We start from the raw sequence: 72,089 nt of genomic DNA, 5'->3' as shown, positions 1-72,089 counted from the left end.
CCAGAACGCTGGAGTGGGTTGCCAGGCCCTCCCCCAGGGGATTTTCCCAAACCAGGGATCGAACCCAGGTCTCCCACATTGCAGGTGGATCTGAGCCATCAGGGAAGCCCAAGAATACTCGAGTGGGTATCCTATCCCTTCTCCAGGGGAACTTCCTGGCCCAGGAATTGAATGGGGTTCTCCAGCCTTGCAGGCAGATTCTTTACCAGCTGAGCTTCCAGGGAATCCCCAATTATTACTGTAGCATTTGCCAAATGATAATTTAATATTTCCATCACTCCTTCTTTATTAATTAATGGGAAATCTACCAAAAGAAAGCACTATCCCTTCTCCCTCATTTAAAAATTTATTCTTTTATTTTTATCAGTACTTGCATGTGTCCTAAGTCGCTTCAGTCGTGTCCAACTCTTTGCAACCCCGTGAACTGTAGCCCTCCAGGCTTCTCTGTTCATGGGATTTTCCAGGCAAGAATACTGGAGTGATTTGCCATTTCCTCCTTCAGGGAATCTTCCTAACCCAGGGATCGAACCAGCCATCTCTTATTGGCAGGCAGGTTTTTATTTATTTATTTATTTTATAATTTATTTATTTTAATTGGAGGCTAATTACTTTACAATAGTGTATTGGTTTTGCCATACATCAAAGGTTTTTATTTTTACCACTAGCGCCACCTCAGTATAGAATTATCGATAGTTACTTTGCCTATAAGTTATAACCCAATATTGACATTGTTTGGTTACTCATATTGTCCCAGATTTAGCTATTGGAAGAGCTCTGAGGCCCTGTCTCTAGTCCAATTTTGAACTTTTTCACCTTGTGATTCCACAGGATGTTCCAGGCTTATCTTGTACTTTACCTGCCCCAGTCCTGGAATCAGCCATTTCTCCAATAAACTCAGGCTCTTTTTTTTAAATTGGAAAATGGCATTTAGAAACCAAGATTTGGGCACAAGATATGTTCATTGACAGTGGGCTGTTTTTGCTTCTAGGTCCTCTCAACAGAGAGGGCTAGGAAATATTTATGTATTCATACATATGCACAAACTTCCCTGGTGGCTCAGCGGTAAAGAATTCACCCACCAATGCAGGAGATGTGGGGGTTTTGATCCCTGGGTAGAAAAGATCCCCTGGAGGAGGAAATGATAACCCACTCTAGTATGCTTGCCTGGAGAATCCCATGGACAGAGGAACCTGGTGGACTATAATCCATGGGGTCGTGAAAAGCTGAACACGACTTAGCAACAAAACAACGAATAACAACATACACACACATTCCTGTGTGTGTGTGTGTGTGTGTGTGTGTGTGTGTGTGTGTAAAGCTGTTGTTTGTTGCCTCGGTGGCTTCCTAAGTGCTTGTCTTGAACTTTGACAGGGTTACTGCCCATTTCTAAGTTCTAAGCGACTGTACTAAGTCGCTTCATTTGTGTCTGACTCTGTGTGACCCATGGACTGTAGCCCGCCAGGCTCTTCCATCCTTGGGATTCTCCAGGCAAGAATACTGGAGTGGGTTTCCATGCCCTCCTCCAGGGGCTCTTCCCGACCCAGGGATTGCATCCATGTCTCTTATGTCTCCTGCATTGGCAGGCATGTTCTTTATCACTGAGTCACCTGGGAAGCCCTCTTATTGTATAACTATAATCCTTTAATTAAAGTTTAGAAAAATATATGTTTGTATACTGCACTCAACAATGGAAAGGGAAATACCTAGAGCTATTTCTGATGGTAGAAATGTCTAACAGGTATGAACATTTAGAAGAACATTTTAAAGCTTCTTCTGTCTAAAAAATAAAATAAAAATAAACTCGTTTTATCCTCATCCAAAAACACTGAGTATTCTTCACATGAGGCTATTGCTAGGACTCAGGGGACAATTTATAATGATAGATCTGGCTAATTTACAATTAGCTCCACTGGATCATAGAAAAAGTAAGAAAGTTCCAGAAAAACATCTACTTCTGCTTTATTGATTATGCCAAAGCCTTTGTGTGGATTACAACAATCTTAAAGAGATGGGAATAACAGACCACCATACCTTCCTCCTGAAAAATCTGTATACAGGTCAAGAAGCGAGAGTTAGAACCGGACATGAAACGATAGACTGGTTCCAAACTGGGAAAGGAATATGTCAGGGCTGTATACTGTCACTCTGCTTATTTAACGTATATGCAGAGTACGTCATGAGAAATGCCGGACTGGATAAAGCACAAGCTGGAATCAAGATTGCTGGGAGAAATATCAATAACCTCAGATATGCAGATGACACCACCTTTATGGCAGAAAGTGAAGAAGAAATAAAGAGCCTCTTGATGAAAGTGAAAGAGGAGAGTGAAAAACCTGGCTTAAAACTCAACATTCAAAAAACTATCATGGCATCTGGTCCCATCACCTCATGGCAAATAGATGGGGAAACAAGAAAAACAGAAACAGACTTTCTCTTCTTGGGCTTCAAAATCACTGCAAATGGTGACTGCAGCCATGAAATTAAAAGATGCTTACTCCTTGGAAGAAAAGCTATGACCAACATAGACAGCATATTAAAAAGTAGAGATATTACTTTGCAGACAAAGGTCCATCTAGTCAAAGCTGCGGCTTTTCCAGTAGTAATGTATGGATGTGAGAGTTGGACCATATGGAAAGCTGAGCACCGAAGAACTGATGCTTCTGAACTGTATTGGAGAAAACTCCTGAGAGTCCCTTGGACTGCAAGGAGATCAAGCCAGTCAATCCTAAAGGAAATCAACCCTGAATATTCATTGGAAAGACTGATGCTGAAGCTGAAACTCCAATACTTTGGCGCCCTGATGTGAAGAGGGGACTCATTGGAAAAGACCCTGAAGCTGGGAAGGATTGTAGGCAAGAGGAGAAGGGGACGACAGAGGATGAGATGGTTGGACGGCATCACCAACTCGACGGACATGAGTTTGAGCAAGCTCCGGGAGTTGGTGATGGACAGGGAAGCTTGGCATGCTGCAGTCCATGGGGTCACAAAGTGTCGGACACAACTGAACAACTGAGCTGACAATGAAGCCTGGGCAGATTTAGGCATGTTTGAATCATTGCTGATACACTGTCCCTTTGTGGATAAATATCCAAGGTGTTGCCCTGTGTCGTGTACTGCTCTCCTTTTTTTGTTATGGGCACTACCCAACTATCCAGCTCACCTCAGACATGACTGAGCAGTGAAATCTAGAAAAGATTATGGCAGAAAGTGAAGAGGAGCTAAAAAGCCTCTTGATGAAAGTGAAAGAGGAGAGTGAAAAAGTTGGCTTAAAGCTCAACATTCAGAAAACTAAGATCATGGCATCCGGTCCCATCACTTCATGGGAAATAGATGGGGAAACAGTGGAAACAGTGTCAGACTTTATTTTTGGGGGGCTCCAAAATCACTGCAGATGGTGACTGCAGCCATGAAATTAAAAGACGCTTACTCCTTGGAAGAAAAGTTATGACCAACCTAGATAGTATATTCAAAAGCAGAGACATTACTTTGCCGACTAAGGTCCGTCTAGTCAAGGCTATGGTTTTTCCTGTGGTCATGTATGGATGTGAGAGTTGGACTGTGAAGAAGGCTGAGCGCCGAAGAATTGATGCTTTTGAACTGTGGTGTTGGAGAAGACTCTTGAGAGTCCCTTGGACTGCAAGGAGATCCAACCAGTCCATTCTGAAGGAGATCAACCCTGGGATTTGTTTGGAAGGAATGATGCTAAAGCTGAAGCTCCAGTACTTTGGCCACTTCATGCGAAGAGTTGACTCATTGGAAAAGACTGTGATGCTGGAAGGGATTGGGGGCAGGAGGAGAAGGGGATGACAGAGGATGAGATGGCTGGATGGCATCACTGACTCGATGGACATGAGTCTGAGTGAACTCCAGGAGATGGTGATGGACAGGGAGGCATGGCGGGCTGCGAATCATGGGGTCGCAAAGAGTCAGACACAACTGAGCGACTGAACTAAACTGAACTGAACTGAACTGAATATAGTACAACTGAGGTAATTTGCTTGTTTTTGAAACTGCCTTATGAGGAAAACAATACAAGAAAGCAAATAGTGTAATCATATTTCCTGAGTATCCGGAAGCACTGTATTTTCAATTTTAGTGTTTTTCTTTTGTCCTGATTCTGAAGTGGAAATGTATTACATCTCACTGTCTAACACACTGTGAGTGAGTTAAGCATATAACAAGTGCTTAGTTCAAGAAGACAAAGAAAAGTACCTCCTATGAGCCTAATGCTTAATGTGATGATAACGGAATAAATGGGAAGAGAGGGTTCCAGTTCTCAAGGAGATCACGACAAACCAGTGGCAATGCTACAATGCAGTCAGTGCTCTGAAGGAGCAGGCTCTTTAGCTGAGAGCAAAGGAAGGAACAGGGCCTGTGGAGTGAGCCAGAGAAGGGTTTGAATTTCACAATTTACTTAAAGTCTCAGAGCCTCCATTTCCTCATCAACTCAGTAAAGGTAATAGTTCATACTTAGCAGGGGCTGTTGTAACATGAGGTGGACAGTGTGAGTCTAGTACAGTGCCTGATATAGGGTGGCATCTCAGTAAATATTAATTGATACTTTTGCCAAGAATTATTTGTGGAAATGATCAAAAGAAATTTCCTTGCTGCATTTTTGTACATTTTAGCCACTCCCCTTTATAGGAGTCTGATTTTTTTTAATTGTTCATTAAATTCATCCTTGGACTTTATCTTACTTAATGCTCTCAATGAGCATATAAGATGGATGGGTCATACACCACTTCCATTTCACAGATGAGTAGGAGGAAATTTAAATGACTAGCTAAATGACTAGGCTGATCAAAGACTAGTCCAAGATCACATATTTTAGAAAAACAGAATTTGAGCTAAGATATTCTTACTCCCAGGTATTCCCTGGTAGCTCAGCTGGTAAAGAATCTTCCTGCATTGCAGGAGACCCTGGTTCAATTCCTGGGTTGGGAAGATCCCCTGGAGAAGGGAAAGGCTACCCACTCCAGTATTCTGGCCTGGGGAATTCCATGGACAGAAGAGCCTAACGGGCTACAGTCCATGGGGTCACAAAGAGCCGGACATGACTGAGTAACTAAGCGCAGCACAGCACATTCTCACTCCAAATCAAATCAGGGACTTTCCTGGCAGTCCAATGGTTAGGACTTTGCCTTCCAATGCAGGGGGTGCAAGAGAGATCGCTGGTTGGGGAAGGAGCTAAGATCCCATATGCCTGGTGACCAAAACAGAAACCAGAAACAATACTTTAACAAATTCAAGAAAGACTTTTAAAAATGGTTCACATCAAAAAAAAAGTTTTTTTAATCAAATCAATATTTAATTACTCCACACTGCCTCTCAGGATGGAGATAAATTAGGACAAACCTAACAAAATGTACTTCATAATAAGCTTTGCTTGGGCACACTATCTTTGCTTGCCCCCTAACAAGGCTTCAGGTAAATTTCAGGTGAAGGATCAACTTGGATGCAGGAAGATTGGAGAGGATTACTGTCATATCCCTGAAGAATGGATAGGCTACCCACTCCAGCATTCTTGGATTTCCCTGGTGGCTCAGATGGTAAAGAATCTGCCTGCAATGTGGGAGACCTGGGTTTGAGCCCTGGGTTGGGAATACCCCTGGAGAAGGGATAGGGAACCCACTCCAGTGTTCTTGCCTAGAGAACCCCATGGACAGAGGAGCCTGGTGTACTACTGTCCACGGGGTCGCAAGAAGTCGGACACAACTGAATGACTAACACTTTGACTTTTGACTGTGATATTGTGGTTTATACATATTTGACTTTCATTCCCGTTCAGGGTACAGAGCTTCTAAAATCTTTGGAATTTATTAAGTGATAAAAGTGATAAAGGTGTCTTGTTATTCATAACAAGTTCCTCTCAACTACAGAGTTTATGCTAATGAAGGAACTTTTGGAAAACTCTTGAGGATGGGGGCTGGTTGCCAGGGGAACCAACCTGTAATTGTTGTTGTTGTTGTTCAGTCGTGTCCGACTCTTTGCAGCTCTGTGGACTGCAGCACACCAGGCTTCCCTGTCATTCACAGTCTCCTGGAGTTTGCTCAAACTCATGTCCATTGAGTTGGCGATGCCATCCAACCATATCATCCTCTGCCACCCCCTTCTCTTGCCTTCAATCTTACCCAGCATCAAGGTCTTTTCCAATGAGTCGGCTCCTCACATCAGGTGGTCAAAGTTTGGAGTTTCAGCTTTAGCATCAGTTCTTCTAATGAATATTCAGGGTTGATTTCCTTTAGGATTTACTAGGGGTGGAACGTTCAGCCCCACCGCCCAGACTTCAAGGCAGGGAGGGGAGAAGAGTTTGGAGACTGAATTCAATCACCAATGGCCAATGATTTCATCAATTACGCCTATGCAATGAAGCCTGCATAAAACCCCAAAAGGACAGAGTTCAGAGAGTTTGGGGGTTTGTGTGCTGGAAGAGTGACGCACCCCAAACTCCACAGGCTCTGAAGCTCCCCTTAGATACCTTTTCATCTGATTGTCCATCTGTATCCTTTAATACCCTTTGTAGTATATCAATAATATAATAATACACTGTTTTCCTGAGTTCTGTGAACCACTTCAGCAAATTAATGGAAATGAAGAGGGGATCATGGGAACCTCTGATCTACCTGGTCAGAAGCACAGGTGAGGACTTCCCTGGTGGCTCACTGGATTGGAAGTCTGCCTGCCAATCCAGGGGCACATGTGTTTGATCCCTGGTCTTGGAAGGTTCCACATGCTGTGGGATGTGCGCTACAACGACTGAGCCCAGGCACTATAGCCCTTGAGCAGCAACCACTGAGCCCAGGTGCTGCAAAACTACTGAAGCCCGTGTGCCTAGAGCCTGCGCTCCTCAGCAAGGGAAGCCGTCGCAATGAGAAGCCGGTGCACCCCAGTGAAGAGCGGCCTCCGCTTGTTGCAACCTGAGAAAGTCCGCGTGCAGTGACGAAGACCCTGTACAGCCAAAAAATTTAAAAATGAATAAATGAAAGAAATGCTTTAAAAAGAGGCACAGGTAACAACGTGGATGTACAGTGGATATCTGAAGTAGGAGAGGGAGGGCAGTCCTATGGGACTGAGCCTTTAATACGTGGAATCTGACACTGTTTACAGGTGGCAGTGTCAGAATTGAGCTGAATTGCCCTGTACGGGCGGGTACTCTTGCTTTCTCTGTTCATCCTCTGCTTGACCAGTCCCTGTGTCACCGACATTCCACTCAGATGACTGACCTTCCCCAATCAGTAGATGCCTGCGTCCTTGCCAGCGACCCCAGCTATTAATTGTTCTAGGTTTCAGATCAGAACATCTCCACCCTGAGAGCTTATCAAAAGTGAAAGTGAAGTCGCTCAGTCGAGTCTGACTCTTTTCAACCCTGTGGACTGTAGCCTGCCAGGCTCCTCTGTCCATGGGATTCTCCAGGCTAGAGTACTGGAGTGGGTTGCCATTTCCTTCTCCAGGGCACCTTCCTGACCCAGGGATCAAACCCGGGTCTCCTGCACTGCAGGCAGATGCTTTATCCTCTGAGCCAGTGAATGGCTGTGCTCTTCTGCTGCTTTCCCTGACAACCAGTGAGCCACCCTGATCTCAATCCCACCTACAACTGGTAACCTCCCCCTCCCCCCAGGAGTGAAGACTGGTGGGCTGTCGCTCCAGGGCCTTGCTTCAGATGGTCTTCCCTGGTGACATATTAGAGAAGAATTCTCCTGCCAATGTAGGGAACATGGGTTTGATCCCTGGTCCGGGAAGATTCCACACGTGGTGGAGCAACTGGGACCATGCCCCACAACTTCCAAGCCTGTGCTCTGGAACCCTCTAGGGCCCACGAGCCACAATTACTGAAGCCCATGCACTCTGGAGCCTGTTGCTGAGTTGCTAAGTCGTGTCCAACTCAGTGACCCCATGGGCTGCAGCACCCCAGGCTCCTCTGTCCATGGAACTTTTTCAGGCAAGAATACAGGAGTGGGTTGCCATTTCCTTCTCCAGCAGATCTTCCCAACCCAGGGATCAAGCCCAGGTCTCTGGCATCTGCTGCATTGGCAGACAGATTCTTTACCACTAGCGCCACTTGGGAAGCTATCTGTCTCCCAGAGTTTGCTCAAATTCATGTCCACTGAGTCGGTGATGCTATCTCACCATCTCATCCTCTGCTGCCTCTCCTAGAACCTGTACAAGAGAAAGCTCAAGCAGCAAAGAAGATCCAGTGCAACTGAGAATAATAAATAAATTTTTTTTTAATGTGAGATCCCTCTATCCATGAAATTGAGGCAGGATGTAGATGGAACCACCCCCTCCACCGCCCACAGGGTAAATCTCCGGGTAAAATTCACTCTCTGTGGACGGAAACCCCATGACAAGAGTTAAGGGAGGAGGCTAGGCCCTGCCCAGACCACATATTTCTCATTCTTGAAGTCAGAAGACCTGTAGACTGAAACTCCAAGACAACAATAGCAGGACAATTAAGGGAGGACTCTGGGCCCTGCCCAGACCACATATTTCTTGTTATCAAAATCAGATCCCCAACCACACATGCACAGAAAGGTCCCCTGGCGGTCAAAGGCTAATGATGCCAAGGGATGCTCTACCCTTTTGCCTTTTTGGTAGAATCCATCTTGGCTAAGAGATAAGAGATACATGCACACACATGGGAGGATCCTGTGATATACCAAATATAGAACCAAGCAAACCAAGATGATTGGCCAAGGAAACCCAGAAGAAATACCACATGAAACTGTTCAGACTGCCACAAGAGCAAACTCAGTGACCCTCTCTGAGCCCCCTGCCTTGAGTCTATCCACACGTACTGTGCTCTATTCCTCCTAATAATCACTTTATTTGTTTCACTACTTTTTGTCTTTGCGGGAATTCTTTTTTGCAAAGCCAGGAAGCCAGGGTCTTGTCACTGACCATAGGTCTAGTGGTTAGGATCTGGTGCTCTCATCACTGTGACCCAGACTCAGTCTCTGGCTGGTGAGCCCAAACCCCACTTCAAGCTGCTGCAGACTGAGGCCCCCCGAGATCAGATCTGGTATGGCAACTCGGGAATTTGAAAAGTCAAGGTAAACCATGGGCTTCGCCAGCTGTCACTTACAGCCCCTGACTTTTACTCCTGCCTTCTTTCTCTCATCTCCCCTTCACTTTCTTTTCAAGATTTAAATAATGCTTAGGTGACAGTTGATGCTGTCCTCTGGGACAAGGTGGACACGCAATTTCCAACCATGCAGGAGCCCAAAACGTCTCTGTCTCTCCCTTGCTCTCACTGTCTCTTGCTCACTGTCCTGTGTGAAACCCTCCACTACAGTTTTCTTTTCCACTTTACTCCCACAACAAGTTCTCTTTCTCACTCCTTATCTCCTTCTTATATATCCTTCTTCTAGGGAAGGATTTCTTGGATATCATTCCTAAGCTGCATCCCGGCCACTCTCACACTCTGTGCTGTCTGTGTCAGACAAAATCATCAGATGATTCTTAATTCTATCTCAGCTGCCAAGAAGACAGAGCAAAGGATTTTGGGGTTCTTCTGTTGTCTAGTCCCTCACCTCACTCAACGCCCAGAATTCTACTCTGAGAATTTTTCTGCCTGCTGGGCCTCAAAGCTTGAGCCCCATGCCGTCTTCCATAGTGCTCAACTCTAATCTCTCCAAGTTTCTTCTTTGCATCTATTGGACCCCTTCATTCCAGGCCTTGGTAGCCTACACATTCTTCTAGGGACAGCCTATTGGACTGGCTGCTACCCAGAAGCCCGAATCATAAGCTTTGTAGATGCTCAGTCATGAGGAATACACCCCAGCATGGGAAGACTTATCATAGGACATAAGCTCTACAGACAAGGGATCCCTCCTAAGGAAAGTCCTGGCAACCAGTTTATACTTAGCTTGAAAGCACTTCTCTAATTGCTGTGTGGGGTGTTCTGCATGTGGTATTACAGAGGCGAGAGATATCTGGTCAGAAATCAATGGGAGAGAAGAGGATGCTTGAAATACCATTATGTCCAAAGAGAAACCCCTTCAGGTTAAAACCTGGTAAAAGTTTCCGGGATGATGGATTCCATTCTAGGAGCACTGTCTTGTTCTCAGTTGCAGGTTACTCAACATGGGAGGATCCCCCTCCAAGCCAGAAAAAAACATCTCTGGACTGTATCCTTAAGAACTGGAAATTCTTTAAAACTGAAGGGTTAAAGAAGGAGAAACTTAAATTCTACTGTAGCAGTGCCCAGACTTTGTTTAAGTTGGGAAATGGAGAAAAATGGCCTGAAAATGGGTCTCTAAATTATAATAACCTTCTGCAATTGCATCTTTATTGCCACCAGATGAGAAAGTGGAGTGACATTTCCTATATTCAGGCTTTCACAGTCCTTTACCAAAATCCTACCCTATGTGGCTCCTGTAATTTAAAACCTGGAGAACCAGAAGACTCTCCCAACACTTTAGACGATCCCCTTCTAAGCTCTCTGATCTCTCAAGGTGGAAAAACCTAGCACATCCTCCTCCTGACAGTATTCCCACTTAGCCACTCCACCCCCCATATTAGGCAGAAACTCCCAAAATTACAACTTGGCGCACAAACGCCCATGCCCCAGCTCACAGATGTGGTCTTTGGGATATTTAATAATCAAGACCAAGCTCAGGAGGAAGAGAGAACCCAACATGAGAAAAGACAGGCCAGGGCTCGTGCAAAACTGATAGCTGTTGCTGTCAGTCATGCTTTGTGGCCTCAGGGGGGCCAAGAAAGCTCAACTATTCATCTGGAAATAAGACCAACAAGAGAAAATGCTACAAATGCAAGTCAACTGGCCACTGTGCCCAAGACTGCCAGAAAGAACCTCTCCACCCGGGCTATGCCCAGAGAGCAGACAAACAGGTCATCGGAAGAGGGACTGCCCCCAGTCCTGAAGGGGAAGGGGGACTTTGGCTCCTGAGATGGCCATGCTGGACAACTGGCATGGCCCTGGGGATTCTGGCGGCTCCCCCCAGTGAGATGCTAATCTCCATCAAGGATCCCTGGGTAGTCCTTGACTCCCATAGCAAAAAAGAAAATTGATTACTTAATTGATACAGGAGCCACTTGACTTTGTCTTAATTTTTCACACTGGACCTCTTTCCTCCGAAAGCTGTACTGTAACTGGCGTCGATGGAAATCCTTGCACTCATTATTTTACTGGGCATTTCACTTGCCAATTTAAACCGGTGGATTTTGCATGCCTTTCTAGTTGTGCCTCAGTGTCCTACCCCGTCCTTAGGAGAGATCTTCTGAGCTCCCCTGGGGCCATACTCAGGTCAGGAGGCTCTGAGCAGGCTTTTATCTTGACTCTGACTAAGATAGACCAGCTGCAAGGTCCTATTCCCAGCCATATCCTACGGGCAGTAGACCCTTAATGAGATAAAGGAACCGTTGCAAGAGCAGTAAAGGCCCAACCTGTAAGAATGAGCCTTAGGCCAGAACCTGACTATACGATAAAGCTGGAAGGGAAGAAGAGTTTACAACCGCTCATGGATAAATTCCTAAAAGCTGACTCCATAAGTCAGATTATTTGCCTTTTTACTTTAGTTCTGAAATCCTCCCCTTCTGTTCTATAAAGGAAACTGGCATCCAGACCCTGGCAAGATGGTTATTTTGAGACATTAGTCAACTATCCTCTCGGTCAGTTGGCTTTTCGAATAAAGTCGCATCCCTTGCCTCAACATCTCATCTCTTGGATTTATTGGCCTGTTGTGCTGCAAGCAAAGGGAGCTTGGACTCATTAACAGGCAGATGTGAGTTAAGTTTTATTTGGGGCAAATGAGGTCTATAGCCCGAGAGACAGCTTCTCAGATAGCTCTGAGGAACTGCTCTAAGAAGGTCAGGGGGGAGGTCGGTATGTATATGATTTTAGTGAAGAGGACACGTGCCATCAAGCATGGATTTTGGCAGAAGGTTGCTGCAAGTCACATGGAGCAGTTGTCTCCGTTAATGATTTTTGTTCTTTTCTAGATGTGAGAGACTGGGCTCATAAAATCTTGTCTCAAAAATATCTAACTCTCTGAAGGCCTGTTCCCTAGAGCACAGAGTGCTTCATTCCTAATTTCCTTTCAGGAACTCCTTTCAGGGCGTGTTGAAAGTCAGCAACTGGAGTGGTTAATGACTTAGTTCTTGTGGCACCAGAGAATGAGTGACACTTTTTAGTTGGCATGGCTTTGCAGGTGGCACAGAGGTAAAGAATCTACCTGCCGATGCTGAAGACACAGGAAACAAGGGTTTGATCCCTGCGTCAGGACGATCCCCTGGAGGAGGAAATGGCAAACCACTCCAGTGTTCTTGCCTGCGGAATCCCATGGACAGAGGAGCCTGGTGGGCTATAGTCTATGCGGTCACAAAGAGTCAGACACGACTGTGCACACACACGTGCCATTTACACAGGTTTCCTCATCTGTTTCCCTGTCTTGTGTGGAGACCAGATAGCTGTTTAAAACAATACTTACAAGCCTGTCTCACTCCCTAACTCCAAGAGAAGCATCTGTTCCTTTAACCGATTCAGTGAATCCCTTCCTCCAGGAGCCTCTGTAGAAACAGGTTCTTCCAAGATCAGCCAGCAACTTGATCTAAACTGCCTCACTTGCCTGTGAAGCAGAGTCCCTGAAAACAGGCTTCCAAGAGCAACCTCCAGACTACTGACACCAAGTTTTTCCTTTCAGACCACACCTGCTTAAGGCCCTGCATCGAAAATGCAAGCTGCACCTTCTCCAGTGGTCATTGTAACTCAGCCCGGAGTTGCAAGCGGTCCAGTACCTCAAAACTCCAACTGGCAGACGGGCATGTGTGACTGTTTCAGCGACTGCGGTGTCTGTAAGTGCTGGGATAACCTGTAACTGACTCAGAAGTGAATTTTAACCTTGTTGTCCAGTCACTAAGTTGTATATAACTCTTGGTGACCCCATGGACTGTAGCATGCCAGGGTCCTCTGTCCTCCACAATTTCCCAGAGTTTACTCATATCTTTCCTTCATTTCTCCCTATGGTGTAATAAAAGTTCCCCTCTCATTCCTGCCTGTCAGGCAGTGCTTTGCTAACAGAAAAATCCTGTACCAATTGTAGGTTCATTCTTCTTCACCCTTCAAAGGATAGTCTTACTAAAAAGTAAGTAAAAGTAAAAAGTAAAAAAAAGTTCTGGAGTTAAGATAACTGTAAAAAAAAAAGCCAATGATTTGAACAATGACCTGGCTTGGCCTAATTATTATAAATAGATCATACATTATATTAGAAGAGGCATTTAAAGTTTAACTTGTTTAAAAAGAAAAAAGACTGCTTTTGTTACACATCTATTAAACTCATTACAGTTACACTGTGGCCCGTACACAAGGGTTCATTTTCATCCATGGTTTCAGCATGAGCTCACATAAGCATTCTTTTTATTTATTCATTTAGGATTGTTATACAGACAAGAATAAAGAACTCTGAAGGCAATTAACTGCTCAGTGGGTAAAATATCTCTAACTCTGATTCATCTTCTGTTTTGTTTCATTTTATGAGATCTAAGCAAACCTGAGAGAAGAAAAGTTTGGGCTAAGATGTGCATGTCAGAGAGGCCAAATGCTTAGTTCTCAACAACAAGCAAGAAACAAACAAACCTGCCTACAAAATAAAAAAATGAAACAAATTTTACTCTGAGGTTTTTTGTTCATTTGTTTCTTATTTTCACCTGTTTCAAATCTACCCAGTGTTCTGAGACAGGGAAGAAAAACCTTTTAACCTTTAACTTGGCAGAGGAATTAAAATTTGGAATGGGGTTGATAATTACATTGAAAAGCATAGAGGAAAAGAATCACCTGGGACATGGAGCCACTGAGCCTGTTGCTTTGCTCTCCTTGTCCTGCTGCATGACCCGGGCTGATGACTTGCACTTCTCAGGAGGTTAGTTCAACATCTGCAAATCATAGTGATCATGAAACCACAGTAATAAAACCTTCTAAAGAGGAATATTCTAATCCTCCAAACCCTAGGACTGTTACTTGAATAAGTGAATTACAAGTTCTAATATGAGCTTAAAACCTTCACATAGAATTTCTTAAATCACAGATCTGACCAAATCATTCTCCCTTCTTAAAATATTTCAGAGGTTCCTCATGACTTCCGTGACCCCCTCTGAACACTCATACTTCCAAATCATCCAGTCTCCACCCTGCCTTGGATCTAGCTTCATCCCCATTCTTCCCCATCCCTGGTTCCAGCCACGTTATGTGTAACCAGCATTTGCCAAGACAAACCAAGTTATCTAAAGAGGCTCTTTCCCCTTTCCTCAATCTATAAAATTCCTAATCATCATTACATATTCAGGTCAAGCAATAGCATCTTCCCAGAGCACTGAAGGCCCCATTTCTGTGAGTGACACCTTGGCATCTTCAGTAGGTTCCTGTTGGAGAACTTTTCACATTATTTGACCTCACTCCTGGACTTCAGACAGAGGCATTGTGGGTAGTGAGGATAACCTCTGGAACAGGGCCGGGTTTCAGTGAGTCATTCAATACATGGAAGAAGGCAGTACTGGGGGAGGTGGGGGGAAGCTGATGTGATGTTGAACAGAAGCAGTGAGGATGGCCTTGGCAGCAGACTAAGGCCTCAGGGTTTGGAACCCTGACAAAGGCCCCAGGGTTTGGAACTCCCATCCATGAGCACACCCTAACCCTCAACCATGGTAGAGGGCAGAATGGAGTAATTTGTACCTCTGATTTCACGCATCCAGGTCTCTGCGGCACATTTTGTTTCACATGCCTTGCGTGTCAAGTTGCATCTGATATGAATGAATGCTGTCTGTGCGGAACAAGTGTTGCAATGAGGACCCTCTACAGGACTCGATATGGCATTCCGGTGAATCTTTTACAATATTGTATCATTCGAATATGCACCCACATTCAAAATAATTGTGATAAACATGGAGGCCATTTGATGGTATCTGTCAACTGAATGGGGGCTTCCCACGTGGCGCTAGTGGTAAAGAAAGAGGCAGATGAAGGAGACGTAGGAGACGTGGGTTCGATCCCTGGGTGGAAAAGATCCCCTGGAGGAGGACACAGCCACCCACTCCAATACTCTTGCCTGGAGAATCCCATGGACATAGGAGCCTGGCAGGCTACAGCCCACAGGGTCACAAAGAGTAGGACACAGCTGAAGCAACTTAGCAGGCCCACAGGCATCAACTAAATTTGGTTGGTAGGAGTTTCCTGGCATGTTCATTCTATTTTTGTAGCAATAGATCCTCTGGTTATGTGACCTCCTTCTACATTTCTGTGAAAACCGTAGAAAACAAACAACTCTCATATTTGCAATGTATGTCATACAGTGGAAGAGGATTGTTCAGGGCCATGCATGTACTATGCCCCAAGTACATTACACATTACATCACAAAACCTTGCACCATCTCTGTAAAGTCAGTAGGTCTATCACACTCCAGAGATGAGAAACGTTTTAAAAGGTAGAATAACTCAGGCAAAGATATGCACTAGTCATAAAGGAGTCATTACTCAACTTTTCATCCCTGCACATTCCATTACACCATGCTAAGTCACGTCAGTCGCGTCGGACTCTCTGTGGCCCTGTGCACTGTAGCCCGCAAGGGCTCTGTCCACGGGACCCTGTCCATGGGATTCTTCAGGCAAGAATACTGGAGTGGGTTGCCATGCCCTCCTCCAGGGGATCTTCCTGACCCAAGGATCGAACCAGCGTCTTATGTTTCCTGCATTGGCATGCAGGTTCTTTAGCACTAACGCCACCTGGGATGCCCCCTTCATTACACCATAAGCTTCACTTACGTAACAGAAGGTTTTAGTGCTCTCCAGAAACAGAATCAAAAGGAGATAGAGATGATGTGAATATAGATATATAAAGAGAGCAAGAAATTTTAAGGAATTGCCTCATAACATTGTGGGGACTGGTAAGTCCAAAAAGCAAGATAAGCTGACAGGCTGGGAAGAGTTGCGGAGTCCAAAGGCAGCCTGCTGGCAGAATTCCTTCTTGTTCAGGGGAGATCGCTCTTTCTCTATTAAGGCCTTCAACAATTAGGTGAGGCCCACCCACATTCTGGATGGTTACTCTAAGTTTACTGATTTAAGTCTTAATTTCATCTGAAATATTATCCTCACAGAAACATCCAGAATAACATTTGACTGAATATGTGGGTACTATGGCCTAGCCAAGTTGACACATAAAATTAACCATCACAGAACAAATAAATAGAATATTTAAGGAACTAATTTTACTCCATTGAAACTATTTTATTTTTTTGCTTAAAATATTTGTTAGATTTTTAATCATAAAAATACTACATGTATAGGTAATGTTATGACAAATTCAAACACAGAGATATAAAAAATGAAAATTTAATTGCTTTATGCCCAATTCCACTACTCAGTGATAAATTTTATTAATATCAATGATTTGCTGTGCATCCTCCCATAAGGCTTTACCTCTTAGTGATAAAGAATCTGCCTGCCAGTGCAGGAGACACAAGAGACACCAGTTTGATCCCTGGATTGGGAATATCCCCTGGAGTACGAAACGGAAACCCACTCTAGTAACCTTGCCTGGGAAATTCTATGGGCAGGGGAGCCTGATGGGCTATATAGTCTATGGGGTCACAAACAGTCAGACACAACAGAGCACTCAGTCTTTGGGCTTTTGGTTTCCTCTAAGTCATATAAAGGGGAGCAGGCGATGGCACCCCACTCCAGTACTCTTGCCTGGAAAATCCCATGGGCGGAGGAGTCTGGTGGGCTGCAGTCCCTGGGGTCGCTAAGAATTGGACACGACTGAGCAACTGCACTTTCCCTTTTCACTTTCATGCATTGGAGAAGGAAATGGCAACCCACTCCAGTGTTCTTGCCTGGAGAATCCCAGGGACGGGGGAGCCTGGTGGACTACCGTCTGTGGGGTCGCACAGAGTCAGACATGACTGAAGCGACTTAGCAGCAGCAGCAAGGCATATAAACAGATAGATAGATAGATAGACTAGATGAAGCTACAGCTATAGCTGTAGAGCTAGACATATGTGATTTGGGATTTACAGGGCTCTTTTATTCTGTTTCTATGTTTTAATGGGTTCATACTATACTGTAACCTGGTTTTTTTTTCCACTTAATATATAGTAGACCCCCTTTATGTCCGTAATATAGATTCTTCTTCATGTCTGCATAGTATTCCATCATATAGATTATTTACTTAATCACTTTCTTATTTATGAAAGCTTAAACAACATTGCAGTTGTACATATATGATTTTGTACACACGCTGGTATTTTTGTAGAATCAGTTCAGTCACTCAGTCATGTCTGACTCTTTGCAACCCCATGAATTGCAGCACACCAGGCCTCCCTGTCCATCACCAGCTCCCAGAGCTCACTCAGCCCCTGATCTCCAGTAGCGTGTTGGGCACCTACTGACCTGGAGAGTTCCTCTTTCAGTGTCCTATCATTTTGCCTTTTTGTACTGTTCATGAGGTTCTCAAGGCAAGAATACTGAAGTGGTTTGCCATTCCCTTCTCCAGTGGACCACATTCTGTCAGCCCTCTCCACCATGACCCACCCGTCTTGGGTGGCCCCATGGGCATGGATTAGTTTCATTGTTTTTGTAGGATAGTGTACTGTTAATAGATTTGATTGATAGATCACAGGATATGCACATTCAAAATCTGAAAGGTACTATCTACTCACATACTTTTGTAATCTTTCCTTCTTTTCCCCTTCTTCCCAAAGTAACCACAAATACGCTTTCTGTCACTGTAGATTAGTTTTCATTTTCTGCCATTTTATATAACAGAACTACATAGAGTGTCGGCTTCCCTGGTAGCTCAGCTGATAAAAAATCAGCCTACAGTACAGGAGATCCCAGTTCAATTCCTGGGGCAGGAAGATCAGCTGAAGAAGGGATAAGCTACTCATTCCAGTGTTCTTGGGCTTGTCTGGTGGCTCAGCTGGTAAAGAATCTGCCTGCAATGCAGAAGACTTGGATTCAATCCCTGGGTTGGGAAGGTCCCCTGGAGAAGGAAACAGCTACCCACTCCAGTATCCTGGCCTGGAGAATTCCATGGACTGTATAGTCCATGGGGTTGTAAAGAGTTTGACAGGACTGAACGACTTTCCCTTTTCACTAGACACTGTGTACTATTTTATGCAGCTTCCTTCATTCAGTATGATATTTTGAGGATTCATCAAGTTGTTGTGTACACTTAAAATGTGTTAAGAAGGCAGATCTCATGTTAAGTATTTTTAACCCCCCAAAAAATTAGAAAAAAAAAAAAGAAAATATTTGAATGGCAAATAAGTACATAAAAAGATGTTCAACATCATCAGTCACTAGAGAAATGCAAATGAAAACCATAGTGAGGTACTGCCATACACCTATTGGGACAGCTAAAATAAACAGACGAACTCACACCAAGTGTTAGCTTATATGGAGGAACTGAAACCCTCGTGCACTGATGGTTGGAGTGTAAAATATAATTTCTTAAAAAGTTAAACATATACCTACTTTTTGGCCCAGCCATTCTGCTCCTAAATATCTACCCTGCAAAAATCTATATCTGTATCAAGACTTTTACACAAATGTTTAGTCTAGTTTTGCTTGCAATAGCCAAAAACTAAAAAAACAACCCAAATGCCCCCCAGCAGGTGAATGAATAAACAAATTGTGGTCTATCCATGTAATAGTATACTACTCAACAAAAAAATAGAATGAACTATTGATACAATTTGGATGAATCTCAAGATAAATATAATATTAAGTTGCGGGTAAAAATTTCAGGATCATCACTAAAAGGATAAAAATTAGTTGTGGAACATCTGAAAGTATTAAACGGGGACTTCACTGATGGTCCAGTGGTTAAGACTTCACTTTCCAGCGTAGGGTGGGGCATTCGATCCCTGCTCAAGAAGCCAAGATCCCACATGTCTCAAGGCCAAAGAAACAAAAATGAAACAGAAGCAATAATGTAACAAATTCAATAAAAGCTTTAAAAACAGTCCCCATCAAAAAAAAAAAAAAAAAAAAAGTAACTACTAAAGGGAACAAAGGGCTTCCCTACTGGCTCAGAAGGTAAAGAAACTGCCTGCAATGGGGGAGACCTAGGTTCAATCCCTGGGCTGGGAAGATCCCCTGGAGGAGGGCATGGCAATCCACTCCAGTATTCTTGCCTGGAGAATCCCCATGGACAGCCTGGAAGGCTACAGTCCATGGGGTCGCAGAGTCCAACACGACTGAGTGACTAAGCATAGCACAGCAAAGGGAACAAAAGGAACCAGGAAAGGTCTATTCAGCCAAAAAAAAAAAAAGTAGGAAAAATTAACATTTGATGAATAGGAAGCATAAAACAATTTGCCTATCTCATCGGTGGGAATTATTTAGATGTCTCTGCTGTGCTAAAATGTCTTTACCTCTTATTATTTCTCTTAGCGCTTTTGTGGTGAGTACTTAGGAGCCTGCCCTGTTATGCAGTGGGTGAATAGCTCCCCACTTATCTCACCCCTCTTCTTCCCTGGGGCCCCGAAACCCACATGAGGGCTGTCTGTTAAACAGCTCTGCACTGTGTCCCAGGCAAGGCCACAGCTGGCAGTTCTGGGCTGGCCCAGCCACTGAAGCTGGCTTCAGTTAACCTCCCATCTTTCATTCCCTAGCCTGTTCCTTCCTCCTTTCTGATCACGCAGGTTTTGGTTTGGGGTTTATCTAATGCAGTGCCCCTGACTATGTTAAGTTTCATGTTTCTGAGTTCTGTTTTACTTTCTCCATCAACATAATCCCATCTGCTTCATTTTTTTTTTAATTTCTGAAAATTTCTGGCTTACTGAGTTCCCCTAGCCCTATTTTCTAGTGCAGCTTGAATGTTATTTAACAAAGCTCTGCAAGCACATAGTTGTTAAAATTATCTAATTTACAAGGTTTGTTGAGAAAAATAATAGTCCCCAAACTTCTATTCCCTGTTTCCTCTTTCCCAGAGCTGTTTACCTCCATATCTCTAAATTGTAGACTGGTATTGCTACCTTTTGACTGTTCAGTTGGGGGCGTTGTCTATGGGCCTCCCGTTGTGGAAGATGAGAATTTAGTCCTGTTTTCTCCCCCTTCTGCACCACGGACATGCACTCTACCCCCATCCCACTGCCTCCAATATGTGAAGTGAAAGTTGCTCAGTCTTATCCAACTCTTTGCAACCCCATGGACTATACAGCCTACGGAATTCTCCAGGCCAGAATATTGGAGTGGGTAGCATTTCCTTTCTCCAGGGGAATCTTCCCAATTCAGGGATCGAACCCAGGTCTCCCACATTGTAGGCGGATTCTTTACCAGCTGAGCCACAAGGGAAGCCCCCTTCCAATATGATTATATATAATTTTGGCTAAGTCCATATTTAGCATTTACATTATGACACCTATATTTGCTCTTCAGAGCTGAGTTGAATTGTGTAATGAACAATGATTGTCTTTTCTACTAAACTTAGTTTTTCCTACTATTAATAACTCTTGACTTTTTCATTAGGAGTTTCCCATTTACTTAGAAGTAATCCAATCCCAAACTCTTTCCCGTTTTCTAAATCTCTTCCCTAAACATCAGACAGACATTCTATCATCTTCTTCATCTTGATGAAATCACTCCAAGACCCTGCCATCTCCATCGTCATGACCTGGGGATTCCTTTAACCAGTCCTGCATGTTAGGCTCTGGTTTCTTATACCCCACATCCTCTTCTTTCTTAGTTTGCTTCTTCATTCTGGTGGGGGCACCCTCTAGGAGCTTCCTGATATAGGGAAGGGTTTAGGAGAAAGAATTTTGAGATTTTACTCCCTGAAACCGTTTATTTTACCTTCCTTTGATAGTTTGTTGGATTTTTTTTTTTCAATCTTTTACCTCTCTTTAATCTTTTACCTCTTTTGCCTCATGGACTCTTTTTCCTTTTTAAATTTTATGTATTTAATTTTGGGGGCACTGTGTTGGGTCTCTGTTCCTGCGAAGGCTTTTCTCCGGTTGCGGTACACAGGGGCTCTGCAGGGTGCGGGCTTCTCATTGCAGGAGTTTCTCTTGCTGCAGGGAACGGGCTCTAGGGAGCATGGACTTCAGCAGCTGTGGCACGTGGACTCAGTAATTGTGGCTCCTGGGGTCTGGAGTGTGGGCTCAATAGTTGTACGGGGCTTAGTTGCTCCATAGCATGTGGGATCTTCCCAGACCAGGGATCCAACCTGGGTCTTTTGCACTGGCAGGCAGGTTCTTTACCACTGAGCCACAGGGAAGCCCCTGGTTGGATATCTTCTATTTTATATATTATAAAGTACAGGAAAACATTTGATGTGATAAAAAGAGACAGGAGTTATATGGAGACATCAACTAACATTTTCCTGACTGTATCCATCCAAACTTCAAATTCAAAGGCTCAGCGCCTTCTGCTTCTCTTCAAAATGTCTTGAAAACCCACAAGTCTTTATTTCCACATAGGTGGGTTTTTACATTCTGTTTCTTTTCTATTTTCCAACAGGGATCCATTTGTGATGACTACATGGTGACCCTTTTCTGTCCTCTGTGCTCTCTTTGCCAAATCAAGAGAGACATCAACAGAAGGAGAGCCAATCGCACTTTCTAAAAAAAGAACCAATGGTAAGTCTCAGAACCTGTGAATGTTTAGGAATGTAATAAAGGGCTTTGTAAATGAAGTATTATTTTGAACAATAATTCAATAATAGCAATTCTTTAAGTCTTTCAAATGTTATCTTAATATAAAGATAGATTCTGATTTCTTCTTATGAAGAAGATAGCCGTACGGGCTTGTTAAAGCTACTATGACAAAATCGCCTGAACAGGTTAAACATCAGGAACTTAGGTCTCACAGTTCTAGAGAGAGAATATGTTTTGGTCTTTCTTCTTATTAGGACAGTAATCCCATCAAAGGGGCCTCATCTAAACCTTGGGGACTTCATGATCTCATCTAAACCTGATTACCTCCCAAAGGCTGCATATCCTAATACCATCCCAGTTTGGGAAGTGAGACACAAACATTCAGCTCATAACTCTGTATTTTGAAACTGTGTTTTTATAAATAAAGGGATGACTTTTCTAGACTTCTCAGAATTCTGGTGGTCTAATGAAAACACCACTTGCCAAAGCATATATATATATATATAATACAAGAGTGTGGTGAGATACGAAAGTAGTGGAAAACACGCTCCCTCCTAATACAAACAAACTGACAAAAGAAAATGGTAAATAATTATAAAGTAGTACAGCAAATGAAAATTATGTTCTGTAATATTTGGATTGATTGTGGCATAAAGCATATCAATACTTGAGGTGAGGTTAAACAGAGAAGTCCTATTGGAGATGGTGGAATATGAAAGAGGTGAAATACTATATAGAATATTTGGAAATGTTATATAGAATGTCATCATCTCAAATTCAATCAAGTCATTTTTCAACTCACTCTTTCAAGATTCTCAGAATTAGCTATTGAGGATGTAGTAAAGTAGAAATCAACCTGATTTGGACAATCTTCTATAGAACATATCTTGAGTATGGGAAGAAAACATTTATTTTCCCATTCTTTGCAAAAATTCCACTTCTTTTCTCAAGTGAATGAGAACTCTATAGGTTAACAAACATAACTCTTAGAAGGTACATTTTTAAATAGTCACGCATTTAGCAAATAGTGTCTCAAGTACCTAGTACCATGCAGGACACTGTTAGGGGATTTGGGGGAACAAAAGGATATAAGTTGTCCTCTTGTCCTTTGAGACTTTATACTGCAAAAACCAGCATTGATAAAATGCAAACTTTGACCAGTGCCTTTAGTCAAAGTGCTATTTGATGCTCAGAGGAAGAAAAGGTGATATTCTGTGAGATGTACAAGTGAAAGTTTCTTGAAAGAAGTGGTTTTTGATTCTGAAGAGGAAGTGAGCATCAGGGTCTCAAGAGGAAATAGGTGGCACTCAAGCTGTGGGAATAGAAGGATTTGATGAAACCACCTGCAGGGTGGGCGGGAGGCACAGGGACTTGTGGGGTGGGTGGGAGGAGACAGAAGATGGGAACCACAACCACCCCTGGGCCTCTGGAGGAGGGGAGGGAGCAGTGGCTAGAACCCCGAAGGAGAAAGCTGTATGATGGCTGCCCCGAGAGGACCTGAGCAGCCGGGGCAACCCTACAGGAAGAGTTACTGGGGAAGGCGCCCTGACCTCACATTCTGACATCCTTCTGGGCTTCCCATTGGCTGAACCCACCAGGAAGGCAGAGACAAGGGTGGTATTGCTGGGGTACACAGGTCAGCCTCCCAGAGCACAAGGCAGGGTGGACAAGGGTAGAAATAGATCGGATGGGACCAACAGAAGATTTCTGACTCAGGATGGGATTTTAATGAATAGAAAAGGGTGTTGCCTCTCAAGAGCAACATGAGTGAAACCTGAGTGCTGTGCTGTGATAAGGCGCTTCAGTCATGTCTGATTCTTTGTGACCCTATAGACCGTAGCCCACCAGGCTCCTCTGTCCATGGGATTCCCCTGGCAAGAATGCTGAAGTGGGTAGCCATGCTCTCCTCCAGGGTATCTTCCCAACCCAGGGATTGAACCTACGTCTCCTACAGCTACTGCACTGCAGATGATGCTTTCTGGTTGAGCCACCAGGGAAGCCCAGTGAAACTACAGAGGCAAAAAGAGGAAAAACATACTTATGAGTTTAGGTTCCTCTTGGCAGGAACATAAAAGGGGGAAAATAATGAGAAATGAAATATTTTACTTCAGTGTCATGAATATTAGGCTAATGATCTGGGCTTTTATTTGGTAAGCACTGGGGAGTTATTTGGGGGCTTCCCAGGTGACCCTAGTGATAAAGAATCTTCCCACCAACGCAGGAGACATAAGAGACATGGGTCCAGTCCCTGAGTTGGGAAGATCCCCTGGAGAAGGGCACGGCAACCTACTCCAGTATTCTTGCCTGGGGAATCCCAAGGACAGAGGAGTCTGTTGGGCTACGGTCCATAGGGTTGTAAAGATTTGGACACGACTAAAGCAACTTAGCATACAGGCAGGGGAATTATTTTAGGTTGTAAGTAAAGGAGTAACATAGGTAGGGTTATGTTTGAGAAAATTTAACCTGGTAATGTTATGTACACAGACTGGACAGGGTAAGGTCAGAAGCAAAGAGGTGGCATTTCAACACTGCTTAAATAAACACATGAGACAATTTGGATAAAATATTAAGAGCTACCCACACATACATAAATCCTGGCATCTGAGCTTTTTTTTTTTTACTTCAAGGAAATTATTTCTCTGAATTTTTAAGCTGGTTTGCTGTAGAAATATCTTGGTGTCCTGACTCTTACTCATCAGCTTGGACCCTATGTTATTCATTGACAATAAAACTTTAGATCTCCAAATATCTGTAATGGGAGAATCAAAAGATAAAGATCAATGAATAATGTGATTTATGTTGAAAACAGACTGAGGCAGAGAGGTACAAGAACCAACTAAAAAGGGAGAATATACAAATTTCCCAGAAGCACAGAATTTTAAATAATTAATGAAGGTATGCCTCCCCATAAGGAAAGAAAGCATTATTTCCCACCTCTTAAGTATGGGTTTGCATAGTGACTTTCAAAGTGTACAGTATAGAAGGGGGAGGGGTGGGGAGGTGAGAATAACCTTGGAAGACTAACCAGGTGGAAGAGCCTGACGAAATTACTTTAGCCAGTTATCATCATCGGTGGTGTCCTGTTGATAGCACATACCCCTGAAATGATGTGAGGAAACTGGCGCTTCACCTCTGTGGTCTTCCTCTCAACACCCCACAACTCCATTCTAACCATCAGAAAAATGTTAGACTAAAAAACTGAGGCCCATTCTGCAAAATACAAAAATCAAGGCAGATTCTCCTCAAAACTGTCAAGGTCATCAGAAACAAGAAATGTCCAGTCACGGTTTAGAGGAGCCTGCTGCTGCTGCTGCTAAGTCGCTTCAGTCGTGTGGGACTCTGTGCGACCCCATAGACGGCAGCCCACCAGGCTCCCCCGTCCCTGGGATTCTCCAGGCAAGAACACTGGAGTGGGTTGCCATTTCCTTCTCCAACGCATGAAAGTGAAAAGGGAAAGTGAAGTCGCTCAGCCGTGTCCAACCCTCAGCAACCCCATGGACTGCGGCCCACCAGGCTCCTCCATCCATGGGATTTTCCAGGCAAGAGTAACTCATTATGTTTCCCTAGGCACGACTGAGCAACTTCACTTTCACGCATTGGAGAAGGAGATGGCACCCCACTCCTTCTCCAATGCATGAAAGGGAAAAGTGAAAGTGAAGTCACTCAGTCATGCCTAAGGAAACATAATGAGTAAAGGTAATATGCTATCTGAATGGAATCTTGGAACAGCAAAGGGACATTATGTAAAAACTGAGCAATCTGAATAAAGAACAGGCTTCGATTAAATAATCTATCAACACTGGTTCATTAGCTGTGATACACCTACCATAGTAAGATGCTAGCCAGTCAGGAAACTGGTACAGGTATATGGAAACTCTCTTGCAACTTTTCTATAAATCTAAAATGATTCTAAAATTAAATCTTTATTAAAAATTAAAAAGACGATTGAGAAAATTTAACCATATTTTTTGTGTGTCCCTCGTAGGTGAAGAGCTCCCTTTTCCCCTTTTTTTCTGTGGTCTCTCTCCTGACCCAGTGAAGAGCTCTTCCTGAAGCAACTAAAATCAACACCTCTTCAGCTTTTCCACTTTCTGCAAGTGAAATAAAATTGATATTTTTAATCACAATCAGTGGGGTTTTAAAAATAACTGAACTTTTATTTCAAAGGAGTGTTATCCCTTAGTTTTGCTAAATGGTCCAGCGTAGTTTCTCCTTGCTATTAAGTTTTCCACCTTATAAATTCTGTATTACATTTTAAAATATAATCAAATAAAAGATTTTACTAGCATGACTCTTTACAGTTCTTTGCTGTCAATAAAATGTCTTCATGTCATTAGTCAGTTCCAAGGGTCAATATCATAATTTTGTTCTCGTAGTTTGTTTTCCTAACAGGAGATTTTGGCCCACAGCAATTCAGCTCTCTTTCATCTAAGAAGTTTAAGAGAGAGAGAAAAAGACTATAGACAACTCTTCCAAGAAAGTGGTCCCCAACCTTTTTGAACCAGGGACCGGTTCCATGGAAGACAATTTTGCCATGAAGGAGGGCTGGGGGCAGGGGTGGGGTGGGGTGGGGTGGGTGGAGGAGAGAGAGGGAAGGATGATTCAAGCACATTACATTAATTGTGCACTTTATTTCTATTATTATTACATCAGCTCCACCTCAGATCATCAGGCATTACATTCCAGAGGTTGGGGACTCCTGTTCTAAGACACTCACAGTACATTTAACCAATGCTTTCCCTCCTTTTCATGTTATCTACAAGCAGTATTAATGCTGACAAATAATGCACTAAGCTCTGCTTCCCAACTGCATACCTGATGGTTTCATTGTTGTGTTATTTTCTCTTTTGCAAATGAAGTATCAAAACAAGTAATAAAAATTCAATTGTCAAATTCAGTATGATTCAATTTTGGTTAAAAACTGATAGATCAATGTGTGAAGTCATCATTTCTTTTTTTCACATTTCTCATCCTGTTTATCCTCTGCAACATTTTGCCCTGCTGAAAATCTCACTTCCTAATTTCCTTTCTTTCTCCCCCTACACTTCTGAGTCCATTTCATTTGTTGGGGCGGAGGGTGGGGGAAGGCAACCTTCAGGCTAGTAGAAATAACTACTATAAATAGAAATATCTATTAGTAGAAACATCTACTGTAAATAAATATTTCACTATAAGTATATTGTGAAATTTCAGTGAGAAAAAATGTAAAACCACCTGGAACTTAATAGGCACTCAAACTTGAGTCCTTTGCCCCCTTTTTTCACTTGCCTTATAGATGTAGGTGTTTTGCAAGGTTCTATCCTGGGTCCATTCCTTTCACACCTCCTAGTCTTCTTGGAATCATCTACTCTCATAGCTTCAGATGCCTCCTATACACCAAGGAGGACTGTATTTCTAGTTCTTCTCTTACTATTGATCAGAATGTCTCTTCCACTGCCTACAAAACAAGTGCTTCTTGGTCCCCTATCCATTCTCTACCCAACAGGTCAAACGACTTCACTACCCAGGTTTTCAAGGTAAGAAATCTAGATATCAGTGAAACCTAGATTGTCTCATCACACCTTTCTCCCTTCTCACATCTACTCAGACACCAACTTCGGTCACTTAAACCCCACTTGATAACCCTGGTGGACGATCTTGTTTGTTCCTGTATCTGCAGTGCCTAGAAAAATGCCTGACACCTAGTAGATACATATGCAAATCGCTTGGGCCACCTGATACCAAGAACTGACTCACTGGAAAAGACCCTGATGCTGGGAAAGATTGAGGGCAGAAGGAGAAGGGACAACAGAGGATGAGATGGTTGGATGGCATCACTGCCTCAATGGACATGAGTTTGAGCAGCCTCTAGGAGTTGGTGATGGACAGGGAAGCCTGGCATGCTGCAGAACATGGGGTCACAGAGTCGGACATGACTGAGCAACTGAACTGAAGAGATCGTTTATTGAATGAATTAATCTGTCCTCTCCTCTTTGTCGGAGAAGGCAATGGCACCCCACTCCAGTACTCTTGCCTGGAAAATCCCATGGATGGAGGAGCCTGGTAGGCTGCAGTCCATGGGGTCGCTAAGAGTTGGGCACAACTGAGCGACTTCACTTTCACCTTTCACTTTCATGCATTGGAGAAGGAAATGGCAACGCACTCCAGTGTTCTTGCCTTGAGAATCCCAGGGATGGGGGAGCCTGGTGGGCTACCATCTATGGGGTCGCACAGAGTTGGACACAACTGAAGTGACTTAGCAGCAGTAGCAGCAGCTCCTCTTTGTCTCCACTGCCAAGAATGTAGTCCAAGCCCGTATTACATCTTTTGAGAATCATGTTTATAGCTCCTGAATTAGTTTCTTGGCCTCTAATAACTCCAGCTCCCATTGCTTTCTCCCCAGTCCATCCTATACACTGCTTGCCATGAAAAAATTGTAAACATCCTAAAAATCCTAAAAAAATTTCCCTGATCCTTCACGACGTAGCCTCAATCTACCTCTTTAGCCTATTCCACCACCACCATCATGTTTTCCCTCTCCAAATTTCCTGTTTTCCCTACTTCAAACACACATACTTATTTCAAATTTCCAATTCCAAATGCTCGATGTTTAAAATATATCTATTGACTTTTTAAAATATATCTATCCGGTTGTGCTGGGTCTTGGTTGCAGCGCTTGGGATCTTCACTGCGGCACACAGGATCTATCGTTGCACTGTGGAGGCTTCTCCATTTGTGGCACCGGGCTCAGTAGTTGCAGCATGTGGGCTCAGTTGCCCTACAACACACGGGTTCTTAGTTCCTGGACCAGGAATCAAACCTGCAACCCTGCATTGGAAGGCAGATTTGTAACCACTGGACCACCAGGGAAGTCCTGAAAGCAACTGACTTTTGTATACTAACCTCATATCCTGCAACTTTGCTATAACTGCTTATTAGTTGCAAGAATTTTTTCTTCTGGTTCCTTGAGATTTTCTCCATAGATAATCATGTCAACTGTGAACAGAGATAGTTTTATTTCTTCCTTCCCAGTTCAGCTCAGTCGCTCAGTCATGTCCACTCTTTGTGACCCCATAGACTGCAGCACACCAAGCTTCCTTGTCCATCACCAACTCCCAGAACTTGCTCAAACCCATGTCCATTGAGTTGGTGATGCCATCCAACCATCTCATCCTCTGTCATCCCCTTCTCCTCCTGCCTTCAATCTTTCCCAGCATCAGGGTCTTTTCCAAGGAGTCACTTCTATGCATCAGGTGGTTAAAGTATTGGAGTTTCAGCTTCAGCATCAGTCCTTCCAATGAATATTCAGGACTGATTTCCTTTAGGATTGACTGGTTTGATCTCCTTGCAGTCCAAAAGACTCTCAAGAGTTTTCTCCAACACCACAGTTCAAAAGCATTAATTCTTCAGAACTTTCTTTATGGTCCAAATCTCACATCCATACATGACTACTGGAAAAACCATAGCTTTGACTATACGGACCTTTGTCAGCAAAGTAACATCTCCATTTTTTAATATGCTGTCTGGGTTGGTCATAGCTTTTCTTGCAAGGAGCAAACGTCTTTAATTTCATGGCTGCAGTCACTATCTGCAGCCAATCTGTATTTGAAGGCTAACTTTCTTTTCTGGTCTTACGGCATCACCCAGGACTTATAATACAATGTCCAATAAGAGTGGTGAGGGAATTCCCTGGTAGTCCAGTAGTTAGGACTCTGTACTTTCGGTGCCAAGGGTGCAGGTTCAATTACTGGTGAGGGATTCCACAAGCCCCTGGCCATGGCCAAAAAAATTGGAGTGGTGAGAGTGGACAGCTTTGCCTTATTCCTGATCTTAGGGAAAAGAATATAGCAATCTAGTTTCTCACCATTATGATCTTAGTTATAGGGTTTTTTTACATCAGTTCAGTGCAGTCGCTCAGTCATGTCCGGCTCTGCAACCCCATGAATCGCAGCATGCCAGGCCTCCCTGTCCATCACCAACTACTGGAGTTCACTCAGACTCACGTCCATCGAGTCAGTGATGCCATCCAGCCATCTCATCCTCTGTCATCCCCTTCTCTTCCTGCTCCCAATCCCTCCCAGCATCAGAGTCTTTTCCAATGAGTCAACTCTTCGCATGAGGTGGCCAAAGTACTGTCCTGGAGTTTCAGCTTTAGCATCATTCCTTTTGTACATATTCTTTTTTAAATTGAGGAAATTCCTCTGTATTCCTAGCTTGTTGAAATTTATCATGAATAGGTGTTGGGTTTTATAAAAATGCTTTTTCTGTACTTACTGGTATGATCAAAGAACTTTTCTTCTATAGCTTATGGATGTGATGAAGTACATTAATTGATTTTTTAATGTTGAACAGTTTATACATCTGGAATAAATCCCACTTGGCCATGGCATATAATTCTTTTTATGTATTGCTGGATTTGACTCACTAATATTTTGTTAAGAATTTTTGCATCTATGTTCATGATAGATACAGAACTGCACTTTTCCTTTCTTGTAATATCTTTATCTGGCTTTGGTGGAAGGATGATGCTTGCCTTAAAAAAAAAAAATAAATGAAGAAGTGTTCTCATGCTTCTATTTTCTGCGATTGTAGAGAATTGGTATGATTTCTTCCTTAAATGTTTGATAAAATTCACTAGTGAACTCATCTAGGCTCAGTGCTTTCTGTTATGGAAGGTTATTAATTATTGATTTAAAAAATTTAATAGTTATAGGCCTATTCAGATTATTTCTTGTGAGAATTGGTAGATATCGCTCATAGAATTGGTCCATATCATCTAAGTTATCAAATTTATCAGCATAGAGCTATTTATAATTGTCCTTAATTATTCCTCTAATCTTCATAGGATCTGTAGTGATGACCCCTTTATTTCTGATATTAGTAATTTTTGTCTTCTCTTTTTATCTTAGTCTGGCTAGAGTCAATCATTTTATTCATTTTTTCAAAGAAACAGGCTTTGATTTCATTGATTTTCTATTAACTTCCTGTTTTCAAGATTCAGTGATTTACACTCTACTCTGATTTTTATTATTTCATCCCTTCTGCTTACTTTGGATTTAATTTTCTTTTTTTCTAGTTTCCTCTTGTGGAAGCTTACTGATTTTAGATCTTTCTTCTTTCCTAATACATGCACTGCATCCCACAAATTTTGATAAGTTGTATTTTCATTTAGTTCAAAATATTTTCAAATTCTTCTTGAGATTTCTTCTTTAATCTGCATGTTATTTAGAAGTATGTTGTTTAATCTCCAAGTTTTAGGTAAATTTCCAGCTATGTTTATTTTCAGTTTTCATTGTGGTCAGAGAGCATACATTTTATGATTTCTATTTTTTTTAACTTGTTAAGGTGTGTTTATGACCCAGGATATGGTCTACTCTGGTGAATGTTCTATGTGAGCTTGAGTGTACTATCGTTGGATGTAGTTTAGAAATATCATATTAGATCCAGTTGATTGATGGTGCTGTTGAGTTCAAATATGTACTTAGTAACTTTCTGCCTGCTCAATCTGTCCACGGCTGACAGAATGGTGGTGAAGTTTTCAAGTATAGTGGATTCATCCATTTCTCCTTGCAGTTTCATAAGTTTTTGCCTCACATTTTTTGTTGTTGATTAAAAATATTGATTCCATTTTCCCCCATCTTTTCTTAGTGTATCAATTATATATACTTCTAAAATTTTATAGTTCTGAAATTTCACTCTGATTACACTACCCATCTGTCCTTGACACCTTCAGTTTCAGTTCAGTCGCTCAGTTGTGTCCGACTCTTTGCGACCCCATGAATCGCAGCACGCCAGCCTCCCTGTCCATCACCAACTCCCAGAGTTCACTCAGACTCACGTCCATTGAGTCAGTGATGCCATCCAGCCATCTCATCCTGTTGTCCTCTTTTCCTCCTGCCCCCAATCCCTCCCAGCATCAGAGTCTTTTCCAACGAGTCAACTCTTGACATGTTGTCTAAAAAAAAAATTGTTGTTTAGTTGCTAAGTCGTGTCACAAGTAGGCTAACAGGGACTGCAAATATCCAGCTGGCTTTTCCCCAGGTCAGATAAGGCCTTGGTAGAGTAATTTCCTTCAGAGGGCAGGCCTTTGTCATGGAAAATGATCTGGAAGTATTTCAAAATAGTCACTTTCTCCTCCCCTGAAACACAAGGGGATCCCTCATCTTAATCATGAGAACTTCCTGGAGTGCCAGGGGGTTTTAACTGTCCTGCCAATCCAAACTTATTGCTTTTATTTCAACCCCATGGGCTGCAGCCCACCAGACTCCTCTGTCCATGGGATTTCCCAGGCAAGAATACTGGAGTGGGTTGCCATTTCCCTCTTCAGGGGATCTTCCCAAAGCAGGGATCTAACGCACATCTCCCGCATTGCAGGCATTCTTTACCACTGAGCCTCCACAGAAGCCCTAGTCCATAGTTAGCCTCCAGTAATTTCTCAAAGTTACCATTTCGCTATTCACCAGTTACTGGCCCAAGCTGGTCTGCTCCTGGTAAGCGGACCTTTACTGTGGCTCTGTTTATTTTTCCAGTTTTGGGAGTGGTGGTCTGCCCTGTGACCTCAATTCTCTGGTGGACCTAAGAAAAGGAATTGATTTTTTTCCACCTGTTAAGCCTTCTCTTGCTGTGAGGATGGAGTGACTACTTGAGCTCCTTACATGTTTGAGTTGAAACTGGTAGTTGCCTACAGACTCCTTTTTAAAAGTCCTTCCCCATGTTCTCTATGAAGGGAGGCTGGAATGATTCTGAGGAGTCTTTGCTGATCCTTCTCTGCTAAATAAAAAATTCCCCACTGTGTGCTCTCAGACTTGGTACAAGTATTTCAGGTGCTGACTCTTGGCTCTGTGACTGTGAATACCTAGGGAAGAGGCTTTTTGGCTTATCTTTTCATTTCTTGCATACGGGACAAATAATTGTCTGCAGAAGCGAAAGGGAAAAGGAACAAAAGACTATTCACTAATTAAAAACAAAAGTACTACTTTTATTTGGCTCACTTCTCCATTTATTAGAATAACCACCTGTGGAGAGGCACAAAGCACTTATTTTCACATGACTACAAAGTTATCACAAATCCCAAACTCCTTAGCCACAGATATGTCACTTACTCTGTTTAAAGAAAAAGCTTTCAAAACATCTGAGTTAGCTTGATACACAGAGACCCTGAATAAATGGGAACTACATATTTTTTAAATGCTTGTACTTCCTGCTCTAATAATGTCTTCTTTAAATAGAATCCAGCATAAAAGGGATTGAACTATGTAAGGTCATGATGCAAATGTTTCTGAGAGATAGTGAAATGAATCCGTACAACATGGGAAAGGTGTAGTGTGCACAGACGGCCTGCAAGGAGTCACTGAGCCATCTGGGCCTCCATGGCTTGAGCTGTCCATTCTGGTGCTGTCTGGCTAATTTTCTCCAACAGGTTATTCACTTGGAAACACAGTGACTGGATCTGTTTGTCCCACGTTGGCAGGGCTTCTCGTGCTAGAGAAAAAAGGAATAACGTACAAAGCGGAAGTTACTCCTTTGCAACCATAGTGAATGTGAGTTAGAAGACAAAATACAGAAACACTGATTTTTAAAAGTTTAATACGAAACTCTTGGCTGATAAAATTAAGCTAATAAAGCAAACAGTTAAGAAAAGTACTCCAGTCACTGGCACAGAATATAAAACAAAACAAAAATATACAAAATATACCCAATCAAACCACCTCAGCCACAGCAGGAAGATGACTTCACTGAAGTTAAAGCACTGAAGTGCTTTTCTCACTCAGTTTATACCTTAAGATCCCCTGGAAGAGGGACAGGCTACCCACTCCAGGATTCTTGGGCTTCCCTGGTGGCTCAGTTGGTAAAAAATCTGCCTGCAACGCAGGAGACCTGGGTTGGATCCTTGGATTGGGAAGATCCCCTGGAGAAGGGAAAGGCTACCCACTCCAGTATTCTGACCTAGAGAATTCCATGGAGTGTATAGTCTGTGGGGTCACAAAGAGTTCGACAGGACTGAGCGACTTTCACTTTCTTTCACTTTATACCTTCATAAGACACTGCCACCTACTGGGGAAAGTAAGCCTATTTACCTACTCCACGCTGTCTCTACTGGACTCTAAAGAATATTTTAATATTTAAACTCCAAACAAAAAACCTCATGATCTAGCAGGCTTTTCTCTGCACAGCAATCTGCAGTTAGAAATGAAACACTAGGGAGGGAGCAGCTCCATCCAAAACAGCATCAACATTTATAAATTTGGGCACAGAATTAATGATGGGAAAAAAAACTATAAAATCTGACTAACGGACATAAAATAACTTGAGTAGATACAAACCACATTTCTAGCTGGAAAGATGTAATATCTTAAAAATATCAGTCCTTTTCTATTAATACATAAATTTAAAGAAATTTCCAAGACAATCCCCCCTTTCTCTGTTTTGCTTCCTGAACAAGATAAAATTACTGAAGTTAATATGGAAAAACTGATGTTTGAGAATAGCCAAGATAATTTTGAAAATTAAAAATAGGGGAAGGATTATAGTATATCTACACAACTAAGTATTATTCAGCCTTAGAAAGGAATGAAGTACTGACTACATGTTATAACATGAGTGAAACTTGAAAACACTACATTACGTGAAAGAAGCTGAAAGGTCACATATTGTATGGTTTCATTCATATCAAATATCCACAACAGGTAAATCCATAGAAACAACAGAAATTAGCTGCCAGGGGCTGGAGAGAGAGAGGTATGAGGAGTAAGTGCTTAAGGGGCATGGGGCTTCTTTTTGAGAAGATAAAACTATTCTGGAACCAGGCAGAGATGGTGGCTGTACAACACTGGAAACATACTAAATGATACGGAATGATTAATCTCACAGATATGAATCTCGACTCAATTGAAAAATAGTAGTGGAGGGACAGGGTCTGCTCTATCAACAGCAAACTCTCTTATAAATTACGCAATATTGTTACAGATCCATGGAACAGAAAGAGATCCAAACTAATTTGTGAAACGTGTGTGCGTGCTAAGTCGCTTCAGTTGTGTCCGACTCTTTGCAACTCTACGGACTGCAGCCCGCCAGGCTCCTCTGCCCATGGGATTCTCCAGGCAAGAATACTGGAGAAGGTTGCCTTGCCCTGCTCCACGGGATCTTCCTGACCCAGGGATCAAACCCACGTCTCTTACATTTCCTGCACTGGCAGTCGGGTTCTTTACAACTAGCACCACGTGAAACCTAATACACTTCAAAGATCAGAAAGGATGCTTTATTTAATAAATGATACTCATATAATTGGCAATCTATCTTTAAAAAAAAACAGCTAGACTATGACTTAAAATTATACACAAAAATGAACTACAGACTGAATTTGTAAATATAAAACAATAAATAAAATGTTAAAGAAACTTTAAATATTAATTTAACCCCAAAATGAAGGAGACTTTCTTACTCAATACAGAAAACACAAAAGTCATAAAATTAAAAATGGACATATTTGGCTGCAAAAAAAACTTTTAAATGTGTCTGGGGTTAGGGTTTATGGTACACATTGCCTAACAGAAACACAACTGATAGAATGAGAAAAGTATCTGTAACACTGATATAGGAAAGGTATGGAGAAGAAAGGCAGGAAATATGTAAGAAAAAATAACAATTCACAGACGAGAAAATGCTAATGACCAATACATGAAAGATTTAAACTTCACCAGTGCCAGGGAAATGTACAGTAAGACAATAATGCAGTATTTCCCCCCAACAACTGGCAAAAGATGAAAATAAAAAGAATATCCAATTGTTAAAGCTCCATTCTCTCATGTTGGTGGAAGTGTAAATGGCTACAGCTTTCTGGAAAACAAACTGATAGTAGCTATTAATCAAAATACATATATCCTCTGAAACATCAAAGTATGCAACTTCTGAGACTTCGTTCTAGAGAACTAAGTGTCCCAGGATTTAAAGATTTGCACAAGGAAACCACCTGAATGTCTAGCAACAGGTGAATAGTTGAACTCCATGAAATAACCACACAACTATTAAAACAAATAAATTAGATTTTATATCTAGTGACTTGAAAATATGTTCATGGTACATTAACTTAAAAAAACAAACACTTTGTAGAATACTATGTACTTTAAGGTAGGATGCCATTTTTTAAAGTCCCCACCTTTTTTTGCTTATCTATATAAGCATGTAGAAAGACAGACAAGATTTCAGACTGATATTAGTTGTGCCAGACAGGCGGGGTTAGAGAAATGCAAGAGAAAGTGAAAAGATATTACAGACTCTTCCTTTAGTCACTGTTGTATTATTAACTGCTTCTTAATAAGAGCAGATTTACCATTGTAATTTTTTTACTCTAAGAAAATTAGAAAGGAAAATATTCCATATTCTATCAAGTTGGCAGACATTAATTTAAATTGTTCTTTTACTTGGTGACCCCTCTGCTATACTATTCATCATATACTGTATTTGTTAATTCAATAATTATTTATTTCCCACTTAAAATAGGCAGGGCATTGGAAAAGATGTTGGACATACCATGGAGAACAAGAAACACTTAATATTGATCACTAGGAAGCTGAGCTTGGTAACAGAAACAGGCATTTAGACAAAGAGCTACAGAAATGGAAATAATTATGATTAATGCTAGCAAGAAATTCAGGGTGACAAGAACATATAACTTAAGAGCTACTCCTAAACTGAGGAGTCAGGAAAATCATTATTGATTAACGCTGTTGAAACTAAGACATGGGGACAAATAGAAGATGACTGGAGAGGCTAGCTGTGGAGGGATGGCTATTCTGGAATGTCTGATATGGGAAGGAACTTACAGTGATGGAGAAAACAAAAAGACCTGTGGGCTGGACTGGAAAGAGAAATTCATAAAGGGTCATGCACGATCTTTTGGAAACTGCAGAATTTTACTCTACAAGCAATGGGGAAACCATCCAACCAGCATGTAATGGAATAGAGTAACACTGAATCATTTGGTTTTTATTTCTTTTTTCTGCCTGTTTGCATTTTTCAAAGATCATGATCACTCTGGCTATAGCAGGGCAATGGGACTAGAAAGAAGCAATTGCAGACATGAGAAAAAACTTAAGAGGCTATTTCTTAAACCCAAAAGAGGGTACAGGAGCTTAGAATAGAGTGGTCACAGGAACAAACGAAGAAAAGTATGTGGATTCTAGATACACATAAGACAGAAAGTTGAAAGGATTCTGGGCAGCAAAGAAAAGAAGGGGTCAAGGATAAGGGTGCTGGAGAAGGTGAACACTCTAGTTCTGGATAGCTGGTTGGTTGTTCTGAGAGGCAGGCAGGGAGGGGAAATGGTCAGTGTGGTTTTAGATATGTTCCTTCTGAGATGCCCACGAAGCAGTCAGGTGGGAAACACCTATTTGTCAATTAGAGCCGCTGAGTCTGGGATTCAGAAGGGAGACTTACACTAGAAATCTAAGTATTGTCTGCATAGAGATGGATCAATAGGAGTAGATGAGAGGGTACCAGGTTACTACGGTAACTCAGCAGACAAGAAGAAAAGGCCAAGGAGTAAGTCCTAAGCAGCCCCAATATTTAAATGTAAAGCACTACAGAGTCTACAGAGATGGCTGGGAAGAACACCTGGAGAAAAAGGCGGAGAAGCAGGAGAACATGGTGAAGGAGATGGACAGAAGTCAAGGGGGTGGGGGGCAATCAAAAAGGAGTAAGTGGTCAACCCTATGCGATATGATGCAAAGCCAAGATGAAGCCTGAAAAATAAACGGATTTTTACTAAAACAGAAGAGACCCGAGTATGTTTAAATATTGATAGAAAGAAGCCAACAAAGGAGGGGGGAAAAGGATGAAAATGGACAAAATAATCGCTAAGCTCAAGTTCTTTAAAAAGATTTCTGTTGGGGGTAGGGAGTTGGCAGAGTTCAGAGAAGGGATCCCAAGTGGAAGAACTAGAAAGAGAGATGGAAATCATCTCCAGTATAATATGAAAGAAGAAAAAGACAAAATCCAGTCTATATTTAACATTTAGAAGTTTATAAATCTGATAAAGAAGTTAAGATAATTTCATATGAATAGCTTTTCTTTCTTCTCTCTATGAATAGGAAATGCAGTTTTCTCCTGGGTGAAGGAGGACAAAAGTCGGAGATTTAGGAAACTGAAATCAGAACCAGTCACAGCAGAGTAGGGAAGAAGAGTGGGCTAGAGAAATGTACGAAGAATCCCAGGCAGTGTCGAGAACCCAGGACCCTGGATTTGCAGTGGTATCAATCAATCTGGGACTCTTGACTCTTCTCCAGCAACCCTAGTTTAGCTACTCAAGGACAGGCCTGGAAAAGCCAAAGGATGGGGTCATTCAAGGTGAAGACCTGCTGGACAGCAGGAACAAAGTTAGTAGGCAAGTGGTCTGGGGCCTCTGTGAAAGAGTAACTGAAATGATGAACCATGAACTCTAAGCTGGATAGGAAGAATGGCAAAACTTTAAAAAGGGAGACGTCCCTGGAGGTCCCGTGGTTAAGACTCTGTACTCCCAATGCAGGGGACCCGGGTTCAATCCCTGGTCAGGGAACTAGATCCCACATGCCGTAACTAAAGAGTTCATATGCTGCAACTTAAAAAAAAAAAAAGATCCTGCATGCCACAACGAGGCACAGCCAAATACAAACAACTTTTTAAAATAATAAAGTAAAAGAATTTTAAAGGGCTAGGATGACAGGAGGAAAGTGAAAGTCACAGACGGAAGGCTCCAGCACGGTCAAGGAAGAGGTAAAGCAGACGTACCCGAGAGAGACCACTAGAAAGGCTGGGGAAAGGCCATGGCCAGAGTCGGGTATTTCAAGTCACAACTGTCCAAGCAGAATGGTTCTGGTACAGTAAGGTCCAGGGCACAAGTGAGGTGGCAAGAGGGGCTGAGGAGGCATTAAGACAAACGAGATCTACTTACCTGTCTGCCTCCATCAGTTTAGTGAGCTGTTGAATAGGAAATGCAACTGTCCTTTCTACACACCCATTACATGGTATAGTCAATAAATGTTTGGTGAGTAAATGAATGAATACAGCAATCCCAGTTTCAATTTTTCCTCCTTGCGTTTGGACTGCAAGGAGACCGAACTAGTCAATCCTAAAGAAAAGCTCCAATACTTTGGCCACCTGATGTGAAGAACTGACTCACTGGAAAAGACCCTGATGCTGGGAAAGACTGAAGGCAGGAGAAGGGGATGATAGAGAATGAGATGGTTGGATGGCATCACCAACTCGATGGACATGAGTTTGAGCAAGCTCCTGCTCATAGTGAAGGATGGGAAGCCTGGCATGCTGCAGTCCATGGGGTCACAAAGAGTCGGACCCGACTGAGTGACTGAACAACAACAACAATTTCTCTAGCAAATAAGTTCATTCCAGTAGTAAGATTCTGCGTCAAAGGAAAATGCTTGGCAATTGCTCACTCAGCATGTTTTAATCACAAATACACAATACTGTCATTTCATCATGCTATAACCAAGCAAAACTTCTTACTTTCAAAATGAACTATCCCATCAATCTGATCAATAAATCCATTCATACGTCCTTCTGTGATCATTTGTGATGCTATCTTTTCTGCCTGTTTAAAAAAAAAAACAAAACTCTTAGACATTTTAATTATCATATCGAGTTATTCACACATGCTCATCAACAGAACTGAAAGCTTTTGGGTTAGCTGACCATCACTAGGCCTTATGTATGTGTTCATCTACCGTTTGTTACAAGAGCAAATCTTGTAAATCTGCCTATTTAATTCCCCAATTCTTTCTGGGTACAATCTATTCTTTTATGCTAACTGGGATCTGTTTCTCTTGTAACATTTTGAACAAGCACCTAGCCCTCTTAGCAATTTTTCCTCTCTGCTCAAAATCAAACTCACAATTTTTCTTCTCTCTGGGATCCACACCTCAAAAAAATCCCTAGCTTTTCTTCTTCTATTTCAGTTCAGTTTTCACATTATCACCCCCAAAACTATTTAAGACAGTAGTTTTTTTGAAGGAAAAACTGAAAGGAAGAAGAGTGTTCAAATTTAACAGGGAAATGAAAGGACTTAAAAGACAATTAAAGGGGAGCAGAAAGTCCTCTGATTCCTAAAGACATACTTCATGTTTACTGTCTGTTAAGGAAACTGGGTTGTAATAGTCATAGTAATTCTGATCATGTTCAGAATCAACCCTAATTCACTCCGGAACAGACTGTGACTAGCAGTCTCAGCAAGGAAGTCATGCCTCAAAGCCTAAGAAGCAAGCATCTATTGATGGGAACTAAAGCTTTGGTTCCAAAATGGTTCCACTGCCTCCACTGTGTATGAAATGCATACATGTAAAGGAACTGTGTTAGTGAAATTTTAATTCAGTATTTTCTAACAGATAAAAGGAGACGTGACCATAACTGCATGACTTTAAGGTCTACAAGTTAGTAAAAGTAAGGTTGATTGCTTGCTTTATCTAAAATTAAGAGAATGTTTTGTAGATGACACCTGAAATACCCTCTAAATAATACTGGCACTTTTCTGGAATTTATACATAGCCAACCAAATCATGACTAAGAATGAAATCAACTCCCTAATAATGCAGCCAACTTCTTAAGTTAAATCAACCACAGAAGTTACAAGAAAATAGCTTATATAAAATAGCTTACCATAGTCATTAAAGGGCAGGAAAAAGAACTGAGGCAAATGGTAGTTAAAAATCAGAAACCACTTTGAAGTGGATTTGAACAGATACGAAACAAAGATATTCTTACAAAATGGGAATCATAACCTGGAACCCCTTTAAGATTTCCATTCTAGGTCACTTTACCATGAATTACAACTTAAAAAAAAATCCAAAACCAAAGACAATTAATTCCATTATAGTACTATTTTAACACTCAAATAATTTACTTCCATTTATCTGAGGCTTTTTATTTTTGTTTTTATTGTATACATACAATGTATACAATATTTACCGATTACAGTCATCCCTCAATATCAGCCCTGGGGGGTTGGTTCCATGAGGGCCCTGGCTACCAAAATCCACTGAGGCTCCAGACCCTTACATAAAATGGAGTAGTACAATGAATAGAGCTGGCCCCCTCCATATCCACAAATTTTTCATCCACAGTTATTGAGGTCCAACTGTATGTATTTTATTTTCTCTTTATATCAATGATTTAGTCTCTTAACTTCCTTTTTATGTATTGGAAATAAGAAAATACCTTAGCTGCAGGAATCTCTAAAAGGGCTCCAAGTTCTTCAAAAGTAATATTATTATATAATTTGCTTGCAGACAATAAATTGTGTTCAATAACAGCTCTGTCCAAGATGCTAGAACCTTAAATATAAATAAGAAAGTTATAATTTTGAAACTAGGTTTACACTCTTAAAAAACACATCTTTTTTTTAAAAAAAAATTTCCAGACATGTAATAATTCATAATCATTGTCTTTATTCTTATCAACATTTTAAAAGCAACCAAGATACCCTAATTGGTACATTTGGAATCATACAATTAAATAAAAATAACATTTAGAAGATGACTGGCAAGTAGCTACTTATTAGCTGAACAGATTTAGTCCTCTGGATTTGGGCTTTTGCTTCCTTGGACTAGTTAGCAGCTTCATTGCCTTCTCTTCTCTTGCTATAAGCACAGATTTCATCAGCAAGCAGCCCCAAAACACTCATGCAATCATGCTTACAGCTTGATAAGTCAAAACATACAGAGCAATGGGAATGTCTCTATTTCTCTGGGCACTGCACAAGCACTGTCCTGAGGCAAATGTGAGAAGTGTTTGGATGGCAAGATCCCTTCGTGAGATATCAGGCATAGGATCTTCCCCTAAGAAAGATAAAACAGGGCCTGACAGAGTTCTGGACCTAAGGCCCCATCCTGAAAGTGTTAGACTGTTGGGCTCACCCAATTCTTTTTTTCCCTTTTATTGAGATATAATTAACATGTAACATTGTATTCATTTAAGGTATATAACACAGTGAGTTGATATATGTATATACTGTGAAATGATCATCACCAGTTTAGTTAACTAGCGTCATCACCTCAAGTCATAATTTTTTTCTTGTGATGAGGACTTTTAAGATTGACTCTCTTAGCCACTTTCCAATATAAAGACCTAAATAAATAGGAAAATATGGAAGATTTAATATTGTTAACTCCCCAAATTAATCTACAGGCTCCCTAACAAAATCCCATCTGGCTTCTTCACAGAGATTGACAAACTCATCTTAAAATTCACATGGAAACTCAAAGGACCCAGAGGAGCCAAAACAATTCTGAAAAAGAACAAAGCTGAAAGGCTCAAAATTTCTGTTTTTCTGATTTTACTACTGAGACACAGTAATCAAGACTGGGGAATTCTGGTGTGAAGACAGACATATAGAATAACGGAATAGAATTTAGAGTCCAGAAATAAACTCACATTTACAGTCAACTGATTGCCACCAAAGATGCCAAGGTAATTCAGTGGGGAAATAAGAGTCCAACAAATGGTGCTGCTGAATATTCACAGGCAAAGTAAAGTTGGACCCCTACTTCACACCACATACAAAAATTAATTTAACATTAATCAAAGACCTAAATATAAGTGCTGCAATTATAAAACTTATAGAAGAAAACAGAGCAACTTTTTATGATTAGGCAACAGCCTTTTAGATACAACACTTAAAGTACAAACAACAAAAGAAAAAACATAAATTGGATTTCATAAAAATTAATTAATAACTTTTGGGTTTCAAAAGATACCATCAACAGTGAAGAAACAACACATACAAAGGGAGAAGATATTTATCTGGCAATGATAACATCTAGAATATATAAGAATTCACACAATTTAATAATAAAAAAACCAAATAACCCAATTTAAAAGTGGTCAATAAGCATATGAAAAGGTGGTTCAACATCATTAAGCCCTCAGGGAAATGCAAGTCAAAACCATAACAAGATACCATACTTCATACCCACTAGGATGACTAGTGGGTATGAAGACAATCAAAAAGACAGATAATAACAACTGTGGGAGAAAACATGGAGAAAATGGAACCCTCACACACAGGAAGGTAAACTGCCGCAGTCATTTTGGAAAACAGTCTGGTAGCTCCTCAAAAGAATAAACATAGTTACCATGCTGCTATTGCTATTCAGGTGCCCAGTCATGTCCAACTCTTTATGACCCCATGGACTGCAGCATACCTCTTTATCAGCTGATGGACATTTAGGGTGTTTAATGCTGTTGTGAACATTCATGTAAGAGTTTTTGTACAGACATTAGCTACCATATGACCCAGTAATTCCACTCCTAGATATATATCCAAGAGAATCAAAAATTAAAAAGATAAAAAACCTATGTCCATACAAAAACTTTCACATGAATGTTCACAACAGAAACTAACTGTCCATCAACTGATGAAATAAAATGAGGTAACACAATGTTATCTGGCAATAAAAGCGAATGAAGTACTGATGTACACAACAACACAGATGAACCGTGGAAACATCAAGGCAAGTGAAAGAAGCCAGTCACAACAGATTACACTGTATGGTTCCATTTATATGAAATGATCAGAACAGGCAAATCTACAGAGCAGAAAACAGCTTAGCAGTAACACTGTAAAACCCTGGGAATATGCTAAAACCGCTGAATTTTAAGAATAACAACAACACTATGTCTCAAGAGTGCTAGCCTAGGGGTTGTAATGACAATAAACAAAGATGGTCACGAAAAATAAATAAAGTAACAAAGGCTAAAATGGAAGAAGAAGACAAAATACCTGTCCTATATACACAGTCTCCTGTGAGAAATTTGAAAATCATTTGCATTCTCAGAGATCCTAGTTAGAATCCCTCATTTTAGAAGAGTAATCTGATTTTATTTTTTCTTTCTCTGGCCAGAAAGCACAAAGTCAAATCTGAAGTTTAACTATATCAGTTCTGGAAACTTTTTCTTATTTATTTAGCTTTTATCAGATAACTTCCTGCAAAAGAATTTATTAAAGTTGCTCAGAATACACAGGAGACAAGAAATCTTAAAATTAGAAAAAGAAGAATAGCAATGGTCAAAACACACCCATTACAGGTGGGCTACAAGTTTAATTTTTTAAACTTTCTAGCAGCCTATCAAATTAAGAAAATCAATCAGTTTATCAACTCACATTATTTAAATTAAATCAAGTGCTTGGAAAATTACAACTAATCCTAAGACTGAAATGGAATTTTTCTCACTATCTTCATAAAGAATATTTTATAGAATAAATTATCTCCTTTAGACAGAAAGATAATTATTTGTTTCTTAATGTACAATTAAAAGAAATTCAATAGGTCAATATAATTGCTTCAGTAAATCTGGGATCTAGGGCAGTGACTGGTGAGGTATATATACCTTTTTGCCAAATCTTATATAAATAATTGTATACAGCTAGATTCTCTTCAATATGGGATGACAGTGAGTCCAAGGCAATGGAGTTTGACAGATCTGCATGTCTGTCTTGACCTTTTCCATATTTCTAGTGATCTACATCTGTATTTTTAGTCATGTGTGCTACTGTTATAAGCTACCTTAAAATCTCTATAGAGGAACATACATAAAATTATTGATGTTATGAACAAGCATCTATTAAAAAATCTTTCCCAGCAAAGATAGTCTGACTTAAGCAAATAGTAGGAAACACAACACCAAGTTCTATTCTTATTAGAAACACTTACCCCTTAACAAGCTTGCACAAGCTACTGTGCCAAATTTTGCTCTATCTAAAACAGGACTGGGTAATTATGCTCTGTTACAAACTGATGTTTAAAATTCATTAAGGTACTTACCAAATGGTTTGAGTTTTAAAAAAATCAGGTGCTATAAGCCTAGCCTGTAATTCTTCTGCCTTTTCAGTTTCCAAAAAATATTCCAAAAAATGCTTTCCAATAGGTCTACCCTTATATTTCAAACTCATATCCATGTATGATATTCATCTTCAGTCAATATTCATTTTTTATCAAGCATTAGATAAAAATATTACAGGAAGATATCAAGACTCTCCAAATTTAAAATATGTTCCACTAGTGTGACCTGAATGTTCACTACCACATACTTATAAGAAGTAGTCATTACCATCAGCTGTAGTTGCTTTCTGGTGAGGCATCAGCATGGCAGCAAATTCTTGAAGTTGATTTCCTCTGATGATCCTATCTAGGTACATTTTCTCTAGGATCCCATAAGCAGCAAGCTGCTGGCACCTTTCATCCTTAAAAAGCGTAGCTAGCATCCGAGAACGCTGCTGTCCTAAGGGAAACAAGTGAGCATCAAATATTCTCACTCTTCTTTCAGTGAAAAACAATCTTTCTTAGGACCCAATTTTTGCCTACTAAAATATACAGTTGATCCTCATCATTTGTAGTAGCTATGTCCTATAAAGTCTCTGCCACCACTGAATTAGTGAATGCTCAACTGCTGCTCCTACGGTTGACACAGGATTAGGTTCCTATGAGCTCCTGGACACAGCATTTTTGTCAGCTGGTCAACATGTAATCTTGTCTTGTGTGTTTGTTTAAAGGCACCTTAATTTATGGCTTACACTATAAACTCACGTGAAAGAACTTACCTAACTTACCACACGTATATTCTCCATAAGACACATCACAGACTTGCCACACTTGAGAACACAATATAATACTATGACACTATGCTTGGGGACCATTTAAAAACAGCAAAACCATCAACAAATGTGTGAAAATGTGAAGAGTATCAAATAGACCACAAAAAAAGGACATTTGTTCATAGTAGGAGAGCTGAAACAATGTAGAACATCACCTTGTTTGACACCAGCTGGAAACAATATAAATAAGTAGAGGGGCTCAAATTTTTTGCTGCTCTGCACATGTCTGCAAATGACTGTAAAAGCACCTCAAGTATTGATTTGGGAGGGGGTGACAAATTTTAGCAAGTAGGTAGATTCACCTACATGGAATCTGTGAATAATAAGGATCAACTCTATATTCATCTGTGAAGACTATGATACACAATCATTCTCTCAGTAGCCAACAGGGCCTGGTTCCAAGACTCCCTCATAAATACCAAAACCTGCCAGTGCAAAAGTCACTTAAGTAAAATGATGCTCTATTTACACCACCTTCATATATCCTCTCTTATATTTTAGATCATCTCCAGATTATGTATAATACAACGTACACTGTAATGTAATACAATACAATGTAAATGTAAATACAATGTAAATGTTATATAAATAGTTCTGGCTGGCAAATTCAAGTTTTGCTTTTGGAACGTTCTAAAAAATTTTTCCCCAAATATTTTTAATCCATGGGTGGTTGAATTTGCAGATGCAGAACCCATGGATATGGAGAACCAGTCATATGCCAAAATGTTACAAATGGTTCAAATTACAGCTAACTGCTATTTTCTTCTTCTTGCTTACTTATATTTCTGTAACAAACATGCATCCTTCTGGTAATAATAAAACAACTGATGAAAGATGAACAAACATTTCTCAGATGGAAAACTTGATTTTCATAGTCTCAATTTACACCTTCGAGTACCTTTAAGTGGTGGAAAATCACATGACAACTGATGATATTAAAAAGTGAACTAATGGAAATAAAATTATGAACAGACTTTTTCTTTTTAAATTTAGTTTTAGCTCTATATACTGAAAGAGCCTAAATGACAATGCCATCCAGCATCAGTGAGCATACCTACTATCCTGATCTTGCTAACCTCATTAAGAGGAACTAGAAATCCTTAAAAAATAGCTGATTTCACTTCTGGGGCAGGGAAAAAAACAAAAGGAGCCTAAGGCATCTTTTTATACTATATGTCGGGCAAGCACTCAAAGACTAACAGGGGGGCCACGTCAAAAAGACATAATTTGGTCATATTTGGGACAACTTGAGCATCAAAAAGAATCACAACCATAATTTATTGTAACACACAAATAAAATTTAAAAACTGAGTCAAATATGTAAGAATATTCATAGCAGTACTATTACTAATAGCCAATGACAAGGCAATAGTATAAACAATGTGGTATATTCACAGAATGGGATACCACATAACAACAAAAAATGAAGAAAATACCTCTAACAATGTGGGTAAATTTCATAAAGTTGAGCAAAAGAAGAAAGACAAGAGTATATATACTACATGACTTCATTTATATAAACATAAGAAGCAGGCAAAATTAATATATACTAATGACCACTCTTAGGGGTTGGGGGTTAGGGATAGAGATTAGGAGAAAGCAGGACAGAGGCTTTCATGGTGCTGGTAATATTTTGCTTCTTTTTCTGAGCACTGACTATATGGTGGCTTTCATTTGTGACAATTCACTGAAGTGTATACTTTTGATATGTACAGTTTTCTGTGTGTACATGTTTTCTGTGCACACATGTTTCTGTATGTACAGTTCTGTGTGCTTCTACATGCAGAAGAATAAGCACAGAAAAAGTTCACAGTGATATTTGGGGAAAAAAGGAACAAAGAATGAATAATTCACCATTTTTCATTTTCATTTTATACTACATGCAATGAGTGATCCAGCAAGGATTATTAACAGATATTAAATTATGGAAAGGAATTTGGAAAACAGAATTTTTGTGGTGTCAAAGCAGCACCCCATGAATTGCTTACAAAATACAAAGAGGACAATGTACCTTTACAATGGCGTTTCTACCTTAATTAAATGAACAAACTCAGCATCACTAACAGTGGGACAATGTAGCAGTATGTGCTGACATGATTCAACAGCAAGTATATAGTATCATTATAAGGTATTCTTGCTAGAAAAAAAATTAACCTGAATCTAATATAACCTTTGGGTATAACTTCTATTTTATAAGGAATCTATGGGATTAAGGAATAAATTAACTATATATATCATAGATACATGATATATATATGATAGATACATATATATATCTCAAAGAGGGCTTCCCAGGTGGCACAGTGTAAAGAATCCACCAAGCAGGAGACGCAAGAGACACAAGTTCAATCTCTAGGTAGGAAAGATCCCCAGGAGGAGGAAATGGCAATTCCCTCCAATATTCTTGCCTAGAAAATTCCATGGACAGAGGAACCTGGTGGGCTATAGTCCATGGTGTCGCAAAGAGTCAGACATGACTGTGTGACTAAGCACAGTACATATCATATAGATCAAAAAATCTAGGATGAAGGATATTCTTTATAATAACTTCAAAGTCAGTATTTTCTTTTTTTTGGACAGGAACGTAAGATTCATCGGTGGGCAAGAGGAAGGAGGCAACCGCGCCAAGGCTCTCATAAGGGCAGGGCCCCTCATTTGTCCAGAGGGCCACCATCAGGGTTGTGTACATAATATGTGACTCCTCGCCATCTGGGATGAGCTGCTCTTCTGCCACCATGCTTTCAAGTTCATCTGCACTGAACTTAGTAAACGCCCAGTTCTTGGAGATGTAGATCTTCTGGTGGCCAGGGAACTTGAACTTGGCCCCAAGGAGGGTCTCAATCACAGGCTCCATGTTCTGCAGCTCAGTGCGGATGGACATTATGACTTGGCCAATGTGGACCCTGGCCAGTGTGCCCCAGGGCTTTCCAAAGGGACCATGCATACCTGTCTGGAGCCTAGATTGGGGACAGCATGCTAGTCATGAATGTCCACTGGAAAGAGCTGTATCCAAGGTCCCTTAGGGCAACCTGTACAAGCAACAGGCTGCATACACTACCGAGGAGGCTGCTGTTTGCAGCCACTGCACACTGGGCCCCCATGGGGAAAAGAGCACAGTCGGCTTAATTGGCTGCAAAAGTTTTTTTTTTTTTTTTTTAAGTGAGGAAACCATATACAATGTTGTACATGAACTATACCGCAATAAAGTTGGGGGTGGGGGGAATGAGGAAACTCTTCTAGACTAAAAGAATCTAAAGAATAATAATCACCAAATAACACACATAAAATTCCTCCTTATTTAAGATGAAAAAGGCAGGTATAAAAGATATCCTTGAGCTAACTGAAGCAGTGATAATACGGACCAGCTACTAAATTCTACAGTGTTAACTTTTTTAGGGATGATAATGGTATTACAGTTACACAGAAAAAAATGTTTCTATTCTTAGGAAATACATCATGATATATGAAGGAGTGTCATGATGGCCCTCAAATTACTTTAAAATGATACATCAAAATGTGTGTGTGTGTGTGCGCGTGTGTGCATGCATGAGTGTGGGTGTGAGAAAGAAAGAGAGACAATGAGAGAATGCAAATATAACAAAAAGCCAGGAAATTTTAGGAAAGAGTAATGAAGAGTAAGAAGATCTGCTAAGACACTATAAAGATAAAGCTATAATAATTTGAAGAACATAGTATTAATGTATTCAGAAATACACAGGCTAATTAATGGAACAGAATACTGTGTCCAGAAATCTATTATAATGTGCTTCAAAGCAACAGGGAGAAAAGGGATTCACAATTCAATAAAGAATGCCAACTCAAATAACTAGCCATTTAGAAAAACAAGCATGGACGTCTCTGATGGTCCCAGGGTTAGGATTCCACACTTCCACTAAAGAGGATGTGGGTTCAATTCCTGGTCAGGAACTAAGAAGCCATGCGGTATGTCCAAAAAAGTCACTTATGTTTATATGTAACAGATCTATTATTGTTACTTTTAAATGAATTAATAAATATTTTTATTACTTCAATTTCTAATACATTAAAAAGCAGACATACTCTACATAAACAAAAGCTCTCTAGGGGTCTCAATTTTTCAGAGTCTAAATCACTGCAGATGGTGATTGCAGCCACAAAATTAAAAGATGCTTACTCCTTAGAAGGAAAGTTATGACCAACCTAGACAGCATATTAAAAAGCAGAGACATTACTTTGTCAACAAAGGTCCAGCTAGTCAAGGCTATGGTTTTTCCAGTGGTCATGTATGGAGATGAGAGCTGGACCATAAAGAAAGCTAAGCGCCAAAGAATTGAAGCTTTTGAACTGTGGTGTTGGAGAAGACTCTTGAGAGTCCCCTGGACTGCAAGGAGATCCAACCAGTCCATCCTAAAGGAGATCAGTCCTGGGTGTTCATTAGAAGGACTGATGTTGAAGCTGAAACTCCAATACTTTGGCCACCTGATGTGAAGAGCTGACTCATTTGAAAAGACCTTGATGCTGGGAAAGATTGAGGGCAGGAGGAGAAGGGGATGACAGAGGATGAGATGGTTGGATGGCATCACTGACTCAATGGACATGAGTTTGGGTAAACTCCAAGAGTTGGTGATGGACAGGGAGGCCTGGCATCCTGCGGTTCACAGGGTTGCAAAGAGTCAGACACAACTGAGTGACTGAACTGAACTGAACTGAAAGATCAGAGGATTCAAGAACTTAAAGTACCAGAAGAAAACATGAAGGAATCTAAAATATGTAATTTCAGAACAGGAAAGACCTTTCAAGCAAGTCGACATAACCCCAAAGCTATAAAAGATTAAAATATTTAACTATATAAAAATCTAAAGTTTCTGAGTGGCAAAAATTAAAAAATAAATAAAGCCAAAAAAGATAATAAACTGGGAGAAAAACTTGTTAATTTCTTATATATGTCAACAGTTTTTATAAGAAAAAGATAAAAAATGGCTAATGAACATAAACAGACTAATTTACTTCAAAAAAATGGGTTTTTCAATAATGATTTTTTTTAACACGTGAAAAGATGCTCAAAAGCATTCATAGTAAATGAAATGCAAATTAAAACTAGAATGAAATATTACCTTTCTTCTACCAGGTTAGTAAGGATAAAAAAATTTGGAAATGTGTGTGTGAATAACCAGGTACATCGGAAAAGACCTCGATGCTGGGAAAGACTGAAGGCAAAAGGAGAAGAGGGCAGCAGAGGATGAGATGGTTAGACAGTATCACTAATCCAATGGACATGAACTTGAGCAAACTCCAAGAGATAGTAAAGGACAGGGAAGCATGGCTTGCTGCAGTCCATGGGGTCACAAAAAGTCAGACACAACTAAGCAACTGAACAACACAACAATTAGGTACACACAGACATTATTGTTTAGAGGGTAACGTTAAAAGGCAACTTTAATTTCTATCAAAATTTTAAATGTATGCACCCTTAGATTCAAGAATTTAACCTATACATACACGTATAATCACTACAGCATCATAACTGGCTAATTATGATAAAGCCAAAGGATAGAAAATAAAAAAGAATGAGTTTTATGAGTTGTATAAAGACCACTGTGATGGACAGCCACATAAAAAAGGCACCCTGCAAAAGTGTGTATATCATCTTATAATTTGTGTATAAAAAGGAGGATACACACTTATATACTGAAAGAGATAGAAGAAATCAGTAATAGTTCTTCAGAGTAGAAAGTGGTACCATTTTATGTACTGTCTTTTCAGTAACAAAAATAAATAAGATCACTGCTTTATACAGAATGAAATGTGTAGTCTGAATATGTCATTAGGCTCTCAACTAAACACAGTTCAAAAACAAACATTATAAAATGATTTAGAAACACCATGGCTTAGAATTATCAGCATTTCTTCTCAATGCCCTTTCCTGCTTTATAAGTTGAATGATTTACATGCTGTAGTTTAGTAAAAAGGACAAAGAACAGTTTACTACTTATATTTACTGGAGAAAAAGATACGTGCCAGGTCTAAAACTGAGGCTTCAAGATTAAAAATTTTTAAAAATCCCCAAAGCAGTACATTAATTATATTACCCATTTCTAGATTTTAATTTTCATTTCCCTTTGTGTAATGCTCAATTTAATATCCATTTTGTTCAGTGATATTTTAGCAGAACTAACCTTCAGATTATCTCTTAACAATTCCTAATATCTGTGGATAAGAGGCTGGTAAATACATATTTTCAAAACGTCTTAAGTTAGCAACCTACTCTTACTGCTTAAATGTTTTAATTAAATTTATCATAACTGTATTAATAAGACATTCTCTTGAAGAACAGTTTCTCACCAAATCCTCAAATAGCAGTGAAAGTCACTCCATCGTGTCTGACTCTTTGTAACACCATGGACTATATAGTCCATGCAATTCTCCAGGCCAGAATACTGGAGTGGGTAGCCTTTCCCTTCTCCAGGGGATCTTCCCAACCCAGGGATCAAACGCAGGTCTCCCGCATTACAGGTGGATTCTTTACCAGCTGAGACACTAGGGAAGCCCAAGAATATTAGAGTGGGTAGTCTATCCCTTCTCCAGCGGATAGCAACGAACCTAAAATTATTAAGCAAAGATAGCTTTCTACTCATTAAAGCATAAATGATTTGTTTACCTGCTGATGCTAAGATGGTACAGTGCAGAGCATGTTTTAAGGCCTCTAGTCTTTCACTTTCATGTACTATTGTCTTGTAAGAGAGTTCATTGTACCTTTGTGCAGCTTCAATGAATTTTCTTCTATAATCAAGAACACGTGCATAGCATACCTTTAAGAGGGAAAATGTTTCAATTAGGGGGAAGAATTAAAAAGCAAAAGAAAAGAGAATTTCTAATGTATAACAACAGCATTTATCAGATATTCTGGAGCACCTTAATACTGTGGGATTCTCCAACACAAAATTAATTCCAAACCAGTTCATCAGTTACCTTATAATGTATCTGTAACTGTTCATTGGTTGATTCATTCTGCAGCAACGATGCCCGATTTATGTAAGCCTCTGCCTGGACTGGATCATCGTCCTCCAGATATAGCCGAGCAATCTTCAGATAGGTCTCCAGTTTATAATCAACATTGTACTGTCTAGGTGATAACAGAAAGACACAGAATGACTACTTCACCAAGAAAATTTTTAGGGGTGGTAGAAAATAAGTTATGTTTTCCTGATATGTACACATATATTCTGTTACTATAAGGGACTCAAACTTTTTACTGCATTGGAAAAACACAGAGAAGCTAAAAAACATTTCCAAATAAATTTTACTGAATTTTCATTATTTTTGTCATTATTTATATCTATTTTAGCTTCTTCTAATCCTCAGATAATCTCACAAATCAAAGATCTTTAAAAAAATTTTAAAAGCCCAGTTCAAGGACATATCATGTACCACCACCAAAAGAACTATGGACATGTACATCCATTCTGGACAATTTGGCAGTATGCTCTCCAACCATTCTTTGACTCCTTTAAAATGCATATATTCTTCACCTACTGTATTCTACCTCTAAAAAATAAATCCCCCCCAAAATCATGCATGTGCACACATATACGTGTAGAGAATATTCATTTGTAAAGTTATTCATAAATATCCATAATAGGAAAAAAATGGAAATCACCCATAATGATATTTATGGTAATTAATTAAGTTGCGATATATAAACATGACAGACACTACACAATTACATATATATAAAATAATTATATACAGTGTCATTATTATAATAATTATTTCTGATAATAGTCATAAGTTTTCAGTAAATGAAAAAAAGGATAAAAAAGTACATAAAAACACTATCAAAATGTATTTCTATATACATACATCAAGAGAGGAATTGCAATTATCTCTTGGAGTGATAATACAGGTAATTTTCATTTTTCTTCTTATCCCAAAGGTCACATTTATACGCAAGAAATGCATAACTGAAGACCTTATATAATTCAAAACTCACATAATTCAAGATTTACCCTCACAGAAAAGTTAATTCTACTTATCACCAAAAGTGGTGTTACCATGTGGCAAGAACAGAGTTTACAATTGACTTGGCCCTAACTTTGAAACTAATTCTTCAAAAAATTTTATATCAATTCAAAAATTTCCATAAGTCATATATTATTAATATTTTCTATTATCTCTATTCACAACTCATATTTACATATATTGCTATAAACAGCACCGTATTTTTCTGCATTTTCATTTCTTATGCCAAGTATATCTATTACTTTCATAATCAGAATGAATCCTTTTTTAGGGAAACAAGCTCTCAATAATTTATCCAAATCACTTTAACTTGTTTAGAAAACCATAGAAATTTCAGTTCTTGGTATTCTCATACATAATGTTACAGTACTCTCAAAACGTTAATAACCACCACTGCAAAGAACAGTATTCACATCAACTACCAATGAAAAATAAATCATTTGCTCTGTACTAACAAGACAGTGCTCCAGACAGCATAAGACCAAAGTGATTAAGAAAGCCCTCAGCCTTTTCAGAGGCTTCCATGGAGGTTCAGATGGTAAAGAATCTGCCTACAATGCAGGAGACCTAAGTTCGATCCATGGGTCAGGAAGACCCCCATGGAGAAGGGAATGGCAACCCGTTCCTGTATTCTTGCCTGGAGAATTCTCCGGATAGAGGAGCCTGGCGGGCTTCAGGCTATAGGGTCGCAAAGAGTCAGACACAACTGAGAAACTAATACTTTAACTTTTTCAGCCTTTTCAAACTATCAAAGGAAAAAACTGAATTAACAAGAAGCCTTAGAAAACAAAATTCAACATCTATATATAAAGGCATTTTTATATACTGACTGCTTTTTCAAGGGGCATCATTTCGCACAAAAGGCAAGATACCTGAAGTAGTATTTGCCTTATGATCACAAATACTAAGGAAAAAAAAATAAGAATCCCTTATTCACCTGGTGAAAGAGTAGAGAAGTAACTGAAAATATTTTTTGTCATTTACTTCGTATTTTTATAGTTGCCAACTGAAAAAGGAAGTATGTTCAATAATACAACCAAGAGTTTCACAACTTTCATCTTTCTTATACAATATAAATAACTATAAATTTTTTTAGAATCATATGAAAGGCAAGATTGGCTGAATAAGAGTTACAAACTATCATCTTAATTTTTCCAATCATTCTTCCATCTCATTTTCTCTAGTATCTCAAATCCAAAAATCCACTGAACTCACTGTGACCCCCAAACCACTGATCCTATTACATTGTTACTGTATTTTTCTCCTTAAAAGCCTCACTTTCCTCCTGACCTCACTTGACCCCTATGGCCAATCATTACCATCACTGAATTGCGTATGCACTCGTCTGCCTTGTTCCTCTCATGCTGTTGTACTTGTTGAGCAAAATCAAAATGCTGGTTAAATCGGAGAGTTCATCCCCTCCTTTCTTCCAACCATGTAGCTGAACTCCGATGGAGAAAAACAGCCAACCAATCTGCCAGATCTCATTTTACAGACGACGACTGTTAAACGAGCCTTAATGCTGCCAAGTATACTGTCCATCTTTAGTCTATTTACTATCCCGCTCTCCTGGAGAATTTTTCTGATATTCTTGTATCTCTTCAACCTCACTACTCCCACCCCTATCAGCTGATGACTCTGACTCCAACTTCACTAAGAATACTGAAATAATCAAAGAGTACTTACACAAGCCCCACCGCCGTATTACTAACATCTGCACCATATACTCTGTGTTCCTGGCTGTTAGGGGAGATCACTGGGGACTAGTCTGCCCACCAGGCACTATTCGGCAATGTCTACATTTTTGATAGTCACAACTAGGAGTAGTGGCGCCACTGGCATCCAGTGAATAGAGGCCCCTGGTCCTGCTACACGTCTGCGTATACCTAGCACAGCCTCCCTAACAGGGAACTATCCAATCTAAAGGGCCAACAGCGCCAAGGTTGAAAAACTCTGCCAAGTATGAACCATCTGCTGGCCTATCTGAAGCCTATCCCTCCACTGGATTCCTTCCCCTCTCTTCTACTCCTGCAAGAATCCCCTCCATTACTCCCCAAGATCAGAGTTTTGCCCTCCACTGAATCATGGAAAAAAACAATCTCTACCTAACGCCTACTGTCATCTTCTACCCTACTTCTCTGCTCCCTCTGATGAACACTTCCCCGAGGATTTGCCCATGCTCACCAGCTCCAATTCTTCTCTTCCCTCTCTTGTAAACAACTCCAGTCGGGCTTTCGCTCTCACCATTTTAGCAAACCAGCTTCCGTCAAGACCACCAATGATGTCCACATCACTCACTCTTATGGTTAACCTTCAACTCCTCATCTTACGTGCCCATCAGCACCGCACTGACCACTTGCTCCTTGCTGATACACTTTCCTCGTTTGGCTCCGCAGATACCACACTCCACGTTCTCCTGGTTTCCCTCTTACCTCAGTGGGCAATCCTCACCTGCTACATCTCCCTCCTGCCCTGACCTCTTAGTGTCAGAAGACCCGGTACTCAGTCCCCTTCTCTACCTCTATGTCCTGCCTTGGAGATCTCATCCAGTCTAATGGCTTTAAATTCCATTTATATCCCAGTGGTTCCCACAGGCGACAATACATCTCTAGTCCAGACCTCTCCTCTAAACTCCAGACTAACAAATTCAACTCTCTACTAGGTATTTCTACTTGGTTATCACATGTCCAAAACAGAACTCTTGATCTTCCCTCAAAACCTGTTCTCTACCATTCAGTAGATGGCAACTCTGTTTTTCCAGTTGCTCAAACCAAAACTCAGGACTTCTCTTGGCTCTTTTTCTTATATCCAAGCTGTCAAGAAATCCTTAGCTTTACCTTAGAAACATATTCAAAGTCCAACATTTCTCACAATCTCTGTCTCACCTGCAGTAGTGCATAAACCTCTCAGCTAATGTCCCTACTTCTATCACTGCATGCCTATAGTTCATTCTCAACCCAGTAGTTAGAATGACTCTAAAATATGCCAGGCACTTCCCTCGTGGTCCAGTGATTAAGAATGCACCCTCCAATGCAGGGGACGTGGGTCTGATCCCTGGTCAGGGAACCAGGAATCCCACATGCTGTGGGGCAACTAAGCCCGTGCAATGTAACTACTGAGCCCACGTATCACAACTAGAGAAGCCCGGAAGCCAAAACAGAGAGCCTGTGCGCCACGACTAGGACCTGACGCAGCCAAGTAAATAAATGTTTTTTTAAAAAATGAAACATAACTCAGATCACGTCAGTCCTCTGTACAAAATCCCTCAAAGGCTTTTCACAGTTTCCCTTAGAAAAAGGCCAAAGGCCTTACAATGACTGACAAGGCTCCACGTACTCTGGTCCCCGGTCCTTTCTGATCTCACCCTCTGTCACTTTCCCCTTTGCTCACTCCACCCACAGTGGTCTCCTTGGTCTTCTTAAAACACTCTGAGCAAGCTCCCATCTTAAAGCCTTTGCACTAGCCATCCTCTCCAAGAGGATCTATTGACACTCTTCTCTCAGGGAGTGCACAGCCTCTCCGTTACCCCCTTGAAGTGTTTAGAAAGGTGGTATCAGGACCACCCTACCACTCTAATCACCCTGTTTAGTAACACATCCTGCCCCCCGACTTTATCCCCTTTCTCTATAGCCCTTATCACTTCTAACATGGGACAAAATTTATCTATTTATTCATTAAATTGTTCATTATCTGTTTCCTGTTCTAAAATGGAAGAAAAAAGTAAGTGAACAGTTATACATATCCATCCAATATCCACTATTTACTATACTTTTGTCCTGTTTCCAAAGGAATTCCCACCAACACTTGGGCTGCATTTCTCCAATCTTCTTCTTTTTCATATATGGATGCAAGATGCTGTCTTATGGAAGCAACCTGAAATAGGAAGTATATGGGTTAAATTATTTCTACTGATATTAGTAACTAATTAAAATAAATAGAATGATAGTCTATCATGACAATGCTCTTATTCAACACACTCTACAGGCAAGTAAATAGTAAAAGTTTACCTTTACTACCCAAATTTCTTTTGTGAACTTTGCAGTCATAAAATATCAAAACAGTGAACAAACACATTTCTGTAATGTGGATTATGGCAATAATTTAAATATTAAGTTTTGCTTTTGTGTCACTGCACATATAATGCTGGAGTTCTCCTATGTTCTCAGCCTAATTAACAATTTATTCATTTTTAAAAATAATCTAGGGCTTCCCTGGAAGTCTGGTGGTAAAGAATCTGCCTGCCAATGCAGGGGACACAGGTTTGATCCCTGGATCAGGAAGAATTCCACTTCCTGAGGAGCAACTAAGCCCATGAGCCACAACTACTGAGCCTGTGTGCCGAGAGCCTGCACTCTGCAACAAGAGAAGCCACTGCAATGAGAAGTCCTCACATTGCGACTAGAGAGTGGCCCCTGGTCCCCACAACTACAGAAAAGCCTGCGCAGCAATAAAGACCCAACACAGTCCTAAGTAAATACATAAATAACTTTCAAAACTAAAATAGTCTAAAAAGTAATATTTGGTTCATAAGAGCAAATTATAGTATATAAGCAAATGTCAGCTGGACTTAAAGTATCATAATACTTATTTGATCTTATATTGTAAAATGCTGTTTGGCACATCATTTTGTAGAAATAAAATTGAATGATTATCTCCTTTAAAAATTTAATGGTATCTCTCAAAATAATTGCTGCTATCTCAGGTTTAAAAATCACCACTCTTAATAGCCAATACTTTACAATATTAACTATAAATGGGATATAACCTGTAAAACTTGTGAATCACTCTACCATACACCTGAAACTTATAATCAACAATCAACAATACTTTTAAAAAAAGAAAACATAATAAACAAATTCCTAAAAATAAAACAAAAATCACTGCTCTAGGTATTTACCTGCTCCTCAAAGGAAATGACTCTAGGCTGGATCTTTTCCAAGGTGAAATGATAGATTTCTTTGGCTGTGCTATCAGGCAGGTTAGGGAGATGGGTGCAGAAATCAGTCAGCAACTGGCGAGAGATCACGAGGCTGACATTCTCATTTACCACTTGTTAAAAAAAAGTAAAGGATAAGAAAAACATGAATAATCTGTATATTTTCACTAAGCAATCAATTTTCACCTAAAATTAATACTAAAATATATTAGTGTACCTTTCAAAGCATTACTTACTGATCTCCATACTCCTATGACCTTATATTACAGAACCAGTTTTTCTTATTCTGAATTATTTGATCACTTAACAACTGCACCAAAACATTAAAAATACCTAGTGCCACCTGGTGCAGAAGGCAATGGCACCCCACTCCAGTACTCTTGCCTGGAAAATCCCATGGATGGAGGAGCCTGGTGGGCTGCAGTCCATGGGGTCGCTAAGAGTCTGACACGACTGAGCGACTTCACTTTCACTTTTCACTTTCATGCATTGGAGAAGGAAATGGCAACCCACTCCAGTGTTCTTGCCTGGAGAATCCCAGGGACGGGGGAGCCTGGTGGGCTGCCGTCTATGGGGTCGCACAGAGTCGGACACGACTGAAGTGGCTTAGCAGCAGTAGTAGTGCCACCTGGGAAGCACTTTAAATACCACAACTTTTCTAAGAATCAGAATTGGCTGAGAAAAAGTTAACAGTTGAGAATTTTATGTTATTCTTTTCTCTTCTTTTGGACTTCCCTGGTGGCTCAGATGGTAAAGTGTCTGTCTACAATGCAGGAGACCCGGGTTCGATCGCTGGGTTGGGAAGATCCCCTGGAGGAGGAAATGGCAATCCACTCCAGTACTATTGCCTAGAAAATCCCATGGACAGAGAAGCCTAGTAGGCTACAGTCCATGGAGTCTCAAAGAGTCAGACACTTTAAATACCACAACTTTTCTAAGAATCAGAAATGGCTGAGAAAAAGTTAACAGTTGAGAATTTTATGTTATTCCTTTCTCTTCTTTATATTTCTACAAAGTGAAGGCACAGAAATACCTATATTTTTATTTACATCCTTATAGCCCATGTAGCTACAGAAAAAAAAGTTAGAGAAGAAACAGTGAAACAATTTTCATTCAGTTTAAATAAAGTGAGTAGAGATAGTTACTGCCACTTGTACTTTACCAACAAAAACAACAAATAAGAACTTAGGTCAGTACTAGGAAATTTCCTGGTTGTCCAGTGGTCAGGAAGCCATGATTTCACAGGACTGGGCATGGGTTTGATCCCTGTCAGTGAACTAAGATCCATATGCTGAACTAAGATCCTGTATGCTGCATGGTGAAGCCAAAAAAGAAAAGAACAAAAAAATTTTAATAAATAGAGGCTTAAAAATATTTTTTTAAAAAAGTCATTTTCTACTATAAAAAAAAAGAACTTAGGTCAGCACAGATGTATGGATGGGTTTCCCTGGTGGCTCAGAGGTAAAGAATCTGCCTGCCAATGCAGGAGACGCAGGTTTGAGCCTTGAGTCGGGAAGATCCCCTGGAGAAGGAAATGGCAACCCACTCCAGTATTCTTGCTTGGAGAATCCCCTGGACAGAGGAGCCTGGAGGGTTACAGTTCACGGGGTTGCAAAGAGTTGGACAGGACTTAGTGACAAAACAACAAGATGTATAAACATATTTTATGCCTTTGCTTGCAAACATTTATGCTGTATTATTATACATGATTAAGGATAAAAACTCTGAAGCCACACTGCTTACAAACCCTCCTGATTATATGCCCTCAGGCAAGAGACTTATTTCCCTGTGCTTCTCTTTCCTCTTTTGTGAAGTTAGGTTCACAGAAGAAACCTGTGAAGAAGGTTGCTGTGAAACTTAAATGCAATTTACCTAAAGCGCTTTAAGCAATACCTGGCACATATCACTCAACAAATGTCAGTTATTATTATCACTTTAATTACATTTTTAAAAGATGCATCGTGTTTGTAAACCACTCCTTAGATAAATTAAGTTTAAATCAGTAGTTACTAGGGAAATAAATGATGGTTCAAAAACTATTCAGCTGATGCAAATGATTTTAACAGTAGACTGCTTTTTTTGGGGGGGGTTCACTAGATTCAAAGTTTATAAAAAGCACTACTCTTTTACTACTAAGTGCAGTGGCCTTTAAAAAGCTATGAGTTTTTGTGAAACCACTGCCAGTTTGTTTCACAGTGCAAGCCCGAGTTATCTGAGGCAGTAACTGACAGGCTGTGTAACTAATCAGTTTACAGTGTATTAATCGGAATTGGATGATACCGGATGTGACGGAGAACAGTTTCATTACAAATGCCATTAGGCACCTATAACTGTTAAAAGTCTAGGCTCTGCCACAGACTAACGAAATGTCCTTGGGGAAAAAAAAATCACTTAATCCTGAGACTCATTTTATAATATATTATATACGGCTAGCGAAGACTCTTGAAAGTCCCTTGGACTGCAAGGAGAGCCAACCGGTCCATTCTGAAGGAGATCAGCCCTGGGATTTCTTTGGAAGGAACGATGCTGAAGCTGAAACTCCAGTACTTTGGCCACCTCATGCGAAGAGTTGACTCATTGGAAAAGACTCTGATGCTGGGAGGGATTGGGGGCAGGAGGAGAAGGGGACGACTGAGGATGAGATGGCTGGATGGCATCACTGACACGATGGACGTGAGTCTGAGTGAACTGAGGGAGTTGGTGATGGACAGGGAGGCCTGGCGTGCTGCGACTCATGGGGTCGCAAAGAGTCAGACACGACTGAGCGACTGAACTGAACTGAACTCACACCTATATTGTTAACCACAGGGTTACAAAACAGAGCCTGTGTGACGCATGTGTGTGAAAGCATACTGTAACTAAAGCACTATCAAGTATCATTAATATTGTCAACTCAGAATAAATTCCAGCCTGAATCCTGAGTAATTTTCAAAATAACTGGGTATGTTTGAAGTAAGGGAGTAGGGAAGAATATCTTAAAAGAATGGAAATTTCTAGTTCCCATTCAAAAGAAACGTTCTTAACAACAGCTAATTCTTCTCTAGCACTTATCATATGCCAGGTACTGTTGTAAGCAGTTTATTATGGATATTAACTCATTTAATTTTCCAACAATTCTACAGGGTAGTTATCATATCCCCATTTTATAGACAAGGAAATAAAGAGGCATAGAGAGGTTATATAATCTACCCAAGATCTCACAGCTAATAAAAGAGCAGACCAGGATTTGAATCCAGACTATTCTCTGTCATTTGCTATACTGCCTCTCAGCAGTTATTATATTAATAACTATGCAAAACCATATATGTAAACGTAACAACGTCTTCACAGTTGATTGAAAAACAAATATCAAGTGGCATGTAGTTTAAATTCTAAAATCAATCAAGCTCAATGCATATTTCATTTACTTGCAATGTAAATTATATTGACAATTTAATCTAAAACAAGGCTTGAGTAAGCTTTTAAGTCTTAACTTGGTAATATAAGGCAAACATGGAATTTTTCTTCCACTTACTTGATTCCACAAAAGCTTTTAAAGCTTCTAGTTGTTCTGCCCCAGATAACTGAATGGCTTTTTCCAGGATCTGACGATACCTAAAATAATACAGAGAAAAAAATGTGTGTTTAGAAGTCACCTATATAGACTATGGGCTTCCCAGGTGGCTCACTAATAAAGAATCTGTCTGCCAATGCAAGAGATGCAGGACACATGAGTTTGATTCCTGGCTCAGGAAGATCCCCTGGAGGAAATGGCAATCCACTCCAACATTTTGCCTAAATAATTCCATGGATAAAGGAGCCTGGAGGGCTGCAGTCCATGGGGTCGCACACTGAGCAACTGAGCATGAGCATATAATCTAATACTAACTCTGATGTTTATTTCTATTTACCCTGGTTTCTTTCATTGTGCTCTGGTTTGTGGCTTTCTTTATAGTAGTACACTACAGATTTTTTTTTAAGTTTTCAGTCCATCATAAGAAACATTAAATCTATAATTCAAAGTGCCACTTCTAGTTTTCTTTACAGTATACCACAATTTTTAAAGTTTTCATGTCCATCACAAAAAGACTAAGTTACTGGATCTAAGATGCCACTTTTTCTTTAAAGTTTCAGTTCTGAATTTAAAACGTCAATTTTCTTTCAAGTGCCTCAAAAGGTAAACTATATATCCTTCACTAATGTACGCACAAGGACATTATTTGAAGTGACCCAGAACCTTTTCCTTATGGCCCTAATGAATATAGAATTACCAACAACAGGGTAATGTTGACTGGCAATGAAGCCAAATACTAGAGATCAAGTGTCTTAGTGTGTACAGAACACACCCTACCAAGCTAAACGTACTGACTGAACGTCCTTCATGCTGTCAGGCAGTGCCCGTTAGTTCTTTACTTGCATTCGCTTCTAACAACTATTCTAATATTCATGATCACAAAAATTCAAAGCAGCATTCTAAAAATGAGGGGGTAATGCTAAAAACAAGACTGATAAGAATTATTAAGTGATAGCAAATTGCTTCCTAACCTGTCAACTCCATCAGGACAAGGATTTTTTGTTTTGTTTACTCCTATGTGGAGGAGGGCATGGCAACCCACTCCAATATTCTTGCCTGGAGAATCCCCATGGACAGAGGAGCCTGGCGGGCTATAGTCCATGGGGTCACAGAGGGTCAAACATGACTGAGCAACTAAGTATAGCACATATAATGCCTAGAACAGTACTTGGCACATCATAAGCACTCAAAGATACAACGGTATTAAAACATTTTATTTCTTAAATTGAGTGGTTGATACATAGGTATTATACTATTCTTAATCCTCTTTATTTGTCTCAATCATAATATTTATTAAAAGCATTCATTAATGCTTTTTAAAAACCTAATTGCAATTATTCAAAACAGTATCCAGAATATAGTCAAGAAACAAAAACACACAAATAGGACCCAAATTCTTTCAAACTTATGACTTCTATTTGTAAGGCACATCCTCAAGCTACAGTTCAGCACTCACTGATTCTTATCTGATATTCTCACAAGCTTGACTGTCTGATTTCTCAAAACTGCAATGAATCAAACTGGCTTTGTAAAGCAGGTATACTGACAGAAAAGACAGCCAACTCCAAAAGAAAAGTCAAACTAGTCTAAGAAAGAAAGGAAATATTACTAAGCTTTAAAATAAAAATTGCTAAATTTGAGGGATAAAATACAGTCATCTAATAACTTATTCAGACGGAATCTCATTTTCAGGAGTTCCCTGGTGCCCTACTAGTTAGGATTCCAGGCTTTCACTGCCATGGTCCGGGTTTCAATCCCTGGTCAAGGAACTGAGATCCCACACACAAAAAAATCTCAATCTCTCTGTATATATACATATACACACACTCATATGCACATCGATTTTTTTCCCTGTCTACATTTATAAATACACTTTATTGCCCTGGGCATGATTTTAGTTAATACATTCATTGGTTTATGATTTCTTTTTTAGATTAGCTTATTTTTCATACAAATTAAATCAAGACTATGGCTAAACCCTCTTATTCTTAAATCCCATTTATCTTATACTAATAATATTATATTCAAAGATGACAATGCCTCACTTATAAAAATTTGCTAATAACTTAAGTTTTAATATACAGTTTCACAACTTATCAATCAACTAATCTATATTGGGAACATCAAAAAAATTTTTTAAAATCTAAAACAATGGAAAGATGGAAAAATGCCTGATGTGGAGTGGTACATGACAAGTACCATGTATTTTTCCTTTCAAAAAAAATACTATGGACGAAAAGAAATTTAGTTAAGTAAGGCAATCTTGTACCTGTCCCATGCATTTATCATCAACAAATGTTTATCAAGCACCTATCACTTATGTGAATTAAAGTTCAGTATATCAATTTCTGATTTCTTGGCGCTTGAAGGGATTTGGAGGTCAATAAAACACATACACATGAAAATGTACCACAGTCACTATATATGCTCAAAACGAGTATAACAGGTATGTATTCACAGATCTTTCTGTTTATAATATTGGTGAACTAGAGATTGGACCACAATGACCTCCAAAAACACATAGAAAGTTGAAAGAAATGAAAAAAAAAATTTAACAGCATAACATCCTAACAAGAAAGGGTAATCAGAAGAGACTAAGGGCACAAAGAGGTTCACAGCTTCTGCCTGAAAGCATTTGCTGATTGTGGAAGGATGTCTGAGAGGCAGAGGCGCGCCTGGGGGGAGAAGGGAGTGGGCTGGCTCTGGGGTGTTCTGCTGTCTGCTGGAAACACGGCAAGCTGCAATTTCTGGCCAACTAATAAAAACTAGAACAGGAGTCTGAGGGGTTTTATGTGCCAGAGGAAGAAACATTCACATTTTGGAAGTAAGGTTACAAATTCTACTCTAAGGATCATCTGGTAGGAAGACCAGTGAATCTGGAAACCTTGGTCCTAGACTCCTAGCACTGTCAGGTCCCTGGCAGAAGGAAACGAAATTCCTCCCTGAAAGGTAATATCATAGGCCTCCAGTTGTTTCTAAAAATACATTTTAAAATAATTTGCCCAGCAAAAAAATATTACAAGGTATATGACAATATTAATAATACGCTGAGATGCTCAGGCACGTCTGACTCTTTGTGACCCCACAGACTGCATGCAGCCCACCAGACTCCCCAGTCCATGGGATTTTCCAGGCAAAGATACTGGAGTGGGCTGCCATTTCCTTCTCCAGGAGATCTTCCCGACCCAGGGATCGAACCTGGGTCTCCTGTACTGCAGGCAGATTCTTTACCAACTAAGCCATCAGGGAAACCACTATGACAATATTACCTGGAATCAACAGAAACAACAGACAACAGCAAAAAACAGGGACTCCAGATACTGGTGTTATCAGAAAGACTGAAACACACTTATGCTTATCAGGTTTATAGAGAAAAAGACAAGCTTTTAAAGTTTCAGCAAGAAACTCAGTTCAGTTCAGTTCAGTTCAGTCGCTCTTTGTGTCCGACTCTGAAACACAGCACACCAGGCCTCCCTGTCCATCATCAACTCCCGGAGTCCACCCAAACCCATGTCCATTGAGTCGGTGATACCATCCAACCATCTCATCCTCTGTCGTCCCCTTCTCCTCCTGCCCTCAATCTTTCCCAAAACCTTGCTTCTACAACCAGTCCCATCCACAACTGGGTGTTGTTTTTGCTTTGGCTCCATCCCTTCATTCTTTCTAGATTTATTTCTCCACTGAACTCCAGTAGCATATTAGGCACCTACCGACCTGTAGAGTTCATCTTTCAGTGTCCTATCATTTTGCCTTTTCATACTGTTCGTGGGGTTCTCAAGGCAAGAATACTGAAGTGGTTTGCCATTCCCTTCTCCAGTGGACCACATTCTGTCAGACCTCTCCACCATGACCTATCCATCTTGGGTGGCTCCACACGGCATGGCTTAGTTTCGAGTTAGACAAGGCTGTGGTCCGTGTGATCAGATTGGCTAGTTGTCTTTATAAAAAGTTCATTTGAAAAAAAAGAATCACCCAAACTACATAACTAAGAAGTAATGTCACCAAAACTTAAAACTCAGTTGAGTTCTTCCCAGTAGACTAGACACTCTTGAAGAACTGGTAAACTAGAAAGCAGGTTGGAAGAACTTATCCAGAATAAAGCACTGAAGCGGAAAGTACAGAAGACAGAGTAAAGGGCAGAGGGGTCACAGTAAGACGGCCTGACAAGGGTTTCCCTGGGGTCCTAGAGGAGAAAACAGAATATGATAGAGGCAATATTTACAGATAGCGAGCTGAAAAACCTCTAAGACAATGAAATAATCCAATCCTTTGATTCAAGAAACACAAGGAAGCTTAACCAGGATAATGCCATAGAGCATTTACAAAAATTGGCCCCAATTCTTTTACTCTCTCTATGTGCCTTTCCAATGTGACTTTTTGTAGGTCTTTGCATCAAGAGGTAGAGTTTATCTCCCCACCCTCTGATCTGAGCTTGTTTTGACCAGTAGAAGGCAGCGGAAGTAACATGCCTGTTCCAAGCACAGACTTCTACAGAATTTGTGTTTATCTTTATCTCCTGGAACCTGACTTAGCCACATGAATTAGTCCAGGCCAACTTACTGGATGGGGCTTCCCTGGTGGCTCAGATGGTAAAGAATCTGCCTGCAATGCAAGAGACCTAGCTTTGATCCTTGGGTTGGGAAGATCCCCTGGAGAAGAGAATGGCTACCCACTTCAGTATGCTTGCCTGGAGAATTCCATGGACAGAGGAGCCTGGCGGGCTGCAGCCCATGTGGCTACACAGAGTTGGACCCAACTGAGCAACTTTCACTTGCACTTGCACGATCTTTTGGATAATAAGGTTAAGTAGCCTAGTCAGTGCCACTGCACCAGCCAACTCAGAGAAGCAGAGTTGCCTACCTGATCTGATACACGTGGAGCCCCTGTGGAACCAAGACCATGTGAAGAAGGGAAGAATCAACCAGCTGGGCCCAGCTCAAATTGCCAACAACGCAACTGTGAGCTAAATAAATGACTCTCGTTTTTAGCCTCAAAGTTCTGGGGTGGTTTATTTCACAGCAAAACTTAATTGACACAGATGAGCAAAATCAAATCCACACACTCATCATAATGAAGTCGCACAAAATTAAAGACAAAATCTTACAGCTAAGCACTAATATAATTTAGAAGAGAAATAATTTTCTAATGAGGTTAATCTGTAAGCATTTTAAATATCTGAACTTAGTGGTAAGTGGGAAACATGGGAGAAGAAGATATCCCAGGCAAAAAAAAAAAAAATCAATATCTGAAAAGGCGTCCAGTTTGCTGAAAATATAAAACCAAAAGGTAGGTGTATTTCGAGTTAAGGGCATTGAGCCAAGCAGACAGACTGTATTCTGGCTTTGTCACTAGCTATGTGACCTCGGAGCAAAGGATTTCACCTGTTTTCTCATATGTACTGTAAATAATATCTGGGGCTTCCCTGGTGACTCAGATAGTACAGAATCTGCCTGCAATGCAGGTGACCTGGGTTCAATTCCTCGGTCGGGAAGACCCTCCAGAGAAGGGGATAGCTACCCACTCTAGTATTCTTGCCTGGAAATTTCAAAGACAGAGGAGCCTGGCGGCTACAGTCCATGGGCCACAAAGAGTCAGACACGACTGAGCAACTACCACCACCATCACCAATGTAAATAATGTCATTTACTGTTTAAGATTAAAATGTAATTAAAGTTATGCTTGGCATATGGCAAACACTAGACTTTACAGAACACCTCTCTTTCAGATCACTGAAATTTGTATGTGGGAATAACAGAGAACCAGAGAATCTGCATTAGAAGGGGTCTTTGAGGCTATGTAACCTGCCTGTGGGGCATGTGTGTGTACAGTGTATGTAATGTGTGTAATCTGTCATGGACAGAGGACTCTGGCGGGCTACAGTGCACAGGGTCGCAGAGAGTTGGACATGACTGAGCGTATTTTTTGACAACCTATTCTACTGTATTATCAGAAAGCTCTGATCCAAAATCTCCCTCTGTGAGGCAGAAAAGTCTATTTTCTTTTCTGCAAAACAACCTTTTTTATAGTCATGGCAACTAAAACAGCCCCCATTCTCCTCTTTCTCCAGGTTAACAGTTTTCTTGTAAAATGCAATGTTTAGATTTCAAAGGCCTGATATCTTCCTCTGGGTACCCTCCATCCCACAGAACTGGGGGTGGGGTGGGCAGGGTCATATCTGTATAACATTGACTCAGAAAAGACCTTTAATCCATGACCTCAAACCTGCCCTCAGAGAAGTAACCATCTAGCTGGAAAAGCAGAGAAGTTAAAAGACAAAACAGTGACGCGCTATCCTAGAGGTAAACACAGGATGCCACTGGGCAGAGGGAGAGCACATAACCGAGTCCTCGACGTGATAATGGTTGTTCCCAGAAGGCTTTATGGAAGAAGTAACATCTGAACTGAATTCTGAAGAGCCACACAGGTTTTAGCCAAGTGAATAAGCTAGCACAACAAATGCCCTCTCTCAAGGATTTCCTCTTATGAAACTTATATGAGATTATCAACACAATGCATACGTACAAAAGCAGCATATATAATTTGCAAAATTGCTTCTCACATGGCCGATTTTTTGTATCAATTTTAAACTGCAATATTATTTCACAGTTATGGGAAAGTATTTCTAACTGAAGTTTTGACAAGAAAAGCAGTGTAGTCTGGCGGGTTAAAAATTAGCTTTTTGGAGTACAGAAACCTGGTTTCAAATATAAACTCTATACCTTTCCAGCTATTCACTGAGTCAAGCAATATTTATTGAATAACTACTCATAGATATTCTGTAAATTGCTGGTAATTCAGCAATATTTCAAAAAGGAATTTATTCCATTATTTCTTAATATGGACTCCTCTGCTGCATGCACGCATGCTAAGTTGCTTCAGTCGTGACCGACTCTGTGTGACCCCATGGACAGCAGCCCACCAAGTTCCTCTGCCCACAGAATTCTCCAGGCAAGAATACTGGAGTGGGTTGCCATTTCCTTCTCCGATTTAATCGCTAAGTTATGTCTAACTCTTTGGAACCCTAGGGACCATAGCCCACCAGGCCCCTCTGTCCATGGGATTTCCCAGGCAAGAATACCGGAGTGGGTAGCCATTTCCTTCTCCACCTTTGTTACTCCGCTCCTAATACAAACCCTAAAACCACTGGTATAAGAGTATTTCTCTCATAGAGCATGTAGCTGGCAGAACTGTTTTCTTGTGAAAATAAATATGACATATTCTTGCCCAGACAGGACCAGATATGTACCTACAGGCAAGGCCAAGACTTTCCTTAAGAAGCACTGGCTAGCAGTTATCAAGTACTTTATTCCATTTAATCTTCACAATAATCGGTGCACTAGACTCTTACAATAATAGCATCCAATTACTGCCTCCCCCTAACCCCGCCCCTCTGCAATGTAATCTGGCCACTAGAGGTAGATTGCATTTCCTCTAGCCTTGAATCCAGCCTGGTCTTAGGACTTACTCTGACCAGTGCTTGAGACCAGATGTTGTGAGACTTCCAAGGGTAGCCTTAAGAGGACTTGCCAGCTTCTTCTTTCACCTCCTTGAAACCTTCCTAAGGCCCTGAATGAGAGACAGTGTGCAGAAAGAGAGACCCAGCCAACAGCTACATGTGTATGCAAGTCCATTTTAGCCCTACCAACCCCAGCTGAGCTGCCAGATGACTGCACTTGCATGAGTAGGCCCAGACAAGACCAGCAAAACAATCTACTTGATCTAAAGCATATTGAGAAATTACACTTCTTTTACACCACTAAGTTTTTATCTGTTACAGAGCAGTAAATAACTGACGCACCCAATAAGGCAGATACTATTGTTTATCCGCAATTCAGAGCTGAGGAAGTAAATGCTTAGCTTAAGTTTCAGAATTCTGCAAATACGTGAAAACTATATCTCTTCTGATAACTAACACACTTATCTTTTTTTTAACAAAACAAAAAGGAAAGCAAACATGGAAAAAAAAATGCGAGTTTTACTTTCATCCAAATCTATCAAAATTACATGCAAAAAGAATTGAGCAGTGAGACATATTCAATTTATTTCCAACCCAGGGATTAAGTCAATACGTACTTACCAGCTTCTTAATAATAATAATGAGGACAATCTTGTGGCTCTAAGTGTCAGGTACTGTTCTAGGTGCATATACACACTCTATTTTGTCCTCAGACAGAATAATTATCTTATAATTATCCCATCTTCCTGAGAGGGAAATTGCCCCACAAAGTAGTTAAGCCCAATAGCACTGCTAAATTTCCCAATGATATACGGGATTACATTTACTAGCAGACAAAATACATTACAGCCTACATAAAACAAAGTCAGTGTTTCAATGGCCAGGTTAAAACAGGTGTTGCCTGTTAAAATGGATCAACCTGATCTTAGCTGTCAAATGTAAATAGAATCAATTTGAGAAGCACACTTGAAACAATGCATGTTAATTACAAAAAAAAAAATTTAGTGCTGTGAAATCTACAAAGAGGAAACAGACATCTATCTATCTCCCTATCTATCTATCTAGATGTAATTAATACTGTTGAATAACTGGCTGCAGGGCAGGCACAAATCACAAATTTAAGTTGGAGTGGACTTAACCTTTCTACATAAATTCCGACAAAATTTCTAATCATGTTTAAAATTCTGCAAACATCACTACTCTAGACATCCTGACCCACGCTGTGGTGACATTCCTCCATACCCTCCTTTAGAGTTGGTGGCGGGGAGAGAGAGTACCCAAAACACAACCCACAGAAGATGGTTCAAGTAGTTCTGGACGTCATGATAAGCGGCCATACCTGAGCAGCCCCCGTCAGCCTCAAGAAGCCATCTCCGCGGAAAACTCTAAACCAAGGTTCCAGAATACAAATGGCCCTCAGTCAAAGAGAAAAAACGGGCGCAGCAAAGGCAAACAGAGGCCACAATTCGGTGTGAGAGGCCGGCCAGCGAAGGGAAGGGGCGAGGGGTAGGTTTAGAAGGCCATGGGCGCAGTCGTCCCACAGACCGCGCTTCCAGAATCTTTAGAGAACGGAAAGGATGCCATCAAGGGCTGAAAAAGTTGACAGCCACTCCAGATCTATATGGTCCCGAGCGCTCCCTGCACAAGGTCCCCTCCAGTTTTCTGCTGCTCCCAACATCTGCCTCCACGACCGACCTCAGGCCCGCCCCCTTCATCTTCAGGCCCGCTCCTAGCTTCACATCCGAAAGCCGCCGTCAATCCAAGGAGAACAAGTCTCTGGCTTGCCTCTCCACCTCCCAGGCCCCCGGGAAATACTCACTTGCCCGCCAGATCTTTATGAGAGCCGCTCGAATTCATGAGCTGGGCCAAATCCTGTCGCACGGCTGCCGCCATCTTTCTCCCAGCTCGGCGGAGGCTGCGGGGCCTCTCGCGGCCGAAAGAAACCGAGTGTAGTCCTCCAGAGTGCGGCTAGAGGGAACCCGAGATGCCACAGAGTAGCGCCTGTGTAGGCCAGACCGCCGAGCCTGCGTTAGGTCCGCCCCCAAGGTTGATTGACGCGAAGCTCCACTCCTCAAATCCTAGGCCCGCCCGGGCTTCTCTTACAGGCTCGGGCTCACGCGCTCCCACTTCGGATTGGCGGATGAACGCCAAGGGACTGTCTCGCTTGTGCAACCCCAGTAAGTGCCCGATTCGCAAAACTTCGGGGTTTTCGTCAAGTTCCGTATCTCATATCTGTAGTTTACCATCCCTTGTTCTTTAAGGCTGCACTTAAACTACCCGTGGTAAAGAACGAGGTTTTTTGTTTGTTTGTTTACAATTCACCAGACCGGTACATTTGTAAAGTACAATAAAAAAATGTCCCCATTCCATTTCTACTCTGCGTCTGTATATAGATTGATCATACATCTCAGTTTATCCAGGACAGTGCCATTTTCCATCTGTCGTCCTGGAGTAATTGTTAATAACATGCCCTTTCACTCTGGAAACTGTTCCATTTGGATGACAAATTAGATGATAGCCTTACTTTGATATGTAATTGTATTTATGTATTTATATAGGAGTGCAAATTTCTGCAGCCTTGCCTACAAAGGATGTTAAACTTGAATTTCTGCCACTTTATATGTGAAAAAGAACATGTTCCTTATTTGGGGAAGGGGAAACAAAAGTCCAGAACAAAGAAATCCTTTGAGAAAGTACTGTGGCAATTTGTTGTCGTTGTTCCGTCTCTCAGTCGTGTCCAAAACTTTGGGACCCAATGGACTGCAGCAAGCCAGGCTTTCCTGTCCTTCACTATCAGTTCAGATGTCCCTCCATAGTTAAAAACTTAGTGAGATCTCCATGCCTGGCAACTGTGAGTCTGGATATTTAGTTTCCTTTTGCCTAGGACAAAGGATGGTTTTGGAGCGTCAACCAGCAGTCT

General features: G+C 40.6%; 2 protein-coding genes and 1 non-coding gene across 3 annotated transcripts; 1 reads left to right on the top strand and 2 right to left on the bottom strand.

The window, feature by feature from the left end:
* The first annotated feature begins 12,689 nt into the window (after positions 1-12,689).
* PLAC8 (placenta associated 8) lies at positions 12,690-25,767 on the top strand. The gene is made up of 4 exons (XM_052642237.1): positions 12,690-12,813; positions 14,707-14,831; positions 21,473-21,591; positions 25,595-25,767. The coding sequence occupies exons 1-3, from the start codon at positions 12,693-12,695 to the stop codon at positions 21,575-21,577; spliced, it is 351 nt and encodes a 116-aa protein (XP_052498197.1). The 5' UTR covers positions 12,690-12,692; the 3' UTR covers positions 21,578-21,591; positions 25,595-25,767.
* A 6,786-nt stretch (positions 25,768-32,553) lies between these two features.
* COPS4 (COP9 signalosome subunit 4) lies at positions 32,554-71,116 on the bottom strand. The gene is made up of 10 exons (XM_052641855.1): positions 70,989-71,116; positions 61,675-61,754; positions 58,122-58,273; positions 56,994-57,097; positions 52,175-52,328; positions 51,864-52,014; positions 44,683-44,853; positions 40,792-40,907; positions 39,088-39,172; positions 32,554-33,069 (listed from the first exon to the last, which is right to left on the bottom strand). Exons 1-10 carry the CDS (start codon positions 71,060-71,062, stop codon positions 32,936-32,938), a joined length of 1,221 nt encoding a protein of 406 aa, XP_052497815.1. The 5' UTR covers positions 71,063-71,116; the 3' UTR covers positions 32,554-32,935.
* Positions 48,228-48,362, bottom strand: LOC128050104 (small nucleolar RNA SNORA70). The gene has a single exon (XR_008199617.1). It is a non-coding gene; the product is annotated as a small nucleolar RNA SNORA70 (small nucleolar RNA).
* Positions 71,117-72,089: the final 973 nt, after the last annotated feature.

This window comes from Budorcas taxicolor, chromosome 6, assembly GCF_023091745.1.
Source record: "Budorcas taxicolor isolate Tak-1 chromosome 6, Takin1.1, whole genome shotgun sequence".
Lineage (NCBI taxonomy): Eukaryota > Metazoa > Chordata > Mammalia > Artiodactyla > Bovidae > Budorcas > Budorcas taxicolor.
This window is presented reverse-complemented; position numbering and strand designations above follow the sequence as displayed.

Bases quoted from the DNA above. Each gene is read 5' to 3' on its own strand.
- COPS4 (XM_052641855.1), bottom strand. From the start codon at position 71,062: ATGGCGGCAGCCGTGCGACAGGATTTGGCCCAGCTCATGAATTCGAGC. The intron at 61,755-70,988 runs GTGAGTATTTCC...GTATTATTTTAG, and splicing joins CATAAAGATCTGGCGGGCAA to GTATCGTCAGATCCTGGAAA. The intron at 44,854-51,863 runs GTAAACAAATCA...TGTTTCCCTTAG, and splicing joins TACCATCTTAGCATCAGCAG to GACAGCAGCGTTCTCGGATG.
- PLAC8 (XM_052642237.1), top strand. From the start codon at position 12,693: ATGCAAGCTGCACCTTCTCCAGTGGTCATTGTAACTCAGCCCGGAGTT. The intron at 12,814-14,706 runs GTAAGTGCTGGG...TCACGCATCCAG, and splicing joins TTTCAGCGACTGCGGTGTCT to GTCTCTGCGGCACATTTTGT. The intron at 14,832-21,472 runs GTGAATCTTTTA...ATTTTCCAACAG, and splicing joins GGACTCGATATGGCATTCCG to GGATCCATTTGTGATGACTA.